This window comes from Trichosurus vulpecula, chromosome 7 (assembly GCF_011100635.1).
Source record: "Trichosurus vulpecula isolate mTriVul1 chromosome 7, mTriVul1.pri, whole genome shotgun sequence".
NCBI classification, from domain to species: Eukaryota; Metazoa; Chordata; class Mammalia; order Diprotodontia; family Phalangeridae; genus Trichosurus; species Trichosurus vulpecula.
In genome coordinates this window covers 61,001,790-61,073,878 of record NC_050579.1, presented here as the reverse complement: position 1 = coordinate 61,073,878, position 72,089 = coordinate 61,001,790, and the positions used below count along the sequence as shown (strand labels likewise).

Below are 72,089 nucleotides of genomic sequence, written 5' to 3'. Positions count from 1 at the left end.
ATTTGAACTCAGGTCTTCTTGACTCCAAACCTGGAGCTCTATTCGCTGTACCACCCAACTTCCCTTCAGAATAAAATACAGTGAGATATAGTAAAAAGCATGCTTATGTGGTTTGGAATCTAGAAGACCTAGTTTTAAATTCTGACTCTGCCATTTATTATCTGTATGACATTAGGCAAAGAACTTAACCTTAATCTCTCTGGGCCTCAGTTTCTTCAACTGAAAAATGAAGCATTTGGTCTAAATAATCATCCTTATGATCCTACAAACTCCTTAGCCAGGCCCTAAAGGCCCTCTTACATGCTGGCTCTAATCTGCCTTCCTAGCCTTGCTTCATGTTATTCCCTTCTCAGACTCTGGATTCCTTGATCTTTTCCTTCATTCCCCCCCCTATGTCTTTAAGCTTTAAGTGTCCCCCTGATTGATGGATGTCATATTTGGAATTCAGCAAGACCTCAGTTTGAATTCTGTCTCAGACTCATACTAACTGAGTGATCTTGGACCAGTCATTTAACCTTTTCAACCTCAGTTTCTTCATTTGTAAAATGAGGGTGTTGGACTTGGTGGTTTCTAAGGATCCTTTCAAAGCTAAATTGATGGTTTTGTGATCTTTCCTAGAGACTGACCTCATTAGAAAAGCATCCTCTTTCACTTCTAAGTTCAAAGCTCCTGTCCACTTATTGGGTCTCTTGCTAAATCCCTCTTTCTGCTCTGAGAGTAACCTTTAGCTCATTTGTTGGGTCTAGATAACAGAGACAAGTTGCAATGATCTAGCCTGTTCTGCCTGTTTTCCCAGCTCAGCCCACTGCCCTGGGCTCTCTTTAGTCAGTGATTCAAGGTCTCCCTCCCTCACCTAAGAAGCAACTTTTTAAGACTTCTTATCTTCTTAGGTTTACAACAGAAAGATACTTCACTTAGACAACTGTGCTAGTTGCTGCCAATAATAAGAGAAAGGCTGTTCTCCCACTCGATCCTTTCCCATCCTCCACCTTCATTTCGGGACGGAGTGGACTAAATTTAGATTCTTCCTCAATCCGTTCCCACCCTTCGCTTCATCAAAGGCATATGGCTGTAGCTTCACTTCCAATTTTAACCTTTGCATTTCTCCCATTTCTGTTCTTGCCAAGCTCTAACCCTTCCCCCTATCAATGGCCATGTTAGATTAGATGATCTCTTAAGACCCCCTGAGCTATAACATTAGATGATTATCTGATTCCTAGAAAATGCCAGGACTTGCTGCCCCACCTTGAACGAGTGTGTGTTTGCTTGCCTAAATACATTGAGAACAATGTTTAAGAAAGATTCACCAGCTAGCTCATGCAGGACTCATGAAGCTGCTCTCCTTGTCAACATCTTTCCTGATTGGCATGCAAATATAAAACCAAGGAAAGAACAAAAGGCTAGATAAAATACGTAGGCCCATCTATCTCTAATGGGAATGTATACTTTCTTTATTATATTTTTATCTACCAGCAACATAATTGTTATTTTTATGATGCATACTAGTTAGCACAAACCTCTCCAGTCTCCTTGCAGGGAGAAATTTTGGTTAGCTTATCAAGTTTTGGAGAATGCCCATTTGGTCAGAACACACACCGCCTGGTTGCTTTGGGGAAAAAGAACATTAGGCGTTGGAGTAACCATGTTCCAAAGTAGTATTGGTAGGAGAAACTCACTTGGAGTTCAGAGGGGCAGGCCTGAAAGGCATTTTGTTGTAGTGGATAGAATGCTGGCCTCTGACACTTTTAGCGGTATGAGCAGGAATAAGTTATTTAGCCTCTAAGGGCCACAGTTTCATCCTTTAAAATGGGTATAGTAAGGAGTATAATCTAGGGTTGCTATGAGCTTTAAATGAAATAATGTATGTAAAGTGAAAACCTTAAAGCATTGTATAAATGTCAGATACTATTCTTATTCCTAACTCCTGGACAAACTTCAGTGGACAATGGGTGGTGGAAACTGTAGTGCAAGGGAGAGGCCCCAGGTTTCATAGGAGGTGGAGGTTCCATAGTCTGGCACTATATCTGAGTTTTAATGCAGGGAGAATTGTGTCTCTTTAAGAAATCACAGAGAAATTCTGGAGTAGTCCCCCTTTGCAGTATGGGGAGAGAGAACAATGATGGGCAGCGTCAGCATCATCTGCTGGTATCTGTAGAGAACTGAAGGAGGACCAACAAAGGAAAGTGGTAACTATCTGTAGGAGGAGCTGTACTATAAAGAGTACAAGAAATGGTACTTTCTAGGGGCCCACCCTGATACCTGGCTTTAAGTCACTGAGGCATGGGTTCTAAATTCTCTGATGAATTCTGTTTGTTTTCTTCAAATAAAATTTTCCTTCTTTGAGCTTTGTGAATTATGTGCTTGTAAGGGAAGCTGGTGGCAAATTACTGGGTAATGTCATATAAATGGTTTCCCAGATTCTTTGGGTGAGTGAAGAGACTGAGAGGTGAGAAATCCTCCCAAGAGAGATTGACAAAAGGGCTTTTTTTCCTCTCTGTTATTTCCTATTTATCCTGTATATAGCTTGCTTGTACATAGTTGTTTGCATGTTCTCTCCCCCATTAAATTCTCAGCTCTTTGAGAGTGGGGACTGTCTTGTTTTTCTTAGTATCCCCACTACTTATCCCAGTGCCTAACACATACCTTAATAAATGCTTATTGACTGATGTATGCTATCCGCAGAACTTGGTGATAGTTTTAATGTGCAGAAAAAAGATGGAAGAGCCAAAGATAATTCCACCTGAATGATTCAGTAAATAGTACCTCTGACAGATATTAGGGCTTATTACTTCCTATAGGAACAGGATAATAGAGGTATCTCACCATTTTCTGCAGAATCAGATCTGAACTTCTTAGCTTGGCATTCAAAGCCTGTCCTATCATGTTATGGCCTTTGTTCTCTGTGGTTTATTCATGAGAGTAGGAATACCAGATGATTCTATTTTAGCCATTAAGCATTCAGAGAAATATATAGCTTCCTGCCCTATGATGACGAGGTATGACGGTGACTATTCCTGATAAGATATCCACAATCTCAACTCGTGAATGCAGACTCATTATCAGTCTCATAATTTGCATGTTGCCAACAACTGGCACCAAGTTATGATTGTTGTCATGGAGGTTTGTCATGGAATTTGTAAGCCTTCCACAATTAAAGAATTCCTCCCATGGGAGCATCCTGCTAATATCAATGTGGATCTCTTGGCCTTTTCAAAAAACAATTGTTTTTGGTAGGTGGTACCAAATTGCTTGGCACATGCTACATTTTCTTAAAATCTTTTCAAAATTAGAATCTATTCCAGGTTACCAGAAGTAGCTAACACTCTCAGTCAAACATTTAATAGCTGTATTCCTTGTATCATGTCCAAGATAACTTGAAGAGTGCCTTCTGGAAACACGACGTGATTTTGCATGAAAGACGTTGAGGCAGCTCTCCTCCTAACCCTTAATAAACATGGGCCAAGCTGAGATTACTCACTCCTCACCTCCTTGCAGCCTGGCTTCAGTCCCTACCACATTGCTAAAGCAGCTTTCCCTGGGATCATGAGTAACTGCTTCATTGCCAAATCCAATAGTCTTTTCTTTCTTTTTTTAATTTTCATTTCTTTTGATCTCTCTGTTGCATCCGACAGTTAGCTACCCCTCCTTCTCTCTATCCTCTTCTTCTTCTTCCATGACACTGAACTAAATTCTTCCTCTTATTTCCATCCTTATCCTGTCTTTGAAAGCTCTGGCTGCCTGCTGGATATCTAGGTGGAGCAGTGGATAGTGTGCTGGCTCTGGAGTCAGGGAGACCAGGTTCAAATCCTCACTTAGACTCTTACTACCTGAATGAGTCTCTTAGGCTCAGTTTTCTTACATATCAAATGGAATGATTATAGTAACTACCTCCCAGGGTTGTGGTGAGGATCCAACGAGACTTTTATTTCTATTTAAATATTTGTAAAGCCCTTTTCACGGTCTCTAGAACATAGCAAGCACCTAGTGTTTGTTTCCTTCCTTCACAATAATAATCTCTAATGTTTATATGGCGCTTTAAAGTTTGCAAAGTTCTTTACATTTATTATTCTACCTTCGCAACAATCCTAGGAGAAAGGTGTGATTTTTATCCCCATTTTACAGAAGTGGAAACTGGGGCTGACAGTGACTTTCCCAAGGTCACACAACTAGGAAAATCTGAGGCAGCTTTTGAACTCGTCTTCTTGACTCTAAGTCTGGTTCTCTATCCACTGTTCCACGTAGCTGCCCTATACTCTACACTCTGGTTGGATCAGAGGACTTTCTGCCACACATTTTCATCCTATCCTCTCTGTGCTTTTGTTTACCCCATCCTCCAAGTCTGGGAAGGATCACCTCACTCCCCGCTCTGCTGAAGTTCCTTTCTCCAGGTTCTAGCTCCTATGTCTTTTTTATTTTTAACGCAGCCTTCCCTGACTTTCTTCCCTCTTCTCCCCATCTCTGCCTTCGGGTAAAAACAATCTCTTCTTCCTCAAATTTCTCATTGTCCTTGTCTCCTACCTGTCCTTTGCATTTACCTCAGTCTTCCTGGTAGCATAATTATTCGTGCACATACCATTTCTCTCTTCCTCCTACTAGACCCTAAGCTTCTTTGAGAACAAAGCCCGTGTCACCTCTGATTTTTTATCCCCAGCACCTAACAGTGTGCATCTGAACTGCTGCTCCCGACTCAGTAAACTCCAGTGGTTTCTTGTTGCTTCTAGGATCAAATAGATGATCCCTTTTTGGCTTTTAAAGCCTTTCACAGCCTGGCTCCAACCTGTCTTTCCAGTCTCATTGTGTGTTACTTCCCTTCCTTCCCACACCCCAAGTTCTGTCCAAACCAGCCTTCTTTCTGTTCTTCCCATGGCACCCCCTTTCCCACCTCTGACTTTGCATGGGCTGTCCTCCATGCCTGCAACTCACCCTTTCCCTAGCTCTACTTCTTAGGCTGTTTTTTGTTTTCTTACAAAAATCTCCCCTCTGCACCAGGGGTTCTTAGCCTGAGGTCCGTGAATTTGTTATTTTTTAAAAAAATACCGTATTGCAGTGCAATTGATCTCCTTTGTGATCCTAAGCATTTATTGCATGCACTTAAAAACATTATTTTGAGAAGGGGCTATAGCAGGGGTGGGGAACTTATGGCCTTGAGGCCACGTATGGCCCTCTAGGTCCTCAAGTGCAGCCTTTGATGGAATCAGTCAAAGGGCGTACTTGAGGACCTAGAGGGCCACACGTGGCCTCAAGGCTACAGGTTCTCAATGTGTGGGCTATATCTTCTCTAGACTGCCAAAGGGTCTATGACATAACAAAGGTTAAGAACATCTGATTTGCATAAAGCTTTGCTTGATACCTGCTCTCCCACCCTCCCAAGTGCCCTCCACTAAGGGTAGTTTGAGCATTGGACTTGGAGCCAAAAAGACCCGAATTCGAATCCTGTCTCAAACACTTTCTTTGTGAACCTGGGCAAGTCACATAGCTTCTCTCATCTGTAGAATAGAGACAGAAATAGTGTCTACCTTAGAGAGTTTTTATTAGGATCGAATGAGATAACCTACGTAGAATACTTCGCAAACTTTAAAACACTTCGTAAATGCTAATAATAATTATTTTTATATACTTATTTATATGTTTATCATATTATTCATGTATTTATTTATACTTCCCCATAGGGTGTGAGTTCCTTGAGGGCAGGGATGATGTCATTTTTGTCTTTATATGTCCAGTGCCTAGAGAAGAAGTACTTGACACATAGTAGGTGCTTTAATAAATGCTTGTTGATTGCCTTGAGCATAGTTAAGTACTCAAATATCAGTTTGTTGATTTGAATCTTATTTAATTAATCAGGCTTATTTAATGGATAGGGGAAGGCATAGTATCCAATACTTTTTTTTTTAATGTGGAATCATGGAAAACATATTTCCATATTAGTCATAGTTGTGAAAGAAGAAACAGACCAAAAGAAAAAAAAACATAAAGTGAGTGTAAATAGTATGCTTTGATCTGCATTCAGGATCTATCAGTTCTTTCTTTGGATGTGGATAGTATTTTCCATCATGAGTTCTCCAATACTTCTTATTTTTTTTCATTTCGCTTTTTATTTGCACTCTAATGTCATATTTACTCGTGTGCCATAAGCTTTTGTTTCTTCAGCTTCTTCTGGGATATCTTTTTCTTTTGAGCAACTTCCTCTTCTGGCTTAGGAACAATTTGTTCCTTATCAGTGAGTATCATCTCAGTATAGCAAATAGAACTCGTGTATGGGTTGATTCGACCATGAGCCCTGTAAGTACGCCGTTGCATTTTGGGAGCCTTGTTAACCTGGACATGCTCAATGACAAGAGAATCTACATCCAAACGCTTCAGTTCTGCATTACTCTCTGCATTTTTAAGCATATGCAGCAAGAATTCAGCACTCTTTTTGGGCCAACGACCCTGTGTCCAACCCCACTGCTTAGCCTGGGCACACCTGCAAACTCCAGCATTATATCGACAGAAGGGAACACATTGTTTCTTCAGTGTGACATCTTTCAAATACTTGGTAGCTTTTCAGATATGCATGCCCTTGATAGCTTGGGCTGTTTCACAGGTGTTCTTGTAGTGGACCCAGACATTTGAACCCCTTGACTTGCATGATTTTGTGGGGTTCTCTGGATCAAGAGAGTACCTCACCATTTTAAATGATTACCTAGGACATCTCAAGAGAAGAGGCTCCAATACTTCTTGAGAAGGGGGAAAAAGAGACACGATAGGGACAAAGGAGAGGCATGCCCCACTAAAAGCTTTATGGAAGCTCTAGGTAAGGGAGGGCTAGAGGCTCCTCCCTCACCTGGATGCCCACAACAATTTGCTCTCTTCTCTCACCCCCAAGGAAGGAAAAAAATTGAGTTGCCCCTTGTGGCATTTAAAAAAAATATTTAGTTTCAATTCTAGCTCAGCAACTGATCAAACCAAGGGACTTTCCCCACTACACAGGGAGCAGATCGGAAATAGTCATACAAGGATGCATTCTGAAGTAGAGAGCCTGCCTGTCCATTATGTGTGCTGGGAAACAGGTTCACCAAACATCCCTGTGCATGGCTCATTGGGCATGCTTCCAGAACTGGGTTCTCATTGGCCAATCTCCCATTATATTGACATCAGTGCTCCCAGTCAAGATGGCGCAGTATAATCTGGTCTATGTAGTAACAAAGGTCTTAGGGCATCAGCTCGTAGGCAATCAATCAATCAACCAACCAACATACAATTATTACACAGTTACTATGTGCCTCGATTATTTTGTTTTTACCGGAGGGTAGGAATAGGGAGGAGAGAGAAGAATGTTGGGAAGACTTCATTAATGAGGTGTCATAGGGTTTAGAGAAAGGGAGGGTTTTCAACAGTCAGAGCTGGGAGCGAGATAATCCTAGCACTGTCCTAGGTTCTGGAGATAGAAATATAATAAATGACACAATCCTTGCCCTCAAGGAGCTTATATTCATAGAATGGGGAGACAATGTAAGTATATGCCGAATAAACATAAAGAGAATTATTACAAGTACAAATAAGGTAATTAAATTAATTAAGGTAGTTAGGGAGGGAAGAAGGGGAGGAGGTATGGGGCAAGCACAAAGCTGTGTGCTTTGAGTAGTTTCTCCTTGCTCTAAACAGTGATGTAAGCCAGGATGCTGGTTTATCTTACACAGCAGTTGCACAAGAGGCAGGCAATGAGAACTAACTGTAAAGGCTGGGTGGGGGAGAGGCAGACGTGGGAACATCTTGACTCTTGCCTCCTCAAGGGCTGTTGGCCAACTGGGATAGTTTTGTTCCAAAGACACCGTCCTTGGGTAGCAGTCAATCATTGTTTCAATGCTAGCTGGGATTCTGCGGCCAAGCCTAGCTGTAACATCACGGCAGTGATAACGATTGGTCACATTTATGTAGCTTTTTAACACTTGCAAAATGTTTCACGACGTGGCCTCATTTGGACATCACCACAACCTTCTGAGGTAGGGGATGTTTTCATCTCCATTTTAAAGATGGGGAAACTGAGGCATGGACAGTTTGTGACTGTCCACACAGCTGATCTTTGAGGCAACATTTGACCCCAAGTTTTCTTGACTAGTTTAGCTCATAATACCTCTCTAATGATCCTGGGGAGGGGGTGGGAGAAGGAGAGGGACAACATCTATTAAATACCCAGTATATGTGAGAAGTGAATATTTCTCTCTTATATTTAATAACTAATTATTGTATTAGGACCAAGGTTTTTCCCCTTCTCTACTTCCTCATCCAGAAACCAACCAGTGTGGGAAATCTCTCTTAAAGATTTATCCAGGCCAAGGTCCACTCAAACAGTAAAAGAAGTTCTTAGTTTGGGCTAATGGGTGTATTCCTGCTCACTGTGTTTGCTCACATAGGTCTGGGGAAAATGTTGGTTCTCCCCTTTCATTCAAGACAGGTAATATGGAAATTGATGTCTCTTTGACCAAGATTTGGGTGATCCAAGTCACGTAGTCCAAAGACCCTTCTTTTAATGTAGCCCACCTCCCATTGTGTTAAGCAATCACAGTTGATTGGCACCCCTTGGGGACACCTACTCTTCAAAGGGTATATAAACTGTGAGCCCACTGCCATTAGGGGTCTGGTCTAAGAGAGACAGCAAAATGATCATCGTTTTAATAACGTGCTGGACTTATTAATAAAATAATTAAATTATCCAGAAACTATGTCTCTCGGGATTTTTTAAATTGGCACATATGTGCCAGGTGCTCTGCTAAGTGGATTACAAATATTATGTCACTTGGCTCTCTTTTATGTGGTACTGGGAGGCTTACAAAGTGCTTTCTTCCCAATAACCCCTTTATATCATTAGCATCCTCACAGATGAGGACACTGAGGCAGGAAGAAGTTAAGTGGCTTCCTTAGGACTGGGTTTACACCAGAGTCTTCTGACTCTAAGATTTCTGAGTTCCCACTTGACTTATCATAGGTAAAGCGTGGGACAGGAGAAATCATTGATGCTGAACTCAGAGGTCCTAGGTACAAACCTGGTGCATACCTTGGTATAACCTTGGCAGGTCTCCTAACCACTCTGGGCCTCAGTGTTCTTATCCGTAAAATGGTTCAGGGGAAGTTTGGATCACATGGCTTCTGAGGTTCCTTGCTGTTCTAAATCTATGATCCCAAAGCACAGAAGAGGGGGAAGAAGCTACCAACGGTTTCTGTTCATTGCAACGTGCTTGTGGGTCAATGACTGCTTTTGGAAAGAATCCTCAAGCTGGTGGGGCCAAAAACTGTGTAACGCCCTTTTCTAGGGAGCAATGAAGAATCTCAGTAATGGGTAAATTTGACTGTCTCACTTTTGTGTAGCTTGTTAAGGCTGACAAAGGCTCACATCTCAGTGAGGCATGGAGGCTGGTATTGCCACCATCACCTTTCATATCATTTAATCTCTTTCTGCCTCAGTTTTCCTCGACTGCAAAATGGGGATCATAATAGCACCTAGCTCTCAGGGTTGTAAAAATCATCTAATGAGATAATGTTTGTAAAGCACTTGGCACGGTGCCCGGCACATGGTAGCTGTCGTGGTTTAGTTTTTTTCAGTTGTGCTTGACTCTTCATGACCCCTTTTGGGGTTTTCTTGGCAAAGATACTGGAGTGGGGCCATTTCCTTCTCCGGCTCACTTTACAGATGAAGAAACTGAGGCAGAGTTAAGTGACTTGCCCAGGATCATGTAGCTATTAAGTGTCCGAGGCCAGATTTGAACTCACAAAGTTGAATTTTCTTGACTCCAGACTCAGCCCTCTCTCCACTGAGTCACCTGGCACATGGTCACCTTTAATAAATGCTTATTACTTCCCCTTCCCTTACAGAGGAAACTGAAAGTTGTGACTTGTCCAAGGTAGCACAGCTAAAGTGTCATAACCAGTATCTTAATACAATTCTCTCCTAACTTCAATTCCAGTGTTCTTTCTATTTTTTAATACACTGATTTAGGGAATCATATTTTTTTAAAACATTAAGTAACCCCTGGAAGGCTTAAAACTCTTTATTTTGCCTTTGGAGTATTTTTGTGCCATTGATGCTGTGACCTAAGAAAGGGACCTTGGAAGTATCAATTTGACATTTCTCATTGTTCATGGAGATACTGGATATGTGGAAAAAATGTGGGCCTTCCTGAAAGCTTCTGTTAAAAGAAGGCAGGAAAGCAAGTGGTTGGTGCTTGGAAGGAAGTAGGCCCAGGCATAGGGAATAGACCACCAGCCCTGCACATTTAGCTTTCCCCATTGTAAGGTTAATGGGGAATAAGATTTTCCTGCCCATCAATAGGCCTCATGTGGAGCCCATTAAGGGAAGCTGGCTTTTTTGTAGGAAGATTTACATACCTTTTGTTAATTTCTAATTAGGCACTGAGCCTATTAGCTGAACGAGTATATATTCTAAGAGGTGAGCTTTTGTTTTGGAGGCTCACTTATGAGAAAGATGTGGTTCCCCGGTTGAGACTCTGAGTGGGCCTTATGTTCAGAGCTCTCGGACTGCTCGGAGGTAAAGGCTGTCTTGGTTCAGTGGTGGATGGAAAGCTTTGATTCAGGCAGTAGAGCCCTGTCTTTTGGTCTTTATATCTTCTCTCCGTATTTTTTCTGTTTAATTAAAGAATGTTGACCCCTAAAATGCTATCTTTCCTTAGTAAAGCAGATAAAAGGACCTGCACTAGAAGCCATCCTGGATATGCCAGTGTGGTTGCCGTTATACCCATGGAAGAATATCCAAGTACTTAGCATGCCACAGATCCCAAGGACATTGTTGGTAGTTGACAAGATTTTAGATTTATAGCTGGAAGGGACTATAGATATTATAATACTTCAAGCCCCTCATTTTACAGTGTGAAAAATAAAACCCAGAGAAGGGGAATGGCTTACTAAAGGTCACACAGGTAGTAAGAGGCAGAGTGGGATTTGAACCCAGACCTTTGACTCTAAATCTAAGCGCTTCTCCCACTGTTTCTTATTTTCCTTCTTCTGGAATATCCAGGCAGGTGTGGGGAACCTGAGGCCTAGAGGCCACATGTGGTCTTCTAGGTCCTCAGGTGTGACCCTTTCACCGAATCCAAACTTCACAGAACAATCTTTGTTGAGAACCTAGAGGGCCACATGTGGCCTTGAGACTGCAGGTTCTCTACCCCTGATTCTGGGACAATAGGAGTGAGGTTCTGGGATGGAGCCCAGGGCTCTGGGCACACCATATGCTAAAGCACAGGGGCTTAAACTTTTTTTTCTGTCTCACGGACTTCTTTGGCAGTCTGGTGAAGCCCAGGGACCCTTCTCAGAATAACGTTTTTAAATGCATAAAATAGAACACATAGAAACACAAAGGAAAAATATTGTAAGAAAGATGTCTTTTTTTCTCATTCTAGTACACACACCTGAAATCTCTTCATGGACCTCTTGGTGGGGGGTGGAATTCTGTAGATCTCGGATTAGGGAGCCCTTCTCTAAAGAGTCCTAGCTCTTAGGTGCCTGTTGTCATTGCCTGGAGTGACAACATGGGAACAGTTCTTGACTTGGAGTCACGAAGACTTGGGCTTGAATTTTACTACCAACATTTACTAGATAAATGAATGTGGTGCATTAAAATCCTGGTTATGATGCTTGTTAGCTGTGTTACTTTACACAAATCACTTACCTTTCTGAACCTCTGTTTCCTTTGTGAGGGAAGGGGAGAGAAAAGAGAAGTTTGGGAAGATCGATATGAACTGATACAAAAGTGCAACCAGGTGTTTTTACATAAAACTGGGAAATAAAATATATAAGCAGTGGGGTATAGAAATCTATCTTGCTCTATAGGAAAATAGAAGGGAAGGGGATAAGAGAAGGGGGGTGATAGAAGAGAGGGCAGATTGGGGAAAGGGGTAATCAGAAATGCATGCCAGTTTGGGGTGGGGGGGAGGGGAGAGATAGGGAGAAAATTTGGAACTCAAAATCTTGTGGAGGTAAATGTTGAAAACTAAAAATCAATTAATTAATAAAAACAAACAAAAAAAGAATTTAAAAAAGTGCAGCCGGGGGAACGATATATACAGTGAATACCACAATGCAAGGGGAAAGTACAATAGCAATAAAACACAGTAGTTGCTGGTATTTATTGCATTTGACTCTTTAAATTTAAATTTAAATTGACCCTTTAGGTCTTGCAAAGCGCTTTATAAATATTTTATCCTCCCAATAACCATGGGAGGTAGGTGCTATTATTATCATTCTCTTAAATGAGTAAATTGGGGCAAACAGAGGTTGAGTGACTCGTCCAAGGTCTCATCATTAGTAAGTGAGATCAAATTTGAACTCAGGTCTTCCTGACTCCAGGTACAGTATGCTCTGTCCACTCTACCACCTGTCAGTTGCCTGTCAGAACTGAATGCCGTGAAACTATGGTCAAATTCATCCTAAAGAAGAAACAAGAGAAGTCATCTCCCACTGCACGTCAGAAGCAGGAGATCTCAGGTATGGAACCTTGCATACATTGTCAATTTTTTTTTTGATGTTAGCTCTTTTTACTGAGATTTTTTCCCCCTGCTTTTCTTTTTCTTCATTATAAGGGGTGGCTTTCTTGGAGGGGGCTATGGGAAGGATATATTGGGATATATATTGGGAGTGTAAAAACAAAGATACGAATAAAATGTATTTTTAAAAAGTCAGTTATTTCCTCTAGTAGTGTTGACAATGGGTCAACATTGGTTCCCTCTGCTGGAGGATGGATGAACTGCATCTAAATAACAATAGACCTAGAGGGGCTTCAGTAGTAAGCTTAATTGATGGTCAGTCCATCAATTAGCATTAGTTATATGATTATCATGTGCCAGGCACTGTGCTAAGTGCTGGGGATTAAAAGATAAAAATATGTTTCCTGCCTTCAGAGAACATATGGGGAAGACGTGTAAAAACTTGTACATATGTGGTATATGCAGCTAGAGGCAGATAGTATATGCAGATAGATAAGGGGAGCTCGATGGCACAGTGGAGAAAGGTTTGGGCCTGGAATCAGGAAGACCCGAGTTCAAATCTAGCCTCAGATCCTTACTAGCTGTGTGACCCTGGGCAAGTCACTTAATCCTGCTTGCCTCAGTTTCCTCATCTCTAAAATGATCTGGAGAAGGAAATGGCACAACCACTATAGTACCTTTGCCAAGAAAATCCCCAGTGGGGTCATGTAGAGTCAGACATGACTGAAAATGATTCAGTGACAACAACAGGAAGTAATAGAAGAAGAGGCTGTGGGATGGATATATCCCTATTCGCACACAGGTTCAAAACAGCAGTTTTTAAAAAAGGAAAGATGGGAAACTGGAAGAGGAGTAATACTGGTCAGGCTTGAGCCTGGCCCCTCACTGCACTCCTTCCCACCAATTTTCTTTGCCTCTAGAGTGACTCTGACAGCCAGACAGAAACTAGGGAGCTCTGTCTCTTTGGAGAAACCCGTTGGACCTTTGTTCCAGTATTAAAGGGATAAAAATAAGAGATCAATATACGTTCCTGATTTCAAGCTGGATAAGACTCATGCCGCACAGAGGAGGAAAGGAAACAGCAGATGTCCTGGGGAAAGTGAAATGGACACTGGCAGCCTTGTTCCTGTAATTAGGGGTGTGCCTGTAAATTTTTAAAAAGGGTGTGTGTGTATGGGAGAGGGGGTAGGAAATGTAAGCACACACTAAATTTAATCTGCATCATGAACACTTTCTTGAGTTTGAGCAGTCAGCAAAACAATAAATCAAGTCCCAATCTGTGGCATTTGCCAATTGCCGACGTATAAATATTCACGTTGAAAATTTAACAATTGGCTAGGTAGGTTAGAGCTGGCTCCAGCACAAAGGAGCTTGTAATCCTCTGGGGTTCAAGCTTTGCTTTTGCATAAGACTCCCCTCACTGGTGGAGAGAACCATGCTTTTTGTCCCCCACAAGGGACATTTATGTCTTCTCTGAAAGTTGGAAACCAGAAGGCCAGGAGGATCTCTTCTCTCCAAGCTCTTGCCAACTCTGCTCCTCACCTCGCACAGGCACAGAACATGTAGTAACATTCTCACCATCGTTGAAAGGAGTCTTGCGCAAATGCATGGCATGAGTCCCAGGTAATAGCCCTCTCACTATTATATGTAGTGCTCAAGAAAGAGACTGGCCCCTTGTGTGTGGTTCCTGCATTTTTCACAGTATTCTGAGCTGCTGTTGAGCTCAAGAATCGCTCATCTCCAGTCCGGCAGCCCTAGATAACCGAACTTCCAAGTTCATCCTCCCCCCTTTCCCCCTTCCCTTGCTGTAGGGGGCAGGCTTGGAAGGGAGCTCTGTTGAGAAGAGTGTCTGAGCTGCTTGTGACAAATACATTGATATTATTTTTTATAATTAGACTAAGGTTTCTCTCTCCTAAGTAATAAAACTCTATGGAAGGCAGCCCTCATGTGAGTGTTGGGATGTACCTGTGAGGACACACCAGTGTGCAGGCATAAGTAGGACCGTGATGAATGAGGGGCTTGAGGGGAGATCCTTACTCTAAAAATATCCTCACTTATCAGTATAAATGGCTGAAATGGGAGGTAGAATAGAGGAGCGACGATGGGCACACCAAGAAAAGGAACCAAAAGTGGATTCATGTGGAACTTACAGAAAGGAGCCCCCTTCCTCTGTTCTCTTGGACTCTCTCATAGCTTCCTCAAAGGGTTTATCTTTTTTAATCTAGAGGATTTTTGATTCACTTCAGATTATTCATCTCTCCCTGGTTATACTCTCTCCTATACATAATCTTGAGCTGCATAATGAGCACGATTGCAGAGTGACTGAAAAGGAATGTGGTCTCTGGGAGAGGTTATTGTTATTCAGTTGTGTCTGACTCCATTTGGGGTTTTCTTGGCAAAGATACTGGAGTGGTTTGCCATTTCCTTCTTCTGCTCGTTTTACTGATGAGGAAACTGAGGCAAATAGGGTTAAGTGATTTGCTGAGGGTCATATAGATAGTAAGTGTCTGAGGCCAGATTTGAACTCAGGAAGATGAGTCTTCTTGACCTCAGGTTTGGTGCTCTATCTACTGCACCACCTAACTGCCTGAGCTAAAGGGTAGAGGAGTGTAGTTCATTGGATAAAATAGAAGCTAGCGTTAAGTGCTTCTGAACACAGGACCGAAAATGATCTTCCTGCTTAGATTTCCTTCCCTCATGGGAAGGAGGGAAAGACAAACCTTAGAGGAGTCACTGAGAAGAGTACCATGCTTCCTGGATTTGGAGGCAAGGGAGAAAACACTTCCAAGGGAGACCTTATTTCACCCATCATTGTCCTCATAAGTGCAGCAAACATCATCACTAACCGTAGTGACTGCAATTCAGTGACTTGTCACTTTATCTTCTAAAGGGAAGAACTTGGGAGGACTATAACATGTAGGCACCTAACATCTGTCTACATGGTGCCAAGATGGAGGATGCCACAGGGATGCTAGACCAGCTTCCTTACTCTCCTGTTTCTAATGTCTCCCTCCTAGAGTTCTCCATGAAACAACCCTACAGTCCTTCTGTTCCACAAAATCAGTGCAATAGATTCTGGGGAAGGGTTGTGCATCTCCATGGTGATGCCAATGCAGGGTTAAACTATATTTAGTGATGAAAAATTCATAGAAGTAATGATGTTGGCAAGATAATTCAGGGAATCACAGGGTAAGGGATAGAAGGGGGTGGCTAGCAGATGGATTGTAGAACCAAATGATCTGATTGTTGGAACACAACTTCTTAAATGAAGATTTCAGAACCTGGCCATGACCCAAACAGGGAGAAAAATGAATGGATGAGTCATATCCAGCTGACCTCAGGGGAATAGTTGGCTTGAGCTAAAATACTCATTGATAAATGGTGGTCATTTGATTTACAGCTGGAAAGGTACCACAGGTGGTACCAGACTATTGGAGGACTTGCTTGAGTTCTGGGCAGAAATATTTGAACTTCACATGGTATGCAATTAGGATTTTTTTTAGCAGAGTAACAGAGCCAGAATCTATACATAAGCAGTGTGATATAGGGATAAAGACTGGACCTATGATTTCATTAGTCTAGAGAACTCTCATATGAAAAAAACTCCCTCTACCAATTCAAGTTGGCATAGAGATTTGGGAGTCATCTTCATAGAGATGGTCATTAAAGTTGTAAGAGTGTATGCCTAACCAAGGGATAGACCATAGACAGAAAAGAGAAGGGGACCAGAGACAGACCTTTGGGAAACACTTGCATTATGGAGTCAAAGAATATAAACCAGTACAGTTGACGCAGAAGGAATGATTGGAGAAGAAAAAGAAAAAAACCAAAAGTATGTGGTATTTCTGAAGTTGTGGGAGGGTAAAAAACTGAACAGGAAACGGTAATTAACAACAGCAAAAAATGTAAGAAAGTCAAGGAGGATAAGGACTGGAAAAAAAGCCATTCTAACATTTTCTTAGGGATCTCTTTGCCTTTGAATTATTGTACTTCTTTGTATTACCCAGTCTGTCCACTCCTCTAAAGCAGGGTCCTCACAGCAGCTAGCTAGTACCCATTGGCTCCACAATCTGTACAGTCGTCCCTTCCGCATTGTGACTTACCCCATTATGGTTTTGATATGTGGGGAGTCGGCATGAGAAATTAAATGGGATTTTTTTTGGAGTTTTGCGGGAGTCACAGATGACATGTAAAGACCAGAAGACAACACAGAAAAAATTCAGAAACTCATAAATGCATAAAATACATGAATAGTATTATATAATATCACCCCAAATTTTACAATAAGGTACCGATAAAAGAAAAGAAAATATTCAGACTTCTTCCCTGGTTCAGAGGGAGGGTCAAAAAATCTTATGCGGATTTTCCAGATCATGTTGGGGCTGTGCCCCTTATCCTTGCAATATGGAAGGAGTAACTGTATTAGGTTACAACAACTTCTGATGTCAATCTTGAGGTATATACATGTCCACCAACCAAATATCTATTCTTGTGCCTTCATCTTACTCAGCACTTCCCTTTACTTTCTTCCATTCTGTCAATAAACAGATTCTATACAAAGGGTAATTGCTCAGTAGGAGTTTAAAATGATAATAAATGTAAATTAATTACTAGTATGTAACAAAGACTAGGCAACCCATTTGATTTCAGGTCCAAGCCCCTGATGGGTTACTTTACACAACTAGAAAAAATTATACCAAAATTCATCTGGAGCAGAACAAGGTCAAAAATCTTAAGGAGGGGAAAAGGAAGAAAACAAACAAAAAAAACAAGAAGGAAGAGCCTAGATGTATTACATCACAAACTATACTCCATACAGCAAGAATCATCAAAGCAATGCAGTACTGGTTAAAATATAGAAAAGTTGATAAACAGAACAGATTGGGTACGTGAACATAATAGCATAGTGTTAATAAATCCAAGGACACAGACTATTGGGATAAGGCTTCACCATGTGACCAAAACTTCTGGGAAAATTAGAAAGACATTTAGGTGAAATTAGTCTTAGAGTAATATCTCACATCGTATACCACAATATTCTTCAAAAGGATATATGACATAGATTTGAAAAGTCATAATATTAACAAATTAAAGGAAAATGGAAGAAGATAACTTTCACATCTATGGTTGGGGAAAGTTCCTCACAAAAGAAATAAAAGAGAATATCACAGGAGATAAAATGGATAATTTTTATTACACAAAATCGAAAGATATTTGAACAAACAAAAGCAAAGTATTTAGAATTGGAAGGTTATCAGCTGGGAAAATTTTTTTACAGCAAGTTTCTCTGATAAAGTTTTGTTATTCAAAATGTATGTAGGGACTTGATACAAATTTATAAGAACAAAAGTTATTCTCCAAGAGATAAGTAGTCAAGGATATTGAGAACAGGCAGTTCTGAAGGGAAGAAACTCTGAGTTATCAGCATGTGAGAAAATGTTCCAAATCACTAGTGATAAGATAAATAAAAATTAAAACAACTCAGAGTTATTAGATTGGCAAAGTTGACAAAGAAGGAAGGACAGCAGGAAAAAGGGGAAAAATTAAGGAGGGAAGGAAAAAGGAAGAAAGGAAGGATGGAAAAAAGGAAGAAGGGAAGGAAGGAAAGAAACACTTCTTAAAGGAACCACATTTATTAAATACTTATTGTGTGCCAGGTAATGTTCTATGCACTTTACTGATATTAATATTACCATAAAATACTGCTAGAGTTTCTGTGTGAAGACAGACATACTAATTCTTTGATGATGGAGTTATAAATTGTTCCAACCATTCCGAAAAGTAGTTTAGAACTATACTCCAAAAATCACCAAGTTGTGCATACTCTTTGACCTCAGTGTATCGCTGCTAGGCGTATACCCCAAAGAGATCAAAAAAAGAAGGAAAGGGCTCATATATACAAAAATACTTATAGCAGCACTTTTTGCTAAAGCAAAGAACTGGAAACCAAATGGATGCTTATAATTTGGGAGAAATTATAGTGTATGAATGCAGTGGGATATTATTTCACCACAAATAATGAAAAGGTTCAGATTCAGAGAAATCTGGGAGGGCTTGTATGAACTGAAATAGAGTGAAATGAGCAGAAAATGAGAACTATTTCTACGATGACCACAATATTGTAAAAGAAAGGAACTTTGAAAGGCCTAAAAACTCCAATAAATGCGGTGTGGACCAGATAGAGCGATGAGGGTAGGAGATAGTATAGTTAAGCACATTCAACCATAACTGGTAATGGCCAGAACCAAACTGTAGTCCTTAATGGGTCAATGTCAGTTCAAGTGAAGCTCTCTACTGGATCCTCTTGAACCATTTCAAATTTTTACTAGTGCCATGGATGAAGTCATAGATAAATGTATGTTAAATATGTAGATGACATGAACTTGGAAGGAGTAGCCAGTCTATTGTATGATGGAGTCAGGTCCCAAATATATATTGAAAGAATAAAGGAATGGACCAAAGCTAAGGGTTAGCATTAGAAAGAAGGAATAGCTGGTTTTCTTCTTTAGCCAGACAACTCCTACCCCGCAACCCACTCTGCTGTTTGAATAATAAGATGAAATTTAGTAGGGATGATTGCAACATTCTAAGTTTCCATTCAAGAATTAGCTGCATAAATAGAGAATGGAAGAGGCTTGACCAGACAGTTCATTGGTAATATGGTTAGGGATTAAATTGCCATTTGCAGAGCTTTCCAGAATGGCTTCCAGTCCCCACAGTGACAGGTCAAGGTAACTGCTATTAACTGGAGAAAGCTCCAGGACATCAGTGGGGTCTTTCACTTGGATGCTGGGATTGTGTCAAGTGACAAGAACTTTAAAAAGAAAGAAACAAGACGGAAACAGGGGAAAGCAAAGAAGCAATGGACAGTGGTAGAGAGAGACAACTCGTCTCAATGTCTGGGAAATCTTGGAGTGTTCCTCAGCTGCTGTGAGACACAGATGGCCCAAGTCTCAGGCTGTAGTTGGAGTAGAGGGCTGAAAAGGAGTGTGAGTGGAGTCTGTAAACCATGTTCTTGTGGAAGATGACCCTGGAGCCATGTTGAGAGGTGTTAGCAGATTCTACTCATCTCTGAGAGGTTAGCAGCAGCTCTATTATGGCCACTCAGAGTGGGTCTGGGGGAGATGGGAAGAAGGACTGTGATTTCCTCACCTCACTAATTTTAACAGGGAAGTTTCTTCACCATCTACTACCTTGTGGGATGTAAATGGTTGTGTATGAGACAGAGACTGATTTTTTTTGGAGCTTTTCACTCATAACAAATCTTTAATAGCAACATTTGACACATAGGTTTTGGTTTTTTTATTTTTCTTAAAGTGACCCATGATATTGTTGGTATGGAAAATTTCCCGTGAGGATATTCCCTCTCCAAATGCATATTGGCACCTGTTTTGCAACTGTCATGGGCCCTAAGAGGTTAGATAATTTACCTGGAGTTATAAACCAATATGTGTCAGAGGTAGGATTTGAACCCAGGTCTTCTGTACTCCAAGGCCACAGTCCTTCTCCTTATGCCAATACTACTTCTCATAGTACTTTATGTTTTATAAAATATTTTTAAATATTTATTTATTTAATATTTTTAGTTTTCAGCATTGATTTCCACAAGAATTTGAAATACAAATTTTCTCCCCATTTCTACCCTGCCCCCACTCCAAGATGACATATATTCTGATTGCCCCATTCCTCAGTCAGCCCTCCCTTCTGTCACCCCAGTCCCCCCATTCCCTTTTCAACCTTACTTTCTTGTAGGGCAAGATAGATTTCTGTGCCCCATTGTCTGTACATCTTATTTCCCAGTTGCATGGAAAAACTTTTTTTTTTGAACATCTGCTTTTAAAACTTTGAGTTCCAAATTCTCTCCCCTCTTCCCTCCCCACCCACCCTCCCTAATAAGGCAAGCAATTCAACATAGGTCTCACGTGTATCATTATGCAAAACCCTTCCACAATACTCATGTTGTGAAAGACTAACTATATTTTGCTCCTTCCTATCCTGTCCCCCTTTATTCAGTTTTCTCTTGACCCTGTCCCTTTTTGAAAGTGTTTGCTTTTGATTACCTCCTCCTCCTATCTGCCCTCCCTTCTATCATCCCCCCCTTTTTATCTTCTTCCTCCTTCTTTCCTGTGGGGTAATTGGGTATCAATTGAGTGTGTATGTTATTCCCTCCTCAGGTCAAATCTGATGAGAGCAAGATTCACTCATTCCCCCTCACCTGCCCCCTCTTCCCTTCCAATGAGCTGCTTTGTCTTGCCACTTTTATGTGAGATAATTTACCCATTCTATCTCTCCCTATCTCCCTCTGTCAGTATATTCCTCTCTCATTCCTTAATTTGATTTTATATTTTTAGATATTATCCCTTCATATTCAACTCATCCTGTGCCCTCTCTCTCTCTCTCTCTCTCTCTCTCTCTCTCTCTCTCTCTCTCTGTATATATATATATATATATATACATATATATATACACATCTATATCTATATCCATATCTATATTCCCTTCAGCTACCCAAATATTGAGGTCTCATGAATTATATACACCATATTTCCATGTAGGAATGTAAACAAAACAGTTCAACTTTAGTAAGTCCCTTATGATTTCTTTTTCTTGTTTACCTTTTCATGCTTCTCTTGATTCTTGTGTTTGAAAGTCAAATTTTCTATTCAGCTCTGGTCTTTTCACTAAGAAAGTTTGAAAGTCCTCTATTTTATTGAAAGTTCATATTTTGTCTTGGAGCATGTGTAGCCAGAATGGCCTTTGTTTTCTTTGAATGACTCAGTTTACCTCATTGAGCTTCCCTGGACGCTGGGGCTTGCTCTTCCGGGGCAGGACCAGAACTTCCTGTGTGATGAGTCATGGGGCTGGCTGAGGGGAGGTGTTAATGTCTATGCTAGGGGGAGGGGCCAACTCAAGAACCAATCAGCCCTGGTCATTCAGGCGGAGCTTGATGATGTCAAAGACCCTATAAGAGGGGAGAGGACAGCTTGAAGATTCTCTCTTCCTTTTCCGGTTGGAGCCAGCGACAGTTACATCGTCAGTTACAGCGACCGTTACATCGTCAGTTTCAGTTGCAGCTTCAGTTACAGACACAGACACAGCTGAGGCAGGAGCTGCCAGTAGCAGAGCTGATCTACGGGAGGAAGCTGAACAAAGACTTCAGGCCAGTGGGTAATCTTATTACCATCGAGGGGGAAGCATGATTTTGCTTTACGCAATCATGCTTCTCTGTAGCCTCCTGGTTACTCTTGCAAGGCGTACTTATTGGGCCTGGAAGATTTTGATCAACATATCAAAATGGGGCTTCTGGTTCATGGGTTGGTTACTGTGGAGCCTAAATAAATGTTTTGATTCTTCTGCCTTCTACTTTGAGAGTTTCTTATATCCGGCGGTTCCGAACCTTTCAGACATGTTTATGATCCTCTTTGAGATTATAAACTCTGCCCTCCTGATACAGCATGATACTCAGTTTTGCTGGGTAGGTGATTCTTGGTTTTAATCCTAGCTCCACTGACCTCCGGAATATCATATTCCAAGCCCTTCAATCCCTTAATGTAGAAGCTGCTAGATCTTATGTTATTCTGATTGTGTTTCCACAATACTCAAATTGTTTCTTTCTGGCTGCTTGCAATATTTTCTCCTTGATCTGGGAGCTCTGGAATTTGGCAACAATATTCCTAGGAGTTTTCTTTTGGGGATCTTTTTCAGGAGGCGATCGGTGGATTCTTTCAATTTCTATTTTACCCTCTGACTCTAGAATATCAGGGCAGTTTTCTCCTTGATAATTTCTTGAAAGATGATATCTAGGCTCTTTTTTTGATCATGGCTTTCAGGTAGTCCAATAATTTTTAAATTATCTCTCCTGGATCTATTTTCCAGGTCAATGGTTTTTCCAACGAGATATTTCACATTGTCTTCCATTTTTTCATTCCTTTGTTTCTGTTTTATGATATCTTGATTTCTGATCAAGTCACTAGCTTCCACTTGTTCCAATCTAATTTTTAAGCTAGTATTTTCTTCAGTGGTCTTTTGAACCTCCTTTTCCATTTGGCTAATTCTGCCTTTCAAGGCATTCTTCTCCTCTTTGGCTTTTTGGAGCTCTTTTGCCATTTGAGTTAGTTTATTTTTAAGGTGTTATTTTCTTCATTATTTTTTGGGTCTCCTTTAGCAAGTCATTGACTTGTTTTTCATGGTTTTCTCATATCATTCTCATTTCTCTTCCCAATTTTTCCTCTACTTCTCTAACTTGCTTTTCCAAATGCTTTTTGAGCTCTTCCATGGCCTGAGACCAGTTCATGTTTTTCTTGGAGGCTTTTGTTGTAGGCTTTTTGACTTTGTTGACTTCTTCTGGCTGTATGTTTTGGTCTTCTTTGTCACCAAAGAAAGATTCCAAAGTCTGAGTCTGAATCTGCATCCATTTTCGCTGCTTGGCCATGTTCCCAGCTGAGCCTTGAACTTTTTGTCAGGGTACAACTGCTTGTAGAGTAGAGAGTACTTTGTCCCAAGCTTGAGGGGCTGTGCTGTTGTTTTCGGAGCTATTTCTACACAGCAAGCTCTGTCACAGCAGTGCACCTCCTACCCCAAGAACCATCAACCTGGACCCCAACTCAGATCTAACCAGGCTCTGCACTCCTGCTCTGATCCTCCACATAATTCCTCCCACCAGGTGGGCCTGGGGCCGGAGGCAACTGTAGCTCTGTAAGCAGCCTCAGAGCTGCACCACCTCCACTACCCCTGGGGCAGTGGCTGACCACAAACTCCTTTCACTCCATCCCCACAGTTTTTTCCCACTAACCTTCTCTGCTGTCTTTGGTGTTTATGGGTTGAGAAGTCTGGTAACTGCCACAGCTCACTGAGTCAGGGTGCTAGGGCCTGTTCCACCCGGCTCCCAGTCTGGTTGGTCTAGGCACGGCCCACGCTGGGCTCTGTTCCATTCTGCTCCTAGGACAGTGCGATAGCCCTTACCCAGTGACCATCCAGGCTGTCCTGGGCTGGAGCCCTGCTTCCCTCTGCTATTTCATGGGCTCTGCAGTTCTAGAATTTGTTTTTTTTATAGAGTCATTTTTATAGATGTTTGGAGGGTCCTGGGGGAGAGCTTTAGGCAAGTCCCTGGTTTCTAGCCGCCATCTTTTGACAGAGACTGATTCTTTGATTTAATTTTCTCTTACTATTTATTTTTTCTTAATGACTTAATTAAGTACTTTTTGCTAATGAATTTATGACTTCAGCATGGCCTGGTAATGAAGAGTGTTGTGGTTGGTGTAGGGGCTTGGCATGTGATTTGCATAATTAATTATTTCAGGCAGACACACTGAACGCAGAAAAGGAGCAAAGATGCTCTTGAACTCCAAATGAGTCAACAGGGTAACATGATAGTTAAAAAGCTGTTATCTTATGCTTTTTTTTTAAAGAGACAGAATAAGGGAATTCCACCCACAGCTCTATGATATTGGACCCTGGTTAGACCACTTTGGGAGCATTGTTTGGGACACTAAGTTTTAAGAAGAGCATTGATTATCTGGAGCTGTCTGGAGGAGAGCAAATAGAATAATTAGAAGATTAGAGATCATTCCATCAATGGACTGATTGAAGAAATAAGGAATTTTTACTCTGGAGAAGAGAAGACTTTGGTTGGATAATGACCCTCAAATATATGAAAGACCATTGTGTACACAAGGGATTTGGCTTGCTCTGTTTATGTCATAAGGCGAATGAGGGGCTGTAGACAGACATTGTAGAGAGGCAGGTCTTGGCTTGATGTGAATGTAGCGCCATCTTGTCCATGCTTCTTGGAGGTGTCACAGAGGAGGTAAGGACATTGGAGATGAATGCCTCCTGGTTGGGGAGAGATCGCCTAGTTTTTTCCTCCTTCTCTTTAAGTCCTGGGGAATCTGATTTTGGCTTTTGGATTGGCAGACAGGCTTGACAAGGCCCCTCCCTTTCTTTGGGCTTTTAGAAGAGGAACTAGAATAAGTGAGAGAGGCAGAAGTAGTAGACATGGGGTTACCAAGAACACAGCAGGGGGCTGCAGCCATGAGGTCACCGGTACTGGCTTCCATCTAGATCAGCCATTGCCCACATCTGTTCAGGCAGTAGAGGAAAGCTGGAGATTCCTCAGTCTCTCCTCCTCTTTTAGATGTCAGGTCTGTGTTTTTGATGTGATGCTTCCCCCAGGGGACATGGAAGGTGCATTGGGTAGGCACTGTTGGAGTCAGGAAGACAAGTGTTCAAATTGTGCCTCAGATATTTATTAGCTGGGTGACCTTGAACAAGTCAACTTCTCTGTGACTCAGTTTCCTCATCTGTAAAACGAGGAGGCCACATTCTATGACCTCTAAGGTACTTTTCAGCTCTTAATCTATGGTCCAGTTTTTTTTTGAAGTTTATTCACCCTCTGTGAGCAAATATTTGCTTCGTCTCTTAAACAGGCAATTGAGATAAAGTTGTTAACCACCCATATTGTTAAACTGTACATTATGATTCTAATGTGGTGAGTAGAGGAAAAGCACTGGCCCAGCAAATATATAGATTTCAAAACTGCAGCGTTATGCCAGAGCATGATCTCTCCCTGGGGGTTTGGAGCTAAAGAAGACAGTTATCTATTCAGTTTTACAGCTTCCCAAGACAGAGAGAATACATTTGCTGGGGTTTCTCTAGGCAAATGAGTCAGCAGAGGTCATTGGTGAGGGGCTAGGTTGGTACTGAGGTGGGCATCCATTGTCCCCTTGGTTTTGAAGGATATTTTTCTTGTTGTTAAGTCATTTTCAAGCATGTCCGACTCTTCATGACCCCATTTGAGGTTTTCTTAGCAAAGATACTGGAGCGGTTTGCCATTTCCTTCTCCAGCTCATTTCACAGATGAGGAAACTGAGGCACACAGGGTTAACATCTTAGCTCAGGGTCATACAGGTAGTACGTGTCTGAGGCCAGATTTGAACTTAGGAAGATGAGTCTTCCTGACTCCAGTTCTGGCACCCTACCCACTGTGCCGCCCAGGGGATTGGTTAGAGACAAAGTAATAAATACCCGAAGAGGGAAAGCAGTCTGACCCACAAAAATGTGGGAAGTGAGAAGTAACAGGGTCCTGTGGATCTACCTGCTTGCTCAACAGCACATTCTGAGAAGGGCAACCCCACTGTTACACGAGTTAAAAACATCTTAACATCTCGAGGTGGTCAAAAGTGGAATTCGTAGCCTTGGGAAAATATGGGTTATCCTTCATTGGAGCACTCTGAGCCAGTGGTGTTATAGAAAACACTCTTGGTCAGGTATAGGTTGGTTAGATGGCTTCTGAGGACTATCCCAATTCTGAGATTCTGTGACACATGATTTGAGTTCAGAAAAAATTATAGTATGTAAGGTATTTTAGTACTTCAAAAGATAGATGATTTCATCTAGGTGGGGTATTTTCTCCCCTGATGTAGATAAAACAATCTCTCCATATCTCAGTAGATGGTTTTGTGAGTCATTGTGGCCAAACAAAAATGACCTGGTGGCTGATGTTTCATTTTTAGTTTTGCCATTCTGAGGTGGGCTGTCCTCTTGGTGACAAACAAGCTGGTGCCGGGCCTTTACTCCTGACCATCCCAGTTTTGGTAGGACTCATCAGACTTTTTCTGGCACAGACCTTAAGAACCCACGGTCATAGAGAGCCGGCCTCTGATTTAGGAGCACTCAGATGCAAATTTCACCTATTTCACATGCTGTCTGTGAGACCCTAGAGAAGTCACTAGACATGTCCCAGATTTATAAAGCACAAGAGTCTTAGACCACAAGTTGAATGTTGGTGGAGGAAATTTTCTCACCTAGGAGATACCTGTACCAATCAAATTATAGGTCCAGTCCAAAAAAAAAAAGGCTACATGGTCTCATGGCCATCTGCACATCAGGATAAAGCATTAGGGTAGGATTTATATGGAAGCAAACCCACAAAAATAAATTATATTCTCACATGCCAGCATTAAACAGCTGGGAGCTATGTTTACAATGGCATTTACAATGCAACCCAAAATATTAAAGATCTGAATATTAACCTACCAAGAAATACAGGGGGTCTTTATGAGGAGGACCACAACATTTTAATGCGAGTCATAAAGGAAGAGCTAAATAAACGGAGAGAGTTCTCTTGCTTATGGTTATGAAGATTAACTACAGTACACAGGATGATATGTCCCAAGCTAATTTATAGATTAAATGCGCTGCCAGTTAAAATCACAATTGGGTATTTGATAGAAGTAGATGAAATGATAATATAATGTACTTGGCAGACGAGTGGGAGAGAATAGCAGAGTGCTGGGCACATACACGTATACCCACATGAACACACATGTATTTTAGGATCATAGAATCCACAAAGTGGTGTTGTAGATAGAACCCTGGTTCTGGAATCGGGAAGACCTGAGTTCAGATCCAGCCTCAGATACTTACTCTCTGTGTGACCCTGGGGAAATCACTTTACCACTATCTGATTCAGTTTCCTCAGCTGTTAGGTGGTGAGGTGGATAGAGTGTGGGTCTGGAGTCAGGAAGTTTATCTTTGTGAGTTCAAATTTAGCCTCAGATACTAATTAGCCGTGTGACCCTGGGCAAGTCCCTTGACTGTTTTTGCCTTAATTCTTCACCTGTAAAATGAGCTGGAGGAGGAAATGGCAAACCACTCCTAGTATATTTGCTAAGAAACCCTAAATGGGGTCACGAAGAGTCAGACATGACTGAAAAATGCCAGGCACTGTGCTGAATGTTTTATAAATACTATCTTATTTGATGTTTTTTTTTCTTTTTTTCCTTTGCTACTTAATAGTATTTTATTTTTTCCAATTATACATAAAGATAGTTTTCGACATTCACTTTTATAAGATTTTGAGCTCCAAGTTTTTTTCTCCTGCCCTCCCCTCCCCCCTCCCCAAGACAGCGAGCAATCTGATATAGGCTGTACGTGTGAATCATATTCTGTGTATTTCCACATTAGTCATGTAGTGAAAGAAGAAGCAGAACAAAAGGGAAAAACCATGAGAAAGAAAAAATAAACAAAAAAAAGACAGTAATGCTTCACTCTGCATTCAGACTCCGTGGTTCTTTCTCTGGATGTGGATAGCATTTTCTGGTATTTGATGATTTTCACAACAACCCTGGCAGCTGGCTGTTAATATGCCTCCCATTTTAGAGGTGAGGAAAACTGAGACTTGGCACATGCTTGGTCCCTCCTTGCTTCCTAGCTCTAGACCTGGAAGGGGCCTCCTAGGCTCACTACATACAGCTTCATTGTCAGAGTGACTTTGGTGGGCATAGTGTGGCAGATGAGAGGGGCTGAGCTGGTGTGTGCTGAAGCTTGTAAGCACTGAGCTAAACCCCAGCCGCTCCCTGGAGCCAGGAGGAGAGAGATGATGTTTGCGGACCGGGCAGCACGTTGGGTCATAATGTCCTAATGCTCCCGCTGCTGAGCTATGTCATGGCACCAAAGTGTCATAAAGGGTTTAGGCTTCGAGTCTCATGGGGCAGACTTAAAAGGCCCAGGTTGGTCATAATTCTGCTGTTGGAAGAGTAGTTATGGAGTATGTGAATGACTCATGATTATGCCCGTGGTTAGAGAGAGAAAACTTCCTAACAGTGGTCTGGGGGGAAGGAAGTGGGATTCCAGGCCAACGCTCGGAAAGTGCTGCGTGTTTCTCCTGTGCGTAGTTTTCAGAGCCTTATTCTACTCTCGTGCAGCAAACAAAGGGACACAAGGAAATTCCTGGGACTGGGGCAGGAGAAATCAGATTAGATCAGTCAAATGGAGTCTTTCACAAGAGGGTATCAATTGCATCCAGCTGAAGTAAGGCATGGGAAGGGGATAACGATGGCCAGTTCCTCCACATTCCCCACAATGTATTTATTTAATTTTTTTTTAATGTCAGCACTCCAGCCACCTGAGCAAGCACCTACAATTACAAAACAAAAGCAAAAAACCCACAAGCAAATCAAAAAAACAATCTTGTTCCTTTCTGTCTGTTTGTTCCTTTAGCTTTCATTTCTTTAGGTTCTCTAGAAATGTGGGGTTCATGAAGGGGAACTACCAATGTTTTGACCATTACTGTGACCCCACTGCTTCTCCACATGTCTGAAGGGTGGGGTAAGTACAACCACCTTCCTCTCTTCTTAGTGTTCTCTCTCTCTCCCTCCCTCTCTCTCTGTCTATGTCTCTCTCTCTCCCCCCTCTTCCTTTCTCTCTCTCTCTCTCTCTCTCTCTCTCTCTCTCTCCAGGTCTCTCCATTCCCACCCCAGTCTCACCAGTCTCAAACTTGGAAATATTTCCTTGTCCGAGGAGATAAGTTTTTGTTGAGCTTTTACTCTGAATCCCAGAAGTCTATGCAGGTCCAGGCCATTCTGCCCTACCTAGAGGAGATATTAACACCAATAAGGTGTGAACTGTCATAAAAGGCCAAAAACATATTGGTGCTTCTCTAAATGTTAGTATCCTGAGGCAAAACTCCAGTGACACCCCCGTCCCTAGTTACAGCTCTGGTAAGATTCTCTTCTTTCTCATCTGCCCTTATCTGAATCATGATTTTTGAGCTTCCCTTTTTTCTATATTAGAAAAGATCACTCAGAAGGAACAAGATAACCTAGGGCATGGAGTGTACCTTGTGTTAGGTGTCACTTCCTACCCATTAAATGACTAAAAATAAACAGCGTTGGAGGGAAGCAGGTACACCTATACAATGTGGGTGGCTATGCAAATTAATTAAATCCTTCTGGAGGACAATGTCAAGAAGCAACAAGCGCCTTTCCCCTGGTGATACAGCCAAAGAAAATAATGAAAAGAGAATGCTATGTTTGTGTAAGGATGCTTATAGCTGTGTTACTTATAAAAATGAACAAAAGTGGGGGCAGCTAGGTGGCTCAGTGAGTGGAGCACCGGCCCTGGAGTCAGGAGGACCTGAGTTCAAATGTGACCTCAGACACTTGACACACTTACTAGCTATGTGACCTTGGGCAAGTCATTTAACCCCAATTGCCCTGCCTTCCCCTCCTCAAAAAAATGAGCAAAAGTGGAAACAAAAAGGCCCAAATGCCCAATGGATGGGTCATGCCTTACCAGATTCTGGTCTCTTTCTGTAGTGGGGCAGAACCTTGGGATGCTAGAGGCAGAAGAGTCTTTAGGGGTCATCTCGTCCAACTGCCCCATTTTGCATGTGAGGAAAATAAGGGCCACAGAGATGAAATGACTTGTCCAAAGTCACACCTTGTTCTTTGTTCTTGTACTACCCCACCCTTTCCTCATCTGTTAACATTGTCATTCCTTTGTATATGTAACATTCCATAGATGAGACCAGGGCTAAAAACCTCACTTGGGCATATTTTGAATGATTGCTAGGTATCCTAGGAACTGTGGTTTTCTTCTCCTCTCCTCCCAGTCCCCCCCCACAATGTCCCCCTTAGTCTGGGAGAAGATGGAGGAATTATCTGGACTTGGATTGAGTCCATGAAGAAGGAAAAGAACACAGGTAAGTAGAGAGAGGGGCGTGGAGGTGTGGTGTTCTCATCTCTGTGCAGGAGACTGCTAAGCGGTGGTAGCCAGATCTCCATCCTCTGGTGGTAACAGCAGGGAGGATGTGAAAGCAGGTGAGGGCTGTTTAACAGCGGCCAGCTGGGTCAAGCCAGGGCAGTGGCTGACATGTGGTTTTCTCTTCCCAGGCTCATGGGAGAGGGGAAAACAATGGGAGCCACAAGAGGTGTAGACGGCCCTGATTGATGGCAGCAGCTTGCCTCGATGGCTGAATTCAGATGCATGTAGGGCCATGTGTAGGGACTGAAATTTCCTCTCCACTGCTTTCCCTACTTCAGTTGGATGAGGCTGCTCTCTGTTTCTAAGTGGGTTCCTTACTCTGCTATTAAGTTTTTTTTTAAATTTGATCTGGTTTTATTCTTCATTAGCACCTATGGTCAATGCAAACATCTCTTTCCTTGGGTTCATTTGTTAGCAGTGTGACTATGTGGTGGGATAGTTCTGATTATCTGGGAACCCAACTAGAAAGCTTTCTAGTTTGGGGCTGGGGTCCCAATCCCTGACTGATGGTTGAGAATCTTTCTATAATTGGGAGCATATTTAACAAGTCATTTTTAAAGCAGAGTTTATTATTTAACAGTAAAAACAAACAAAACGCCGCCCCCCCCCCCCCAAAAAAAAAACTCTCAAGAGAGAAATTGAAACAGAATCTAGTTTTTATTTGACCACTAGTAGGTCTTTCTCATTTCTTTTGATTATAATTGAGGGAGGTTACATTTCCCAAACCCTGTGGGAGCAGTCAAAAAAGAGAGAGAGGGGAGAAGAGTAAGAAGAGTCTGTTTTGACTTTGAGTAAAAGCTTTTGACCCCGACCTCCTTCCTAAACCTTGCCGGACAGCGCCACCTTGTGATACACGCACTCACACAGATACATGTGTGTGTATATATCTATATATCTATATTTACATCTATCTCACACAGATTATGCATGTATACATGTGAGTTTGTATACACACACGTATATAATACACGTAGATTATGCTCAGGTTATATATATATAATATGTATATGTATATATCTGTAAGTATGTGTATGTGCGTATATATGTATATGTGTATATGTATATATATACAGATTTATATACATACACATATATAATGTATATATAAACAGATACAGGTTATACTTAGGTTTTATATATATGTTACACTCACGTTTTATATATACATATATGTATACACACACACACCGCTCCCCCCCCCCAGAGTATTCTGAAAGTTGGTGCATTTTAAGCAATTAAAACCATTAAATCTATTTAAGCTATCAAAACTTAGAACCGCACTGAGACTTTTGGGACACCCTGGGTGCACATCCTGCCTTCCCTGGTAGACTATAAATTTCTTGAGGCCAGGGACTTTTTCCACTTCTGTCTTGTGTTTCCAACCCCCTGGGAGGTAAGCGCTATTATTATTATGCCCACTTTACAGGTGAGAAAACTGAGGCTGGTGGAAGTTAAGTGACTTGCCCAAGGGTCACACAATTAGTAAATGTCTGAGGCTGGATTTGAACTCAGGTCTTCCTGACTCCAAGTCCGACCCTCTTACTTACTAGGCCACCTAGCTAGATGCTTAAGAAATGCATTGGATTGATGGATTGATATCATGCTGTCTACCTACCAGACTGTGCAGATATATGGGAAAAGTCTATGCAAAAAAGCAAAAATGAAAAAAAAAATGTAGAATTAGGAGCCCTCCATATGCGTCTAAAACATTTCTCTAAAATGTCATGTGCCTGATTGTGCGATCATGGGGACTATGAGAAATTATAGTATTAAGTTCCTGTTTATGTATTTTGATACTTAGATCTGTGACCTCGTTGATTTGCTCTCCCCAACATGGCACGCCTCACAGGTGCCTTCTCGTCCTTCCTGATGGTTATTCACATCCTTCTGTAAACCCTCCACTGGGCATCTGTTCATGGAGACAGCAAGTTAAGTCAATAAACACGTATTAAATGCCTGCTATGTGTTAGGCAATCTCTAAATGCTGGACATATAAAGAAAGACAAAAACAGTCCCTGCCCTCAAGGCGCTCGCAGTTTAGGGGGAGAGTTGCCATGCAAATAAATGTATATATATATATATGTATATATATATATACATATATATATATATATATATAAGTTCTATAAAAGATAAATTAGAAATAATAAACTTAGCTGGAACACGCCAGCATTAAGGGAAATTGGGGAAGGCTTCTTGCAGAAGGTGGAGTTTTAGCAGAGACCCAAGAAAGCCAGGAAGGCCAGGAGGTGAAATGAGGAGGGAGAGTGCTCCAGGAGCGAAGGAAGGACTGGTGAAAATGCCCGGAGTGAAGAGATGGAGGGTCTTGTTCAAGGAACAGCCAGGAGGCTAGTGTCATTGGATCAGAGCAGGTGGAAGAGAATAACATCTAAGAAAACCAGAAAGTAGAAAGCAGACAGTTTATAAAGAGATTTAAAAGCCAAACAGAGGATTTTATATTTAATCCTGGAGCTAATAGGGAGCTCCTGGAAATTTACTGAATACAGTGGTAATAAGGTCAAACTTGAGCTTTAGTTAAGATGAAGTTGGCAGCTGAGTGAAGGATGGCCTGGATGGGGAGAGACTTGAGGCAGAGATACCTACCAGCAACTTTTATAACTGTCTAGAGATAAAGACATGAGGGTCTGCACCAGGCCGGTGGCAGCGTCAGAGGAGAGATGAGCGGATATTTCCAAGGACAGTTAGGAGTCAAGGTTGTGAGCCTGGGTGACTGGGAAGACGGTGGTACCCCCAGTAGTAACTGGAAAGTTTGGAAGAAGAAAAGGTTTTGGGGAAAAGATAACAAATTACATTTTTGCCATGTTGACTTTAAGTTAGCTATGAGACATCTATGTCCCATAGGCAGTTAGGAGTGTGAAGACTGGAGGTCAGGGCTGAATAAATAGATCTTAGAATCATTAGCAGAGACATACAGGTTTATTGAGGAGCTTATGAGATCATCGAGAACAGTAAAGAGAGAAAAGAGACAGACGGAGCCCTGGGGAACTCCCACATGCTGGGGACCTTTCTCTTTTGACGTCGTGTGGATGCCGTTGTAACTGACCCTCCAGCCTGTCAATGCCCCATAAAATGGGGTGCCTAGAACTGAACATAATCCCCGATGTTCTCTGACCAGGGCAGAGGACTGAGCAACCATCCCCTCCTGATTCCTGGAAGCTACAATTTTCTTAACGCTGTCCAGGATGACTTTAGCTTTTTTGGGCTGCCATATCCTCTTACTGATTCATAATCAATTTGTAGTACAAGAAACTCATAGTTCTTTGAAATCTCAATCGGTTTATTTTTGATAGCACCCTCCCCTCTCAAAAGCCCTTATGGAATGAGTCTTATGATGTTGTGTTTATTGTTGGGTTTTTTTTATAATCCTTCTACTGGATTATAAATTCCTCTAAAGTTGCTACCTCCCAAATTTAGCTTAGGAGGGGCTTAATACATGTTTATATTTTGAATAAATAGAATTGAAAAATACACAAGAGCCCTCTGTAGGATCTTGGCAAATTTCCCGTGTTGCTGCTCATACTTCTGTGTCTTTTTTAATGCCTTGACACACGCTGGGCTCTTTTCCTCTTCTAGTTGGTGGTTTTTGTTTATTGGCCATAGATTCCTGGCTTTTAATATTCTTCATTAAACCACCTTTGCTCTTGTTCACCCACTTGTAAGAAAGAAAGGGTAAATGGCATGTATGTGGTTTTTCCAGATTGACTGGGCTTCTCTACTCTTGCTGGGAAACTGAAATGGCATAGGGGGAAGAGTATGGATCTGAGAAGCAGGAGGCTAGGTGGGTTTAGGAACTGGACCCCTGCCATGGCCTGGGCGCTGAGGGTCTCCCTTTTTAAAGGGTAGCTGTGAAATGCACAATCATGAGCAATGGGTAGGAGTTGTGAAATACTGAATTGAACCTTGAAGTCAGGAAAAACTTCCTAACCATTAGAACCATTCATAAAGTGTAACAGTCTGCCTCAAGGGGCAATGTATTTCTCTTTATTTAAGATCTCTTAAACATAATTAAATTTTGTTTTATTTTGAAATGAAGATCTGCCTTCTCTCCCTTTCCCCTCCCCCCACCCCAATTTTGAGAAAGCAAGAAAGGCAAAAGCCCTGTCACAAATGTGTTTAATTGAGCAAACAAATCCCTACCTTGGTCATGTCCAGAAAAAATGTCTCAATGTATGTCTGAGTCCATCGCCTCTCTGAGAGGAGGTGGGTAGCATGTTTTGTCGTGAGTCATCTGGATGATCAGAGTTCTCAAGTCTTTCAAAGTTGTTTGTCTTTACAATATTGTTGATATTGCAGAAATCATTCTTTTGGTTCTTCTCATTTCAGTCTGTATCAGTTCATACAAGTCTTCCCAAGTTTTTCTGAAACCATCGCCTTCATCGTTTCTTACAGCACAATAGCATTCCATTGCATTCATATACCATAACTTGTTTAGTCACTTCCCACTTTGTGGGCACCCCTCAGTTTCTAATTCTTTGCCACCACAAAATGAATTGCTATAAATATCTTTGTAGATATGGGTCCTTTTCCTCTTTCTTAGATTTCTTTGGGGTGGCAGTATTGATGGATCAAAGGGGATATACACATACATGGTTTTATAGCTTTTGGGGCATAGTTCCGGATTGCTTTCCACAATGGTTTGATCAGTTCACATCTCCACCAACAGTGCATTAAGGTACCTGTTTTCCCACAATTCCTACAGCGTTTATAATTTTCCTGTTTCTTTTTTTTTTTTGCCAACTTTGCAAATCTGACAGATGTGAGGTAGAACTCTTTTAATTTACATTTCCTGAATTACTATTATTCACTTAAGATCTTCACACAAAGGTTGGGTGAAAGTATACAAAGACAGGTTCTTTGGTCATAGGTATTGGTTTATTGGGGGTAGGGAGTATAATAAATATTTAGGATTTGGGGATGGCTCCAGACAGGCATGAATGGGTAGTGCAGGTGTCATCCTGGTAACCTTATTTTTCAGTCCCCCTTCCTCTCTCCCCCCCAATCCACTGCCTATATTTCCATTTCACCTCAAAGTGGTGTAGGCCTCGACATGGAACTTGGCAGATAGTGGGGTCCTGGAATAGGAACTGAGGTTTAGAAAGGAACTTAGAATGAGGTGCCAAATGTGGGTGAATGGGTGCGGTATCCAAAGACATAGGACTGCTGGGAGCATCCAATCTGTTGTCTTGCTTGAGGAAACCAGGGATTTAATCCTTTATCCTTGGCTATTCTGGGCAGAGTCTACGGGCCCATCTGGGGAAGGACAAGGATTGAGTTCAGGTTGCACAGGGACAAGGAATTGTAGATTTAGTAACCATAGATTTGGGAGTAAATACTCACATGCCTAGAGCAACTGGCACCATGGACCCTCCTGTCAGAATCAGTGACTGTACCCCCAAACTCATGTAGTCACACAAGTGCTACTGGGCCCTTTACTTCCTCTCCCCCCTCCCCCGTTACTCCCAATGTTCAACAGGGACACATACTCAGAAAGCAGAGGTTTAGGCTAGCCTTACCCCTAGCATCATCTTCACTGCCTCTAGCCGGTCCAGGATTCGGGGGGCTTCCTTTGGACACACCAGCTGCAGCTCCCGGGGTTGCATGTGCAGCAGCTGGCTTCCGGTTAGCATTCCTAAGCTCTTAACGGTGCTATGAGAGACAGAAGGTCATAACTAGTAATTAGGAATATTGTGATGATTCCAGGACAGATTCTGGGGAAGCAGAGACTAGGATATTGGTGTGGAGAAAAGTGGGAAAGAGATCTTATCTATTTTGTAGCTTCCTATTTTGACTAATTACTCTTGTTAACTAGGTGCTGAATTTTGTTGTCCAAGTTGCTGTAAGACTACTGAAGTTCTGGTAGTACCCTCTAAATTTAGCGCCCTGAGACAAAAGTCTTGTTGCTCTTCCTTAGTTCTGGCTCCATAGATACGGTTGGGGGAACAGACAGTTATGGTGATTGGGATCTTGGAGATGATATAATTCTGGACTGAGGGGGAACATCTTCCTTTTCCTTTTCTTCAGTTAAATTTCTATCCATTCTTTAAATCCTAAGCCAAATGCCATTTATTTTATGAAGCCTTCCCCAATCCTTACCCTGATTCAATTTCCCCCTTGGATGCTTTTCTAATGTGCTTTTATTATAGATATCTTATCACATGAGGGCAGGGACTATACCTTATCTAATATTTGTAGATCCCTGGCCTAGTACTCTGAATATGGTAGCCACTTAATAAATGCTTGTTGAGTGAATGGGGGGTGGGGTGATGGTGGTGGTGGTATTTTGTGGATCAAAGTATCTGAGAGGAGTGGGATTCACTGGGTCTTCCTTTTTAGAGTCTCTCCCTTCTCTCCCTTCCCCCAAACCCTGGGGCTGGCACCTACATGGTGGAGAAGTTCTCTGACTCCAGCCAATCCCTCACCTCCTGCGGCTTGGAGGTGGGCCGCAGCATGGGACCCTAAGAGAGCACAGAGAAACCAGGGGGTTCCAAGGCTGACTCCAGTTTTCCCTTCCCTTCCCAGCATCATCATGCATTCAGGACAATCTCTTCTTTTTGCCTCAGACCCATATCTAACTATGCAGCCCAGCGTTTGCTATTTCCCTAAAGAGCTAGAGGTTTGGGAGGGGGACCAGGCAGGCAGTTCCACACAGTTACAACTAGTGACTTTTGCATCAGTGGTTAGTGGCAGGTGAGAGGATCTGCAGATAGGGGGGTGGGGTCAAGAAGAGGCTCTCCTGGTGTGTGCTGGAGGAAGAAGTCTCGGCCTTCTAGTAGCTTCTAACAATGTCTTCTCTCTGTGCTCCATCTCTAAGGGGTTTGAAGGACTGCAGACACCCTCTGAATTTTGGAGCCCTGGGATGAAACCTAGTCTGTCCACCCTAGTTACAGTTTGCAGTTACCCGAGTTGGGGAGCTAGACCAGCCCCTGTTCCTTTGTCGGTTTGACTGCAAGGGTTCCAGGATGTTGTTAGGAATATAGCCTCTCTGCCCGGCTTCATTTTTCACTAGCCACCACTGTTTGCTCTGGTCCAGAATCTGTGGAAAGTCAAGGTAATTGTCATCACAGGGACTATGCCTTACCTGGTTTGGGGCCAGGGAGGAGTAGAAGTAAATTTTCCCTTTCCCTTTTTCTTCCTTTATCTCTACCTTCTTCCTTCCTCTTCCCTATAATTCCTCTCTCCACATTCATCATGAAAAGCCCCTCCCTGCTTCCAGGCTGCCTGTCCCTTCTGGCCCCTCTCCATTCTACTCCCCCCCCCCCGCTCCCCCCCCCAAGTAAGTAGGTTCATCATCAGAGACAGCAGGTGACTCAGAAGATAGAGCACTGACTCCGGAATCAGGAAGACCAGAGTTCAAATATGCCCTCAGACACTCACTAGCTTTGTATGATGCCAGATAAGACACAATTTCTGTCTGCCTCAGTTTCTTCAACTGTAAATGGTCATTATAACAGCACTTACCTCCCAGGGTTGTTATGAGGTTCAAATGAGATAATATTTGTAATATGCTTAGCACACAGAAGGCACTTAATAAATGCTCATTCCTTCCCCCTTCATCTCTTGACAGTTTTCATTCCTCACCTCCAGCACCTCACCCTGGGCCACTGTCAGCTCCTGTGGATTCCTGCTTTCAAACTCATACTGGACTTCCATTAGTAGAGGCTGCTGGGATAGGCTGGGACTGCAGGGGATGGAGAGTGAGGGAGAGTTCTTAGGCCTCCAGGGTGAGGACCATGGCATTCTGGGGGATGGGACCTCTGATGGACATTGAATCTTCTCAGTAGCTGGGAGTCTCATGGGTCCTTTTAGGAGAACCTTTCTTCTGCCTCATTCCGTCCCCCCACCCCCTTATACATAATCATGGGGCTCGAGAACAGGGCAGGGAGCAGTCTGAGGACTGGGGGCCCTTCATGGGAGGGCCTGATTCCCTCTAGGTTTGAAGTTCCAGAAACCTCTGTGTCTGCCCTGCTGCTGGGAACCTGGCCCCTCCCCCCACCCCTCTTCTGCCCACAGCTCAGCAGGGCAGGCAGATGAGGTTCTGAATGTCTCAGTTGTTAGACTGTGGGGGCAGGGGGCATCAGCTGTGAAAGAGTCAGGATGTATGGGTGCAAGAGACAGCTTATTCCAACTCTAAGAACACGGTCTGTGCTTCCCCAACGAGGGTGGCACTTAATGTCCTTGGAGCAGCGATGCCTCAAATAAGAAGAGAGGGGATAGGGTGGGAGAAAGGGGCGAGGGAGAGACAGACAGACAGAGAAAGACACAGAGAGAGACAGAGAGACACAGAGACAGAGAGAGACTCAGAGACAGAGAGAGACAGAGAGAAGGAGGGAAGAAGAGAGGCAGAGACAGAGAGCAACAGAGACAGAGAGAGACACGGAGAGACAAAGAGTGAAAGGGAAGGCAAGAGACAGAGAGAGAGTGTTCTGCAGATTCCCAGGTAATTAGAGATTTTCGTTGCAGGATCCCAGCCCTATTGATCCTAGGACAAACCTGGAGGGGATGGGATCCTGGTCCTGTAAAGAAGAGAGAACAAGGAGCAGATCAGAACAGGGGACCAGCCCCAGGTGGTAGGAAACATTCTCCCCACACCCTGATGACAGTGTGGCAGACAGATACACACACGCTGCTATTGAGGGCAATGTCTCTTTGAATTTGTCTGGGAGGAAAGAAAAGGGCTTGGCCGAGGCTGCCTAACTGACTGAAGCTGGAGGAGCTCGGAAAGAGACTTGGAGTCAGACGGATTTCTGGGAGGGGTGTGTGTGGGGGGGCTGCCACCCACTAATGGAGAAGGCCCCACCTGGGCTCCACTTCTTTATCCCTGGGAACCAGGAAATGGCTCTTGTTTCTCACCTTGGCTGGGTTGTGCCGGTGATTGATCGTGGAGGACTCCAAAGACTCAGATTGCCCGTAGAATCTGGGTGTGTGTGGAGAATTCATGGACTCTTGGTCTGCCCCATAATCCCTGGGGAGGGGAAGACAAACAAACAAGCCCTATCTGAGCCAGTCCCTCTTCTATACTGAACTGTGGCCCAAGGAAGACTGGAGGGAGACCACAGTGTTTCCTAGGCTATGGGGTGTTCACAGGACCATCTGTTTAAAACGGAAAGGGCCCTTAGAGGCTATCTATTCAAATCCTTTCATTTTACATATGAGGAAACTGAGACCCAGAGGAGTTAGGTGACTTGCCCAAGGTCACATAACTTAGTAACTGGTAAGGTTGGGACTCAAACCCATGCCCCCGACTTCAAATCCAGTGCTTTTTGCACAACACCATGCGACTAAAAAAAACTCTAGGCACACATATGAGGAAAGTGCACAGCTAGCTGTATTTTAAAGGAAACAACACAGGGTGTTGGAAAGAACATTGCACTTGGAATCAGAGGACCAGGGTGCGAGTCTCAATTCTGTCACTTAATATGGGAGTGACTCTGAGCAAGTCACTAAACCTCTCTCAGCCTCAGTTTCCTCATCTGTAACATGTGATGGTTGGACAAGTTCCCTTCCAGCTTTATAGCTATATTAGCTAGGTGACTAGGTGGCACAGTAGATAGAGGAGCTGGACTTGGAGTCAGGAGACCTGAGTTCAAATCCAGCCTCAGGTACTTCCTAGCTGTGTGACCCTGGCTGAATCACTTAACTTCTGTTTGCTCAACTATTAAATGGGGATAATAACAGCCCCTGCAGGTTGTTGAGAGGATCGAGTAGGATATTTGTAAAGCAGTGCCTCGTATATAGGCACTTATTCCCTTCCCTACTTTCCATACTGATGCATTTGTAAGGAGCTATACAGGTATTACAGCTTTCTGTACACATAGCCATTAAGGATCATGGGCATACACGATTTAGAATTGGAAAGGGTCTTCCATCTACCCGCTTTGTTTTTACCAATAAGGATCCTGAGGATGAGAGAGGATGGAGACACCTGCCCACCGTCACCAAGCAACAGCGGCTTCTCCAGCTCTGTATCCAGTGTTCTTTTTACTATATCTTACGGGTGTGTTGTGGGTCACCTTTGCTTTGCGCACAATCTTATTTGAGTGGAGGGTCGCCCTCGATTTCTATGTAACCAGCCAGAAATATACTAAATGATGTCCTGCATTGGGTGGGATGTGGACTCAGTGAACTGTAAGGTCCCTTCCAAATCTAAGATTCTCTGAATCTAGTAAAGTGCCCGTGTAGGAGGTGAGTGCAGGCATCTGGGACTAATGTCGTGAATGGAGTTTGCTCTCACGTGCTGGCAGTCCAGAACTCTCCAAGACTTTTCCAGAATTCCATTTCATTTAGCGTCAGACAAGAATCCAGTAAGGCAGTGGTCTTGGGGGTTAACTGGGGAACCTCTACCGAAGCTGCCAAATGAGGATTGGGGCAGTTGGACATCACCTGGGGGGGGGATAACAGAGGGGGTGTTGGAAACAGTCAGGAGACAGCATTAAAAAGACCTGGACATGTCAGGACCCCAATACATATAAGTAGGTTTAAAAATGTCTATGTTTGGACTTTTGTGTACAGTCAAGCATGTTGAGGGACCTATCTCTCTAGTCCATGGGACCTTTTCCCTGGGTTCTTCCTCTGAGGTCTCCTCCCAGTCCAGAGCATCCCTGACTACCTTGAGACTGAAGACAGTGGCTTCGTTCTGAGGCCGTGCCCAGCATTAGCTGTGTTGGAACATGAAAGAATCTGATTGTGTTGGGATGGAATTGGGGGGAGGGGAATAGGACTCCCTTCTGTCTCTCACCTCCTATCCCTTTACCTGCTCATTGGACTCTTTCCCATTTCCACCCCTCCATTTCCTCTGCTCCCCTCAGTCTTCTGTCCACCCAGATCTCTTCCCCTTTCATTCTCCATCATGGTCTGCCTTGTGCCATTTCCACTCACCATGCTCAAAGCTTGGAAGAGGATGTGTACAAATTCAGGGGCTCCTGGTTCCTGTAGATAGAGTTCCAGCTTCCCCTGGGGACATATTAATGGACCAACCCATCCTGTCACCACCAAGGCACTCAGTTCCCTCGAAGGGGTTGAGGGCTTGGTCTTGGTCCCCCGTTGCTTAAATTAACTGAGTTTCCAGGCAGTAAAGAGGGAGGGGAAGGGGGAATTGTTGTTTCTAGAGCTGATTCTAGAGAGGCAAATTTCAGGGATAGAGTATGATTTTTGGATGAGAGGGTTGGAGCTAAGACTAGGGTTTATGAAATGGAGAGGAGAGGAGGAGGTTGGTTTTGGGGTAAGAGGCTGGAGAAGGAGATTCAGTTCCAGGACTAACCACACTTCCCGCCCACCTCCCCAGGGGTTGACTTACCAGGAGGTTGAGTGCATGTTTGATTTTCTGGAAGCACTCTATGTATTGGGATTCTGAAGGAAGCTCTGTGAGGCAGAGACAGGACTGACTGACCACTCACAGCCCTGTGCCTGTGCCCCCCTTTCCACCCCCACCATTCCTAAATGTCCTCCTGGTGGTCCCTGTCCCATCCAGGACCTGTGCTCACCTTTCGGTGTCTTCTTCTTCCCCCAAATCTTCTTCTTCTTCTTGGTATTATTTTTCTGGATCCCCCTTGCCATCTCCACAAACTGCTCAATTTCACTCAAGGTGATGTTCAGTTCCTCCTGTGTCCAAACAACCCCCACCCCAGACTGAGCCTTTGACCTTGAATAGGCCAGTGACCCCTGCACTCCCTCAGAATACCATGCCATTGGCCACACATGAGAGCTTCCAGGCCCGTCCTTCTAATCAGCCCCAGCCTTGCCCACCTGCCTAACCTGAGCCTTCCTCCATTTCTGCTGTTGTTATAGCCTCTGGTCTCCCATGAAAGGGGAAGGGGCTCCAGTCCTTCCTTCATCCCTGCCCCCTTCCCTCCACAGTGTGTCCAAAGTCAGAGGGTCCCAGGTTAAGGCTGGATGTGTTTACCGTGTCTCTCTCCAGGTCCGGAGGGCGCTCAGGCACTGCCTTCTGCAGGGGAAACTGGTCAAACACCTGTGGTTCCTGGGTTCTAGGCTGGTATGAGGCGAGGAGTCCTGTAATGTTCAGAAGACAAGGGGGATGGCCATTGCAGTCTCCTCCAGGGCTGCAGAGGAAGCCGTCTCCCTCTCCTGCTCCAATCAAAATCTCTCCCGGTTCCCCATCCCACTTCCCTGTATGCTCTGGACCCTACTCACTCTGCTCAGTGGAGTTCTGGGGATACTTCTCCAGGGGATCTGCCTCCTGTCTATTCTGACTGGGTTGGATATCCCCAAATCTGTATCTGTGAAGGACAGAATAAGATCTGAGTCTGGATCTTAGAAACAGAGATAGAGGGTCCCTGTCCCCCAGCCTTCAGCCCGCAGGATAGCATTTTGTCTCACTGCTTTCTTGACTCAGGTAACTCCAGCCTCCTCTCCCCTTCATCCCACCATGCCCATCCTAGTCTCAACCCTGTCCCTTTAGAACCAATTCCATTTCCATCTCTATTTTAATTGTTAGCCTTTAGATATTTTCCCATCTCTTCATCCCCACTCCTTAGCCTCTCAGTTTGTTCTTATTTGGTTGTTTCAGTCATGTCCAACTTTTTGTGATCCCGTTTGGGGTTTTCTCTGTCTGGAGTGGTTTGCCATTTCCTTCTCCATTCTCATTTTACAGATGAGGAAACTGAGGCAAACAGGGGTAAGTGACTTGCCTACGGTCAAATAGCTAGTGTCTGAGACCAGATTTGAACTCAGGAAGATAAGTCTTTCTGATTCCAGGCCTGGTGCTCTATCCCCATCTACCCCATCTATCCCCATTCTAATTCCAGCCCCATCTCCCTCCTCACTTTTTATTCCCATCTCTTCCATCTTGGTCCCAATTTTGGCCCTTTTCTTGACCCTAAATTCAGTAGTTCCTTTTCTAGCCTTGAGGATAGCATCTGGGATATCCCACATTAGCTTCTGGGTGTGTCTCTTCCCATTGACATGGGGCCAAGGACCAGCTATCCCTGGGAGCTTCATAGGACTGTTGAGCTTAGAGGGAGGCTCTACCTTGATTCTTGTCTCCCTTTGGATTCATCAATAGCTTTCTGTAGGTTATTCCTCAGGATCTCAGCCTGGAGAAAGGCATAGTCAGAATATGTGAGTCTGGGCAGGGGCCCTGTCCCTCTGTGGTATTAATGTGATTAAAGATCTTTCCTGCCCATTAATCCCATTAACGGGTTTCAAGTGGAGCTAGTTAAGGGAAGCTCGATTAGGAGAGGCTTGTTTGTAGGAAGGCCCACACACTTTTGCTAATTAGGTCATGAGGGGTATAAAGCCCTCAGGTTCTAAAAAGGGTATATATACTCTGAGGTAGCCATTAAGCTCTCTCTCAGAACTTTGGGAGGAAAGGACACAGGCAAGCAGACAGCTAGGATTTGTGAGTGAGTGTTTACAGGAAGGCCCCAGCAGAGGGAAAGGTTATGGGATGGCTTGGCTCCTTGCTGTGATATTGTTTTAAGTTCCTTCCTGTTATGATAAAATAGGCTTACTGGTTTTGGGATATAATTGCTGTGTTGAATTGGAGTTACTGGGTTTGGGATTTGATCCTCTGGTGTCTGAATAAATATTTTACTTCTTCTGCCTCGTATATGGAGAGTCTCTTATATTCTGTGATACAGAACTATACAGAACATATTCATGGTCACCATCAATATTGTGACACTTGTCTTACTAATACACCCTCCCAGGCCTAAACCTGGTATTCTTTTCTTATTCCCTCCAGGACAGTAAGGTCACTGCTTTCCATCCTTTCTCCCCAGGCTGCTCACCCCAACTTCCCAGCACTGGAATAGCAGGATACTGGTCAAAGGCTGGCCCAGCTCCTGAAGGATGATTAATAGAATGGAATTGTAGGAACAGCTATTCAATACAGCATCAAGGAACTGGATACCATCCAAGGGGTAGGAATCCAGCTCTTCCTGTAGGAGGAAAGGAATGGCTTAGTAAAGGTGTCTTCTTGAGAACCAGGACACCAGGAACCTGGGGGCTCCCTCTAACACAGAATATCCATAGCCCTTAATCTGGCCCTCCCAATCCATACCTACCTGGGGGAATCCTTGGATCTGGGAGGGGAGGGATCAGCATGAGAAGGAATGTGGAGGAGGGAAAGGTCAAGGTCCCCTTAGGGAAAGAAGAAGGGAGGGATGTGATGAAATCCTTACCCTAGTCTCAATATCTAGGATTTGGAGCCAGTGGTTTTTGACCTGCAGGACCATATCCTGGCCCCACACTTGACCTTGGGCATCCATCATCTGAAGCTTCTTGATTACATCCTTAGGTTCCTGGATAGTTTCTGAGCCGAGCTTACAGGTCAGCAGGTGCTGAGGAATAAGAAAGGAGAATGCTCTGGAGTTGGGGAAACCGAGGAGGGGGTGCAGCAGATCCCTTGTTCACATGGTAGGAAGTGCTCTGGGGTGGTGAAGTGATCTCCAGGGTCTCCAGACCTACCCTACATAGCCTCAACCTTGCCCAGGTCAAGGTCAGGGTTGGGAGTTGGGGAATATTTCAGGGGAGAAGGGGTTGGCAAAGGAAGGCTGACATTAGGCATGCTTCATGGTTTGGGTCAGATGATGGTCTGTTTAGGGAAGGACTTTGTGACCATCTTGAATCCATGGGGTTTCAGGTACTAGAGCAAAGAGCTGGCGGCCCCTTTGTTTTCCTATAGCCCTAGGGATAAAGTCCACCCTCCTTTGCTTGCTTCTCAGAGACACAAACTAACCCCACCCTTCCTTTACAGTCTTATCTCACGTTGCTCCCCATCCATGCTCAGCTCCAACCAGGCCAGCCCCAGAACCTGCCATTTCATCTATGCATCCCCAGAGCCAGACATAGTAGTTTGCACATAAGGATAGGGACTGGATCTGTGCTTTCATTAGCATAGGGAACTCCCGGGTGAGGGAACTCCCTCTACTAGTACAGGTGGGCAACTTTTCTGAAACATAGTCTTAGACTGAGAGTTACATTGAGCACTGAGAGATTACATGCCTTCCCTGGGATATTGTCAGAATGAGGCTGGAACTCTCTGGCTCTTGAGCCACTAGGCCATGCTGTCTATCTTGCATATATGAGGATCTTCATAAATACAGACTGAATTATTGGACTCGCCGAATCCTGTTCTTGTGTCTGTGACTCTGCACACAATCATATGAGAATCCTCTTCCTTCACAATCCCTTACCTAGCGTCTGGGAGACAGCTCAGTGCCCATCCCCTCCACGAAGGCATCTCTGGCCACTATAGCACTTCTGTTCTCTGGGCTCCCACCCTGTGCACTGTCTTTGTTAGCTCGGATCATTCGTGCTGTCTGGGGTTATTCAACTGTTTCATGAAGTTGTCTTATCTTTTCACTTGGTCAGTTCTACAAATTACAAGTGTGTCGTTTTCATCTTCTCCACTCTTCTCCTCTCCTTCTTCCTCCCTCTCCCTCTTCTTCCACTGTCCCTCTCCTCCCTCTCCTTCCTCTCCCTTTTCTTCTTTTCTTCTCTTCCTATCACTCACCCTGTGCCTCTGTTTCTCCTCATCCCTGTCTCCCTTTCCCTCTTCTCCTCCCTTTTTTCCTTTTTCTTCCTCCCTCCCTCCCTTCCTTCCTTCCCCCCCCCCCTGCCCTGTCACCTCTCCCACCACTTCCCTTTCCTGCCTCTATGGACCCCCATAATGCCTCCTATACTAATGCTTTGATCACCTCTGTTACCCACAACCACCTCTCTGTGAACAAACTTATAGTCTCTGTCAGAACCCTCAAATCTCCCCTCTCCTTCCCTACTCCAGCACACACTTGATTTCTCAGGATTATAGACACTCAAGATTGGAAGGGAGCTCAGTCGTTACTAGTCCACCTGTTATTCGAACAGGAATCCCTGACAATTGACCATCCAGTGCCCAGCACACGGTTGTAACCCATGAAATGCTCGCTGATTGACTGAGTAATCTGGCCCCAGCTTGAAGGACTCTAGGGCTGAGCTGACATTGATATAGGCTGTCTCAAAGGTCTTTGTATAGTTTTCAGCTTAATGCTTCAAAGCAGTGTATTATATGTTATCTCACTTAGTCCTTGCAAAAAATCCCTGAGGCAGGTTTTGTTATAGCCAGGTCCAGATTAGTGAGAATAATGAGTCACCTGAAGCGTTGGCTTGCATTTGAATTTACCCTATTCAAGGTTCTAATTATGTACAATATAGTAATTTATTCCAGCCCAATGGAAATACACAGCCCAAATTCAGATAATGTGAATGCCTCATGTGGATTCATTAGTCACACTAATGGGGCCTCGCAGCATGAAACCCATGTTACAAAAGTGGAAACCGAGGCTGAGAGAGGTTAAGTGACACAGTTAAGTGTTTGTGGCAGGATTCAAACTCAGTTATTCCTAGCTCTAAGTCCAGCTCTATGCCCTGCCACTTTGCCTGTTGGTGTTCAGTTCTTTGAGACCCCATTTTGGGGTTTTCTTGGCAAAGATACTGGAGTGGTTTGCCATTTCCTTCTCCAGCTCATTTTATAGAGGAACTGAGGCAAACAGGGTTAAGTGACTTGTCCAGGGTCACACAGCTAGTAAGTGTCTGAAATCACATTTGAACTCAGGTCTTCCTAACTCCAGGCTGGGTGCTCTGTGCACTCTGGTGCCCCCCTAGCTCCCCCACCATGCAGCTACCAGATGCCTTACATTGAGTTTGAGTTGGCCTCCCTGTAACTTTCACCCATCACTCCCAGTTCTGCCCTCAGGAGCTAAGCAGAAAAAGCTCTTTCCCTCTTCCACGTCTTGCAGATACTTGGAGACAGTCGCTATGTCCGAACCAGAGGCACCTGGTTTATAGTACACTGGGCCTAGAGTCGGGAAGATCTGAGTTCAAATCCTAGTTCAGACACAAGCTGTATGATCCTGGGCACTTAAAGTTTCATCATCTGTAATTGAGAATAATTATAGCACCTGCTTCATACGGCTGTTCTGAGCATCAAATGAGGTAATATTTGTAAAAATAAAAGGCATTTAGCACAGTGCCTGGCACACAGTAGGCACTTAATAAATGCTTGTTCTCTTCCGTCTTTCCATGAATCACAATACTTCTACCCTTTCCATGGAGACTTTAGCTGGCTCAGGGGTAAGCTTACTGTTTGGTCCCACTGTCATCCGAGAACCATCAAACCATGGCCCTCTCTCAATTTCCCATCATTCAAACTTCTATAATATTCATACATCAATCATTTATTAAATATCTACTCTGCATTCAGCCTCGAGCTGGGCACTGGGGAAGAAACGAAAATAAATTAGAAGGGTTGCCTCATGTGGTGCCCTCCCAGGTCCTACCATTCACTTAGTCTTCCACATTCAGATTATCTCCCTCTCACCACTCCTATTTGTAAAGAGCACTTGGAACAGTGCCTGGCATGCAGTAGGCACTACATAAATGCTTATCCTCACCTCTGCCCCCATTCCCCACTATTCATATCAACTCAAGTACCTGTTGATCCCGCCTTTACCAGTCATATCTGTCTCATTTGTCCTTCTCTTTATTCTAACTGCAATCTAACATAAGCCCTTGTCACCACTGCTTGGGCAGACCTCCTAACAGGTCTTTCTATACTCTTTCCATCCCTCCTATTGCCAGGATTGGGGTGGGATGATGAATGCCTACTATGCACCAGGTGCTGTGCTAAGCATTTACAAATATGTTTTCTCTCTGTCTTTATCTGTCTTTGTTTCTCTCTCTCTCTCTCTCTCTCTCTCTCTCTCTCTCTCTCTCTCTCTCTCTCTCTTCCCCCCCCCCCCCGTCTCTGTCTCTCTGTGTTTCTGTTTCTCTCTGTCTCGCTGTCTCTCTCTTCTCTCCTCTGTTTGCTTCTGTCCCTTTCTCTGTCTCTGTCCCTTTCTCTGTTTCTCTCTCTCTCTCTGCCTGTCTCTTTCTCTCTTTGTATCTTGTCTCTGTCTGTCTTTCTCTGTCTCTGTTTCTATCTGTCTCTCTCCCTCTCCCTGCCTCCCCACTCCCTACCTCCCCACTCCCTGCCTCTGTCTCTTTCTCTGTCTTTGTATCTTGTCTCTATCTGTCTTTGTCTCCTGTCTCTTTCTTTCTGTATCTCTCCCCGCCCCACCGATGTGCCTCTATCTGACTCTGTCTCTCTGTCTCTCTCTCACATCATCTAGCTGCCTTACACACAGATCTGGTCTTGCTATCCCTCTATAAAATAGAGCATACAAACAAATTTAAAAAAAAACCCAACACCCCTCTGTGGCTCCCTCTGGCCTACTAAGTATATTTCACATAACTTTCCCTCACATTCCAGGCCTTCCATAGTTGATGGCACTATGCCATTGTAGCCTTATCGTCCATCACTCCCCTCCATGCATCCTGTGGGCATGGACAGACTGGACTCCTACTCTCTCACCGCCTGTTCTTGCCTGTCTGTTTCATGGTTCGCACAGTTCCCTTTGTCTGGAATGTCCTCCTTCTTCCTCTTCACGGGGTGGATTCCTACCCATCCTTAAGCCCAGTTCAAATGCCAATGCCTCCATGAAGCCTTCTCTGATCCCTCTGTTGGTAAAGTCAAATCCCACTCTGTGTTGTATCTCAGCAATACACTTAGCGTGTATTATGGAGGTGGCATGGTATGGAGTGGGGGGCAGCTAGGTGGTGCCATAGTGGATAGAGTGGCTGGCCTCAAGTTAGGAAGACTCATCTTTCAGAGTTCAAATCCAGCCTCAGACACTTACTAGCTGTGCAACCCTGGGCAAGTCACTTTACCCTGTTTGCCTCAGTTTCCTCATCTGTAAAATGAGCTAGAGAAGGAAATGGCAAACCACTTAAGTATCTTTGCTAAGAAAACCCCAAATGGGGTCCCAGAGAGTCAGACATGACTAAAATGACTGAAGAACAACATGGTGTAAGGGATGAGTGTTGGATGCAGAGTCAGAAAGGCCTGAGTTCCAGTTCCACCTCTGACACCTACTAATTCAGTGTCCCTGAACTTCTCTGAGATTCGGGTAACACCCCAAGTCTCATCTCTTAAGTTATAGATTATGGAGGAAGTTCTAAAACAAGTAATGCTATTGACATATTTTTATTGATATATGTGTCATATCACCTACTAGATCAAATGCCATCATCATATCAATTTAGAGCTGGCAAGGACCCCAGAGATCACTGAATACAATCCCTCCATTTTATAAATGAGGAAAACGAAGGCTTGGGAGGTGAATGGAATTGCTCCAGGGCAAACGAATATTAAGCATCTAGAGTAGAATTCGAACCCAGATCCTCTAAACACAAAACCACATGAGGGTAGGGACAGTGTTTTATCTAAGTTTTGACTCTCCCCTAGTGCCTAGCAACATCATCCCTTCATCTGATAGTTGCCACTGTTGTCTGTGCCAATGGTTTATGACCATGACCTATGATTCATTTTCACATTCCTAGATGATTCTAACACTTGGCTCAGATTCTCTATCGCTGCTTCATCTTTCTCTGTTGGACTCTAACCTTCCTCCCAGCCAGTGGAATAGAAGAACCCACCGCTTCCGGACTCCCTCCCCTAGATGCCCTCTTCTTTGGCTTTTGGGGCCCTCTCAACTCTTACTGACCCATCTCTTAGAGGAAGGGTGGGTCGTACCATTGTTATCCATGGCTTCAGACTTGATCTCACCTCCTTGGTGCTGAGGACCTCCAGATCTGCTAATATCAGCCACCTGCTAGCATAGCCACCCTTTTGGACCTCAGCGGGGTGGTACAGTGGGTAGAACTCTGAACATGGAATCAGAAGGTCCTGCATTTAAATCCAGCCTCGGACACTTATTAGCTGTGTTACCCCGGGTAAGTCATTTCATATCTCTCTGCCTCAGTTTCCTCGTCTGTAAGATGGGGACAATAATAGTACTTACCTCTCAGGGTTGTTGGGAGGAGAGAGTGTAAAGTCTATAAACCTTAAAAGACTCTATACATAGCAACGATTTTTAACCACCATTATCACGACAAGGCATAACCCGCTCCATAAAAAAGATCATTTCCTTTCATTGTGTACACTGCCCAAACATTTCAGTGCCTACTGAATGCCAGTTCCTGTGTTAAGCACTGGGGATACAAAGAAAGACAAAAACAATATTTTCCCTCAAGGGACAGTTTACTAATGTTCTAACAACTCCACATCCAACCTGCTAAACCTCTCTTATCATAACCTTCAACCACTCAGTCCCTCCTTGTTTCAGCCAATCCTTTAGCTTCTTCCTGGTCACAATGGACTGCAGTCCACCCAAACCTTACTTTCCTAACCCCCACTCCCTGTCCCTATACACCCAAGACTCCAAGCCAAGCCACTGCTACCCTCTGCAGTGGAGGTCCACTTGGAGATGTCAGTTCAAATCCTAGTAATGACACTTGCTGGCTGGGTAAGTATGGGCAGGCCAATTCGTCCCACTGAGCCTCAGTTGTCTTATCTGTAAAGTGAGCATAATCGTATTTGCAGTATGCAATCTCTCATAGAATTGTTGAGGGAAAAGTGTTTTGTAAATTTGAAAGGACTATATACATTTAAATTGTGATAATCCAAGGTTTCCTTTCTCCCCTCTTCTTTCACAATGCCTGCTGGGCACCACCATCAGGGCTTCTCTGTCGGAGGATAACTAAGAACTACACGGACTGGGCCAGATTCACACCAAAGGAAAATGACAGCAACCTAGCATCATTGCTCATCAACACTTCTATTCTTTTTGTTTCTTCCCACAGTGGTTATCCATTCCCCTGGCCCACCTTGAGCAGATGACCTCAACTCATGCTTGACGGAAAGTATCTACACCCTATGTTGTGAACTTCCCTCGTTTTCCCATTCTGATTTCAACATGTCAATCATTGTGCCTACATCTGTTCCCTCATCTTTCCCTCCAGGCTTGGTTCCTCTAAAGGGCTTTTTCTCCTCTTCTCTAAAATTAACTTTGTTGCCTGAAGTCAGATCCTCCAATCCATCTTGCTCTTCAAATTCACAATCAGCTCCCCTCTGTCTAGCATTATCACTGTCTCATTGTCCAAAGGGTCCTTCCCTCTTCCTTCGGAAATACTCATTTCCTTTATTTTTTTTTAAACAAAGTAAAACAAACATCCTTCACTTTCTGGAGGAAGGAAGTATACTTAACTATGCTGACTAAGAGTAGTTATCCCAAAAGGACAGGATAAAACAATTGGCCAAAGCTAACACAATGACATTTAATAGGCATAAATGTAAAGTGTTATGATCAGGTTAAAACAATCAATGACAATAACTACAGGATTGGAGATATGTGGCAAGAAAGCCTTTTTACGTGGAAACAACCTAGCAATTCTAGTGAATTATGAATGCAATGGGAGTTGTTGGTATTAATAGAACACTGTCTTCTGCCATGGTCAGACCACATCCAGAGCAGTGTTCAGTTCGGGCCCCCATAGTTTAGAAGGGATATTGATAAACTGAAAGAAGGTTGTGGGATGATGCAATGCAAAATTAACTGAAAATACTGGAAATGCTTAATTTGAAGAAGAGAAACCTTGGGGGTGATTATCTACCAAGGGTCCCCAAACCATGGCCCAAAGGCCAAATCTGGTATGGTCAACAGGCCAAGAATAGTTTTTACATTTTTAAATACAAGGCTGTGGTTTGCTCACCCTTCGAGGGCTAGCATCTGGAAGACAACTTAACTAGCTTTGCTTTGATGCAGATAGTCAAAGGAAGAAGAGCAGGTGGGAGGGACAGGAAGATTTCTTTTCAACATAAGGAATGATTTCCCAACAATTGAGACTATTCAAAAACTAATAGACTACCTGGCAGAGGGGAGAGAGAGGCAAAGGGGAGGTGCTAGAAGGAGTTTCTTCATCACTGGAGGGAGAAGCATCAGCAGAGGCTGGATGTTAATTGAGGTGGGTTGGATTACATGAGCTCTGGCATCTCTTTCAACTTGTAGCCCTTCTAGCTTCCTTTCACTGCCAATCCCCTCAAATTCCTGATCTACACTTCTGTTCTAATAGCCAGATCTTCACCTTAGTATCATTCTCATTTCTTAACATCACAATCACTCTTCTTGCTAGCTTCACCAATCCTTTAGCCTTTCTGGACCTTAATTTTCTTATTTGTAACATGAGGAGATAGGACTCCCTGGTCTCTCATTGGTCCCAGTCTGTGATCCTGTGATCAGCGCCCTTCCTCCTTCTGAGCCCTCTTCTAGAATGTCCTCCCTCCCCCTCCTCTCCACACCCAGAGCACCTTCAGTCAGCACCACACCTTGGCACTTAATCAGTCTCTAATTGTTTTAACATTTGTAGATTTGGATGCCCTAGCTGGACTGTAAGCTCTTTTGAGGGTAGAGGCCACCTCCTCTTCTCCTGAAACCCTAGCACAGTGCAAATCCATATGTACTTGAAATGAGTGAATTAAATGGAATTAAAAGACTCTGGGTGGCCTGGGAGAACTAAGGGGTATGTGTGTGTGTGTGTGTGTGTGGGGAAGCAATTCTCACCTCTACTCGCTGCTTTAGGATGATGGGTTCTGAAGCCATGGTCTGAGAGTATTCTTTCCGCTGTTCTGAAGGTAAGAGCAGAAGATGAAAAGGAGAAAGGGCTGGGATGTGGTGGTCTTTGGGAGGTCAGGGGACCGAGGGCAGGGCAGAACAAAGTGGGGGTGAGGATGAGGAAGGGAAGGAGCAGGGACCAAAGTGTGAAAGGGAAGGCAAGGAGAAGAAGCAGAAAGGGAAGTGGTGGGGGGATGGCAGGAGAACATGGGAAGGGAATGGAAGGGAGAGAACAGCAGGGCAAGGATGGAGAAAGAGAAACTTACGGTAAATGGTTTTGCTGCTGGGTCTGTGTATGCTGCTGGATCTATTGAGGGCTGACCTGAGCTCTCTGGAAAGCCAAGCCAAAAAGACATATGGTCAGAACCTAGGAGATGGTGGGGTGCAAAAAGAGGGGTGTGGGGACTGGATACACAGAGATATAGATCTGAGAGAGAGGAGGCAGAGGGTGGGGGCCTTGGAGACACAAGAATAGGCTCCCAAGAAGAGAGAAAGGAGTAGACCCTTCAGGAGGAGGGGGAGGGGAAAGCGAAGGGTAAAGGATTGAGGAAGAAGAGGAGAAAAAGAAGGAGGAGAAAAAGAAGGAGGAGAAGGGGAAGGAAAGGAGAAAGAGAAGGAAGAAGAGGAGAAGAAGGAGAAGAAAAAGGAGAAAGGGAAAGGGAAAGGGAAGGGGGAAGGAGAAAGAGAAGGGGAAGGGGAAAGAAAACCATTGGGAAAGGAAATGAATCTTTGGAAGGGAGCAATGGGGTCTGGGGAGTCTGAAAAATCCTAAGACTCACTGATGGGACCAGTCATCCTTGCGACTGACATAATCCATCCTTTATGCTGGTAGTCTGCTCTGGAAACCTAGGAAAAAAAATTGCAGTTGACCTTTCAGCCCACCCTCTGATAGCCCCATGAAGTAAGAGCCCTCTAATCTCCAGCCCCCAAACTTGTCTCTCCTGAGAGCCTTCCCACAAAGACTCTGGATGTCTCTATGGGGCCGGGCCTAGCAGCCAATGTCCCATCTGGAGGTTGAGGAGAAGGGACCACACCAGAACATCAGAGAGGGGAGCAGTGGCCTCCCATTGAATTAGAAACAACACTGACTCTGGAGTCAGAAGAATCAGCTTCAAATCCAGCCTGAGAGATGCTTACTACCAGACACAAGTCACTTCAACTCCCTAAGTCTCAGTTTCTTTATCTGTAAAATAAGGAAGTAGGACTAGATGGCCCCCAGAAGTACCTTCTAGCTCCAGACAGATAACCCTAAAACTCCAAGGAGACAAAATTCTCAATATTTGGTTTGCAACACTTATTCGAAAGGCCAGAGGCTGAGGCCCCTCCTTGCCCTAGAAGGGCTCAGAAGGGTCAGGAAGCAGGGGCCCAGATTAGCATGTGCTAGAGATCAAGGCCCCAAGTCCTTGACTTTGGCCTAGAGTGCAGGGGTGTGTGTGTGTGTGTGTGTGTGTGTGTGTGTGTGTGTGTGTGTGTGTGTGAGAGAGAGAGAGAGAGAGAGAGAGAGAGAGAGAGAGAGAGAGTCAGGGCTCTATTAAGGTACTGGGGGAACATGGGAAAAGTATAAATTAGAAGACCACCAACTTTCTTATCTGAGCTTTTACAAAAACACCACACTTTTGGTTGAAGTAAATGTGTTACTAACAGTGACAATAACAATTACTGACAATGTTAATAATAATTACTAACGATAATAAAAAACGAAGAACATAAAGGAGGAGATAGGTTCCCTGGGCCCTTTCTCGCCTTGGGAACCCGTCTAAGACAATTTAGATGAAGTCTCTTAAGAACCTAGGGATCACATTTCTCCCCTAGGTAAGCGCCTCATAGAGGTGGCCAGGTGGCTCATTGGATGTCCCGAGTTCAAAGCCTACCTCAGACACTGATTAGCTGTGTGTCTTTGGGCCAGTCACTTAACTTCGCTCAGTGCCAGTTTCCTAAATGTGTAAAATGGAGATAATAATGGCTTCTGCCTCACCAGGTTGTTGGGAGGGTCAATTGAGATAATATGTAGGAGCAAACTTTAAAGTGCTGTGTAGTAAGTTCTGGCTGTTATCATGATCTAAGTTGTTCTTTTCCTCATCCCTGTCTTGGGTGTGACAAACTCTACTTCTGAGCTCAAAGGAGAGGAAAGGAGACCTTGGCTAGCTCTCTTTCCCATGTCCCTCCATCCCCGTGGGCTCTAAGTCCGAGGCCTGGACACCTGTCCCCTTCGCCTATGGCTGTGTGGTCTGGTCGTGGAAAGAGGCGGAAAAACACTTGGCCGTAAGAGTTCCCCGTGATCTAGGAATTGGCGATAGGGCAAAGGGCACAGCCAATGCTATCTATGTCCTTGGAAAACGGCTGCCCTCCCCCCCCCCCCCCCGAAAGCAGAGATTCAGGGAAAGGGAGACTGAGACTAAGGAGCAGGTAACGGTGAAGCAGAGATAGAAAGAGGAATCTAAGCATCTGGTAATAATGGGTATCAAACCAAAAGCCCCACTCACCCATTCTATCCTGTTCTGACCCCCCAGATCCCTATTCAGTCTGAAATCTCTGATTCTATCTGGGAAAAGGCTGGGGAGTGAGAAGGAGGCCAGAGGGAAAATCACTGATGTCATGACCCGAATATTCACTCCCAGGAGTGGGTGAAAAGACCACCCAGGAGCTGAGGCAAGTGGAATCAGCCAACTAAGTGTAAAAGGATTGCGATTCAGTTCATTCACTTTGAGTCTGGGATAGGGCTTTCCCAATCAATCATCCTTGGCCAAGGGGATGTAGCCCACCCTAGGCCCTTGGTTCTTAGTGACAGGGTTGGGTCTGGATTCCATTGTTCTTTCAAGTTGTGGCATCCCAATCAGCCCATTCAAGCCCAGAGCTGACTATGCCTCTGGGGTCCCTAGGATCAAGAGTGGACCTGGATGGTCAAGGTTCCTGAGGTTCCTTGATCTGTGAGAATACAGAATCCTGGGGCCCAGAGAGGGTGAGACACTGCTCCAAGGTGACCAGGCTCCACTCTTCCCCTTCCCCATTCCCCATTCCACAATTGCCCTATTACCTGCAGCTCTGGCCCCAGGCCCCACAAGTCCAGCCGACGTGTCTTGACTCCTTGAATCCTGAATCAGCCCACTAGATGTGTGTGTTGGGAAGGAGTTAGGATGGCAGTAGCCCCACCCAGCAGACAACAAGGTTTCTTTCCCAGGCTGGAAGATCATGATGACAGCAGCAGCCACAGCCACACCTTATGGTCTTTGGACTCTTAGTAGGTGGAGAGTATCTATGGGCAGCTGCCCACCCCCACCTCTCATCCTTGTTCTGGGCAGGCACATGCCCTGACCTGTGGTTGGCTCTGCTGATGCCTGACATCCCTGCTCCCTCGGGACTTTCTCCTGCTCCTGCCCCAAATTTCTTCCCATCCTCCTCTAGCTCTGGTCCTCTATCTGTTTTTGAGGGTTTAGCAGGACCTCTGGCTGTGGGGAACAGGCCCCACCTTCCTCAGCTTTTTCAGTTCCCTTTATCCTCCTCAAAGGTCATCCAGCCCAAGCCCTTCCCAAATCAAGAGTCCCTCGTATAGCATTCTCAACAAGCAGTCCACCCAGCCTCTGCCAGAAGACCTCCAGTGATGGGCAGCCCAATACTCTGAAGGGCCACCCATTACACCTCAGAAAAAGCTTGTTTCCTTCCTTGTTTGTGGAAGTGAGATCATAGGTCAGAAGACTGATACCTGGAAGAGACTTTTATTATTATTTAGTCCAGCCCCTTTACTTGAGGGATAAATGAAGTGAGACCTGGAGACTTTAAGAGACTTGCTCGTGTTCATTCTTATGGTGAGTAACAGAGGAAATTCCAATCCTGATCCTCTGCCTTTTATCTATATCCAGTCCTTTCTCCACAAAATCATGCTTCCTGTGAGTGTAACCCATCTCCACTTGACAGCAGGGACTGGTCTCTTTTGGTCTTTCTTTGTTTTCCCAGCAATTAACACGGTTCCTGGCACATAGTAGGTACTAGATAAATGCTGTCTATTATTATTATTGTTGTTGTATCTTGTATACTCATATTAATTAGCATGCTCTCTTCCCCATTACAGTGTGAGCTCCTTGAGGGGAGGGAGTTCTAGCACATTGTTGTTTTGTTGTTAAAAGCCCATTTTGGGATTTTCTTGGCAAAGATATCAGAGTAGTGCCATTTCCTTCTCCAGCTCATCTTACAGATGAGGACACTGAGGCAAACAGGATTAAATGACTTGCCCGGGATCACACAGCTACTAAGTGTCTGAGGTTGGAATTGAACTCAGGAAGGTGAGTCTTCCTGATTTCAAGCTCAGTGCTCTATCCACTGTGGCGCCACCTAGCTGCCAATGTTCCGTCTAGCACCTAGTAAGCTCTTAATAAATGCTCGTTGACTGACTCACTTTCTACCTTTATTCATCATTGTCTTTTCATCTCTCCTACTCCCCACCTCAGGCCCTGGGGGGGGGGGATCCCTAGATCCCTGGCTGAGACCTGGAAACTGTTAAGCGAAGGAGGGAAACTTATGTCCTTCCTTTCCTCACCCTAGTTTGCCCAACTAATTTACTTCCCAGCCCAGTTCCTGATTTCTCCTCCAGAAAGAGAAGTCACAGTAGAGCTCCAAAATCCTCTTCCTCCCCAATACCCCTGTTTTAGTAGTAACCTCTATAGGGGAATTCAGAGCCTCCCTCCCATCCTAAGAATAGAGGTTCCTGGAAATGATTCAGAAGAATAAGCATTGTTTAAGGAGCCTGAGCAACAACCAAAATCTATACAGTGCCTTAAAGTTTGCAAATAGTTTTTATATGACTTCTTTTGCTTGAACAACAACAGGGACACACACGTACATATACATACATGCATACACACATATCCCTATGTTGGCAGAAACAAGATCAAAGATGGGATAGACTCTCTGCTGGGGTAGATGGGACAATTGTAGCAGACAAAAGAGAGAAGGAGAGCTGCTCAAATCTTATTTTTTTTCTGTATTGGTTTTTTTTTTCCTGCAAAGGACAAAGAACTTTGCACTGGAAATGATGGAACAAAAATGACTAATAGGGAATCGATACCCCAGATAACTAAGGATATCATAAAGTCCTACCTAGCTGCCCTTGAGAATGCAAATCACCTGGACTGTGTGAACTACGATACTAGTTCCTGGAGTAATTGAAATATATAATTACTGAGTGACTGTCAGTGTTGTGGAAAGATCCTGAAAAATAGGAGAAGTGTTGCAAGATTGGAGAAGGGCAAATATATTTTTTTTTTTCCCTAAAGAGGAGAGAACAGAGTCTGTAACCTACAGACTGATAGGCCTACAGGCCAGTCAACTTGACCAAGATTTAATGGCAGCTGGTGGAGCAGTGGATAGAGTACTGGACCTGGAGTCAGGAAGACATGAGTTCAAATTTGACCTCACAATGACCCTGGGAAAGTTGCTTAACTTCTGTCTACCTTAGTTTCCCCAACTGTAAAATGGGGATAATAATAGCATCTTCCCAGGGGTTACTGTGGGGAGCAAATGAGATATTTGAAAAAGTGTATATACCATAATTTGTTCAGCCATTTCCCAATTGACGGATGCCCCCTCAATTTCCAATTCTTGGCTACCACAAAAGAGCTGCTATAAATATTTTTGTACATGTGGGTCCTTTTCCCTTTTTTATTATCACTTTGGGATACAGACCTAGATGTGGTATTGCTGAGTCAAAGAGTATGCACAGATTTATAGCCCTTTGGGCATAATTTTCCTTTTCTGTCATGTTAGCCAATCTGATAGGTGTGAGATGGTACTTCAGAGTTTTTTTAATTCGCATTTCTCTAATTAATAGTGATTTAGAACACTTTTTCATATGATTATAAATAGCTTTAACTTTTTCTTGTGAACTGCCTGTTCATATCCTTTGCCATTTGTTTCCACAGTCCGGTTAGCAGCTTCTGTGGGGGTATAAGATCCACCCACAGCCAGCACCCAGAAAGCTGCCGGCACGCTGGGAAAACACAGGTTTTTTTGATCTGCTTAACTAAGGAGAGCAAGGTGAAGGGGTTGACAAGTTTACTTTAATCCAGCGTACAGACAGCATTCACGTAGTTCAGGGGAAAAAGCCAGCATCCTGAACTTCAGAACAAAATATAAACAAATTATCAATTGGGGAATGACTTGTATTCTTATAAATTTGACTTACTTCTCTATATATCTTAGAAATAGGTCTTTGTCAGAAAGGCTGTAAAATCCCTCCCCTCCCCCCCCAGCCCCCCAGTTTTCTGCTTTCCTTCTAATCTTGGTTGCATTGATTTTGCTCGTGCAAAACCTTTTTAATTTAATGTAATCAAAATTATCCATTTTGCATTTCATAATGTTTTCTATCTCTTGATTGCTCATAAATTCTTCCTTTCTCCATAGATCTGACAAGTAAACTATTCTACTAATTTGCTTATGGTATCATCCCTTATGTCTAAATCATGTACCCATTTCAATCTTATCTTGGTATAGGTGTGGAATGTTGATCTATGCCTAGTTTCTGCCATACTATTTTCCAGTTTTCCAAGCAGTTTTTGTCAAATAATGAGTCTTTCCGCTTAATCTAAGAAGATGAAATTCAGTAGAGATTAATACAAAGTCTTGCTTTTGAATACAAAAAGTCAACACCATAAGTATAATATGGGGTAGAAATGGATAGACAGCAGTTGTCCTGAGAAAAAAAGTAGGTCATGCACTTAATAGAGTATGATATGGCAGCCATAAAAGTTAATGCAATTTTGGGCTGCATTAAGAGCTTCTAAGAACAAGAAAGACAGTCCCTCTCATCAGACCTTATCTTGAGTATTATATTCAGCTCTGGGTGCCATGGTTTAAGAAGGACAATGATAAGTTAGAAGGGAGGGGCAGAGGAGGGCAACCAAGATGGTGAAGGGTCTTGAGTCCATGTCATATAAACATTGGTTGAGGTAAATGGGCATGGTTAGCTCTGATAAGAGAAGATTCAAGGAGAGCATGATAACTGTGGTCAAATATTTGATCAAGTGTCACGTGGAAGAGGATTACACTTGTTTTGTTTGACCTAACAGAGCAGAATCAGGAGCAATGCATAGAAGCTACAGAGAAGCAATTTTTGACTTGATATCAGGTGAGACTTCCTAACAATTTGAGCTGTCCAAAAGTTGAATGGTCTGCCTGGAGAGGTGGTGGGTTCTTCCTCTTTAGAGGTGGGACAGCTAGGTGACATAGTGAGTAGAGCACTGGCTCTGGAGTCAGGAGGATCTGAGTTCAAATCCGGCCTCAGACACTTGACACACTTACTAGCTGTGTGACCTTGGCAAGTCACTTAACCCCAATTGCCCTGCCTTCTCCCTTGCAAAAAATAAAAATCAGTATTAGAGGCACATAACAAGAACTTCATAAATGCTCTTTCCTTCCTTACAATGACTCTGTAAAGTAGGTACTAAAAGTATGATTATCCCCATTTTATCAGTGAGGAGAATGAGGCTCAGAGAAGTTAAACAACTTACCCATGATCATATAACTAGCAAATGTCAGAGGCCGGATTTGAACCCAGGTCTTCCTCATTCCAAAGCTAACATTCTACTCACCTCAGGGAAACCATTTTGTTTCAGCATCGCCTTTACCAAGCCCCAGCTTTATGACCAGCTGATTATAGGCTGTCCCCCATTTCCACATTAGTTTCTAACACTGGCGCCATCTTCATCCTTTTCTCCAGCTTCTTCTCCACTTATTTTCCAGGACTGAATGCCATACTTAGCTCCTTATTTGGTCCAGTCATATACTGGAGGCAGCAGTGGGATGGTGATGAGAGTTGGAATTTAGCATCTTTAGGGATCTAAATACTACCCCTCACACTTCCTAACATCTTAGTCATTCTATCACACTAGGCAGTGTATTCAAAGAATGTTAACTATCATTGTCTCCATCCCCAGCATATCAGTCTTATCATCATAACTACCCCATCTCCTTTGTTCCTGATCCTATTACGTCTTTTTTCACCAAACTCTTATCCTCTATGTCATCCTTATCAATAGCCCTAGAATGAAATTTTAAAGCTGGAGGGAAACTGAGAGATCATCTGGTTAGAACACTTGACCCACATAGCCACCAATCTATGAGATGACTGCCTTGAGTTATGGGGGAGGGAAACATGAGGACATGTTGACATTATGTTTTGTGTGTTGTCTGTATTCCTGGTAACCTGGAATCAATAAAGGAGCTGCTCCCTGGGGAGGGATTTGAGCAATGACGCAGTGGCCTGGGGTTCAGAAGGAGGCTTCGGAATAAAGGAAAGGGCCAAAGAAAAATTATTGGGCCCAGGGTGTGTCTATAATTATAGGACTATCAATAGACTAGAAGAAGTAAGACTAGGAAACAGGAATCCAGTGGAAAGGACCTTGGGGCAAATGGTTTCTGATAGAAAGATCAATACAGGAGTAAGATAAGCCTGTGGTGGCAGCAGCATGTGTCACACCTAGAGATGGTTTAGACATTAGGTCCAAGGAGGCAACATGGCCTTCCTGGAGAGCACAGAGATCAGATGCCAGTCTAGGGAGGTGGGTAGAGCAGCCAACCTGAAAGAAAGGCAGGACCAGCCCTTCAAGTAGACAGAGGACACATAGGACAAAGAAAATGGATCTAGAATCTCAGAGGTTCCCAAACTTATTAGGACTATCATCCTGTTTTCAAAAAAAAAAAAGTTTACTTAGTGTCTCCCCTGGAAATCGACTTTCTTTAACCCTTTAACATTTTATTTGGAAATTTGCATCATTAAATTATATATATATATATATATATATATATATATATATACACATATATATATATACTTTATATATATAAAATATATACAATATTTAAAAATATATGTATAGTTTAAAAATTTAAAAAAATTAAAAAATATATACAATATTTGAAAAATATTTAAAAAATATATATTTTTAAAAATGGTGCATCTAAATGTATTAATTTATTGTAAATTTGTGCGTTTTTTCCTACATTGAAATTTTGATGATATAATATTGCATCATATAACAGTATAGTATTGTATTTTAAACAAGTCATACATGACATATTCCTGCCAATGCATGCTGGACTTCTAGACAATGTGTAACACTTTTGCCTGCCAACACTTGCTTGTTAAGACTTGTTGGTGGACTTGACCGCTGATCGGTTATAACTTGCATTTTGTGTGTTTATTTGGAAAATAATGTAGTCACTATGACTTTAACTGTTATACAACAGATGAAACATGTACGAATGGTTTTCCAAAATTTTCTTTTCTTCTTTCCTTATGCTTTCACCACCCCCTTATTTTTATTCAATACCGCCCCCTCCACCATTGCATATGAGGCTACTACTCCCCCCCCCCATTGTTCCAGTGCCCCCCAGGGGGCAGTATCACTCACTTTGGGAACCTCTGATAGATGATGGATGGTGCTTCCGGAAGACTGAATTCCCAACATCTGCAGAAGAGAGGGGCTAGGAAGTAAGGGGATTAGAACAGAGAATGCTAGTGGGAGGGGAGTGAAACCCACTACCCCATCCTGTGACTCAATTCTGGAGCTAGCTTGGTTCCCTTTCTAATCAATTATGGATCTAGTCCAATTTTTGTCTTGTGAGAAAACTTCATTTAATTGTGGGAATTATGAGAAAACTATGCTGCATTCTTTTAGCCTAGACCTGCATGGCCGGGAAGCTGGACCACCTCTACCTGCTGCTTGGAAACCCTTAACTAAGGACCTAGCTAATGCTGACCAGAAATCCAGTCAGATCCACAGATTGACGTAAGGATTTTTTTTTTTTTCATAATGAAGCATCTCAAGCAACCCACATGTCTTATCTGAAACTGGCCTTGCACTGGTCAGTCAGTTATTATTTCTATGTTCCTTTGATTGAACACAGATATTCGAGGTGAGTGGGACACCCTTTCTCTGATTTCAAGGAATTGTACCTGTTCACTCTCCCCCTCCTAACTTGGAAAGTCCCTAATCTTTCCTTCAATTAAAATCAGATCAGCTAATTTTGTATCTTGACTAATTGTTTTCTTTTAATTAATTGGTCTTATTTAATTGTTATTTAATGCATAAAATCAGTCTCCCCCTGTATTTGGGGTCTAATGCCAAAGCTGAGGAGGACTGGTTCCAATTTGTTATGCAGTTGGCATGAATTGCTTAATAAATTGATATACTTGGAAGTTCAAACCTTTGTTTCCTCAGTCATTTCATCTTTCACTTGCCACAGTTGTGTGGAGTAGTCATGGATGGAGTGTTGGACTAGGAGTAAAGAAGATCTGGAATCAGGTCCTGCCTCTGACACTTACCTGCTGACTATGAGCTAGTCTGCTGACCTCTCTGCCTCTCAGTTTCCTCAGTTATAAAATAGGGAATAAGAATAATCACAGTGGTTATCTCATAGGATTATTGTGAGATTAAATGGATAGCCCGTTGAAAACTTCAAAGCTTTATGAGTGACTTTTATTGCACGTCAATGTGGGGTGTTTGGGGAGGGGGGTATTCCTAGTTATTAAAAAATGACTCATGCTCCTATCCAACACTCTCTTTTTTTTCTGGAACTCCCTTGATATCCTCATTAGACATGGCTCATTATCAGTGAGTCAGTCAACCAGACTTAATTAAACTCTTAACTATATGTTAAGTACTATCCCAAGTGCTTGGGATACAAAGAAAATTAAACCATTGTCATTCCCCTTAAGGAGCTCCCCATTCTAATGGGGGAGACATGCAAGCAACTATGTACATATGGAACATATACAGTGTAAATGGAGGGTTAACACAGAAGGAAAGCAGTAACCTGGGGAAAGGGGGCTCCTGAAGAAGGTAGGATTTGAGTAGAGTCTTGAAGGACGCCAGGGAAATGAAGAGGCAGAAAGTCTTCTAGGCATGAGAGCCAGCCAGGGCAAAAGCATGGAGTTTGGGGATGAGGTGCCATGTGCAAGAAGAATCAAGAAGGCCGTTGTCAATAGATCACAGAGTATGTGGAGAGGAATAACGTTAGGTCTGCTCCAACTGTGCTTCAGATTCCACCCCTGCTATTTTCTTGCCATCTCCCCTGACATCCATTCTCCCCCCACCCCTACTGCCATCTCCTCCACCACTAACTCACTTTCCAGTTCAAGGATCATGATCAAATCAGTACTGCCTTTGCTACCGGAAAGAGTGTGTCAGTCAACTCCCTTATGGCTCTACCCACCATTCTTGTGACTTCTGAAACTAAAACTCCCCACCTTGGCCACCACTTGCCTATATATGTTGTATCCTTCCATTGGAATATAAATTTCTTGAGGGCAGGAGTAGGTATGTTTTGTATTTGTATTTCTATGGAATAAAGGCCTAATTTTGTAATCTCAAAATACTACCAGTGTTCCTGTATGGCAGCAAAATGTTGAATATGAAAGTTTCTAAAGAATTAAACATAAATACCGGACAGAGGGCAATAGAAAGGCACATGGTTTATGTGAGGAGGTTTCAATATATAAAAAATGAGAGACTCATTAGAACAGGAGAAAAAAAGAATCATCAAGGAGCTGTATGATAGCATGGGGAAGGCAATGGCCCCTTCTCAATGCCAGAAGACAGTGAAGAAAGCCTCTAGCATATTAGGTGGAGCCCATGTTGAACTTGTGGCAGGCCATAAACAAGAGGATGGGCATCCATGTATGGGTTGTGTTTTATATGATTGGAAAGAAATTTCAAACTAATGAGATCATGGATCCACTTGAGTCATGAGTATCCCTAGCACCTAGTGACAAAGATTGACACATAGTACGCATTTAATCAGTATTTTTTATTCATTCATTCATTCAAGGTGCTCTATAAATGCCAGTGACAAGGAGGATGATGATGATGACAATTAAGATGATGAATATTAATATGAATGTGAATGCCAATACGCTCAGAGACAAAGGGGAGAATTCTTGGACAGTGTATATAATGAAGGTTTTTCTTATCCAACTGGAGCATCTCCTCAGGAGTTATCATCCCCAGCATCTGTTCACATTGTCAGCCTGTGTTCCTGACTACTTTTCCCTTTAGGATTCCAGGCACATGAACCAATAACAATTTCCTTTCTGTTAGGAAAAAAGCTAACGGAGTCACTGGACTCTGTTGTGGTTGCCCTATTAGGGAAAGTGGGAGTTCTCAGAAATGCTGGTTTAGTTAAGTCACAAAAGTAAGCCTGGTGTACGGAACCTAAACAATTCTATTTAATTTAATTCAATTAAGCACGTACTATGTCTGAGTGCTGTTGTAGGCACCGGGGCCACAAAGACAAAAGGGGAACATTTTTTTGGCCTCAGGAAGTTTACATTTACTGTTGCCCTATTAATTTTGTAGGTGCTGGGATCTTTAGCCAACTTGTTGTTGTGGCTGCAGACTCACCAGATATATAGAAGAGAATATACACGGGACGCACTCTGCTGGTTGACCTCTCTCTCCATTTCAGTGTCAACAAAGCACAAAGACACACACACAGGAAGGCTTTATCATTCAAGCTCCTGTGACCTTACCTTTTTATTTGTGTCCAATATCTCCTCTTACTCTTTTTGTTCACCTGCCTTGTCCTTGTTTGGATTCTGACCACAGAAATGTGGGCAGTGGTTTAAGGAGATGATACTACAACACCCCATCTTAGAAGGTACATTGGCTGATTTTAGCTCCTGCCTAAATGGAAGCTTCCTCTCACTTTTGGCTGTCTCTGCTTCCACCCCACCCCTATAGCTTGGCTCCTTCTTGTGCCATCAATAGAGTTGGTGACAAAATCACAGAATCTCAGCGTTGGAAAGGACTTCAGAGATCATCAAATCTAACCCTTAGCCTGATGTGGGAATCTCTTCCATCAAGTCCTTGACAAGCAGCTCTCTGGTCTCTATTCAAACACCTGCAGTGAATGAAAACTCACAGATCTCACAGGATAGCACATTATCTTGCTGGACAGCTCTGATTGCCCCCCACTCTTTCTCCCTTAGTGTCTTTTTAGTATATTTCTATTTATTTCATTAAATATTTAATGTAAAATTTTTTGACATTCATTTTTAAAAAAAATTTAAAGTTCCAAATTCTCTCCCTCCCTCCCACTCCTCCCCTGACCTTGAGAAGGCAAGGAATTTGATACTGATTATACATGTGAAATCATCCAAAACATATTTCCATATTAATCATGTTGCAAAAGAAGACAGAAAAAGAAAAATAAAGCTTTTTTTTTAAAAAAAGTATGCTTCACTGTGTATTTAGAGTTAATCAGTTCTCTCTCTGGAGCTCTCTCACTTATTTTATTATTTTAAAAAATTATTTTTTATTTTAAACAATTTTAAAAATTTTTGAGTTCTGAATTATCTTCCTTCCTCCCATCCCTCCCCCACCCATCGAGAAAGCAATAAATGCGACATCAATTACACATGTGAAATCATGCAAAGCATATCTCCGCATTAGCCATTTTGGAAAAAAAAAAAGCAAGAACATTTTAAAAAGTGAAAAAAATATGCGTCAATCTGCATCCAGATGAAGGAATTTTTCATCATAAGTCCTTTGGAATTGTCTTGGATCATTGTACTGATTATAAAAGCTAAGTCATTCACAGTTAATCTTGATATAATGTTGCCGTTACTGTGTGCAATGATCTGGTTCCTCTCTCTTCACTTTGCATGAATCTGTGTAAGTCTTCCCAGGTTTTTCTGAAACCATCTTGCTTGTCATCTCTTATAGCACAACAATATTCAGTCACAATCACATACTATGACATGTATCCCCCAGCTGTTGGGAATCCCCTCAATTTCCAGTTCTTTGCCACCACAAAAAGAACTGCTATAAATATTTTTGAATATTTATTCAATAAATATTTTTAAATATTTACAGACCCTTTCTCTTTTTCTTTGATGTCTTTGGAGTACAGACCTAATGATTTTATTGCTGGCTTGAAGGGTATATACACTTTTATAGCCCTTGGGGCATAGTTCCAAAGTGCTCTCCAGAATGGTTGGATCTGTTCACAATTCTACCAACAATACATTAGTGTCCCAATTTTTCTATATCCCCTCCAGCATTTGTCATTTTCTTTCTCTGTCATGTTAGCCAATCTGGTGGTTGTGAGGTGGTACTTCAGAGTTGTTTTCATTTGCATTTCTCTTATCAATAGTGATTTAAAGCATTTTTTCCCACATAACTACAGATAGTTTTGATTTCTTCTGAAATCTGTTTATAACCTTTGACCATTTATTAATTGGGGAATGACTTGTATTTTTACAAATTTGACTCAATTCTTGACATATTTGAATAATGAGACCTTTATCAGAGAAACTTGATGCAAAATTTCCCCTCAGTTTTCTGTTTTCCTTCTAATCTTGCCTCTATTGGTTTGTGCAAAGACTTTAAAATTTAATGTAACCAAAATTAGCCATTTTATGTCCCGTAATACTCTCTGTCTCTTATTTGGTCGTAAATTCTTCCCTTATCCATAGATCTGACAAATAAACTATTCCATACTTCCTTAATTTGTTTATGATATCACCCTTTATGTTGAAATCATGTACCCATTTTGATCTTATCCGGGTGTACTACGTGAGATGTTGGTTTATGCCTGTTGCTGTTTAGTTGTTTCAGTCAGGTCTGATTTTTCTTGACCCCATTTGGAATTTTCTTGGCAAAGACACTGGAGTAGTTTGCCATTTCCTCCTGCAGCTCATTTTACAGTTGAGGAAACTAAAGCAAACAGGGTCAAATTATTTGCCCAGGGTCACACAGATAGTAAGTGTTTGAGGCCAAATTTGAACTCAGGTCTTCCTGACTCTAGGCCTAGTGTTCTATCCACTGTATCACCTAGCTGCCCTATACCTAGTATATACCTAGTTTCTGCCAAACTGCTTTCCAATTTTACCAGCAATTTTTGTGAAATAGTGAGTTCTTATCCCAAAAGCTGAGATATTTGGGTTTTTCAAACACTAGGTTACTATGGTGATTTTTTTTTTTTTACTGTTATTGTGTACCCAATCCATTCTACTGATCCACCACTCTATCTCCTAGCCAGTACCAGATTGTTTTGATGATTACCACACTAATTCTGCTTTTTAAGGAATTCCTCTCTACTATGAATTTTTGTGCCTCTTTTTACCACTTGGCAAATTCTGTTTTTTAAGGTGTGATTTTCTTTAGTATTTTTTGTGCCTCTTTTTACCAAATGGTTCACTCTCTTTCCTCACTCTTATTTGATTTTTAAAATTTTTTTGAGCTCTTCCAGGAATTCTTGTTGAAGTTGTATCCAATTCATTTTTTTTTAAATTTGAGGCTTTGCTTGTATCTGTTTTGACATCAGCCTTCTTCTGATTTTGTGTCTTGATCTTCCTTGTCACGATAGTAGTTATTTTTTTCTTGATTTTTTTGCTCATTTTTCCACCTATTTCTTGAATTTGAACTTTATATCAAAGTTGGGCTCGATTCTCAGGGTGGAGGGCGTACTGTCCCAAGCTTCAGCTTTTTTGTGCTATTATTTTCAGAGCTAGTTCTGGTAGTCTGTAGGAGAGGTGTGGTTACTGCTCTCCTGGTCTGTCCTCTGGTCTTTACCCAGCAAGAAACCTTGCTCCATTGCCACACTGCAAGCCCTAGTGCTCTTTTTCACCCTGAAAATGTGACCTGGAACTTCATTTGGGCAATAAATTATGCACCTAGTGCCAGCAAAGGGTACCCTATAACGTCCTTCCAACCATTTTTCCAACACTCTTATTGTCTTTGCACTGAGAGCTCCTCAAGCTGCTGCCACCACTGTCGCTCCAAGGTCCTCTGCTTATGTTGCTGCCACATGTGCTGAGTTCTGAGCTGTCTTCCATCCTGGTGTCACAGACTGCTCCTGCTGACCTCCTAAGTTGTCTTGGGTTGGGAAAATGTTTCACCTTGACCTTTTGTTGCCTCTACCACTCCAGTAGTCAATTTGAGGTTGTACTTTAAAATTATTTGCAGGGAAATATTGGGAGAGTCCAGCTGAGTTACTACATGTACTCTGCCATCTTGGTTCCCCTCCCACCCCATGCACATTTTCAGTTTCTCCCTCTCTACTGATTCACTTCCTATTGCCTACAAATATTCCCATGTCTCCCTTATACAGAAAAAAACCACCCCTCACTTGATCCTTCCATTCCTGCTATCATCCTCTTTCTCCTCTGTCCTTTGTAACTCCTTGAAAAGGCTTTGGACAATAGGTGCCTTCATTTTCTCTCCTGTCACTCTCTTCTTAACCCATTACAATCTATCTTCCAGCCTTATCATTCCACCAAAGCTGCTCTCTCCAAAGTCACTAATGATCTCTTAGTAGCCAAATCCAATGGCCTTTTCTCAGTTCTTGTTCTCCTTGACCTCTCTGCACTTTGACACTGTTGATCACTCTCTCCTCGCTACTCTTTTCTCTTTAGATTTTTGGGACACCACTCTCTCCTGATTCTCCTCCTACTTCCCAGACCACTGATTCTCTGTTTCCTTTGCTGGATCCTACTCCAGATCATGCCCTCTAATCATAGATGTCCCTCAGGATTCTGTCCGGAGTCATTTTCTTTTCTCCCTTTATACTACCTTACTTGGTGATTTCATCAGCTCTCATGGATTTAATTACCACCCTTATATTGATGATTCTCAAATCTACCTTTTCTGCCTCAGTCTCTGCTGACCTTCAATCTTGTATCTCCAACTGTCTTTCGGACATCTCGTCTAGTGGACATCTTAAACTCAGTCTGTCCAAAAAAGAACTCATGATCTTTCCCCCTGACCTCCTAACTTTCCTATTACTGTCCAGGACAACACTACTCTCCCAGTCACTCAGGCTCACAACCTAGGAGTTATCCTGAATTCCTCATTATCTCACTCCTCTTTATATCCAATTGTTTCCATGGCCTGCTGTTTTCACCTCTGCAGCATCTCTCAAATATGCCCCCTTCTCTCCTCTGACTCTGCCACCACTCTGGTGCAGACCCTAATCACCTCATACATGGACTATTGTAATACCTGCTGGTGGGTCTGCTTGCCTCAAGTCTGTCCCCACTCCAATCCATCCTCATTCAGCCACTAAGGTGATTTTCCTAAAGTGTAGGTCTGGTCATGTCACCTCTTTGCTCAACAAACTCCAGTGGTTTCCTATTACCTCCAAGACCAAATACATAAAGCTTTGTTTGGCTTTCAAAACTCTTCATGACCTAAATTCCTTCTACCTTTTAGTCTTCTTATACCTTACTCCCCAACATCTACTCTTCCATCCAGTGACACTGACCACCCAGCTGTTCCACAAACAAGACACTTCATCTCTCAGCTCTGGCTGCTCCCAGGCCTGAAATTCTCATTCCTTTACCCCAACTGCTGACCTCCCTGACTTCCTTTAAGTCCCAACTAAAATCCCACTTTCTCCAGGGAGCCTTCCCCAACTCCTCTTAATTCCAGTGCATTCTTTCTGTTAATTATCTCCTATTTATCCTGTATATAACTTCCTTGGTATATATTTGTTTGTATATTGTCTCCCCCATTAGATTGTAAACTTCTCGAGCACAGAAATTGTCTTTTGCCTCTTTTGTATCCCTAGCACATAGTATTGTGCCTGGCACATAGTAGGTGCTTAATAAATGTTGAATGAATTGAATTGAATTCTACCTGTTGGTCATAAGTTATCATAGATCTAGAGATATCCTCATTTTCCTCTCTTGAACAAAAATTCCCACATCATTCTTGGTCCCAGATTCATCCATTTCTCCATCTTCTTTCTAGGACTTTACATTGTACTGAATTCCTTCTTTAGTCAAATGCTCATGCCGAGCTTCACAAAAGTCACATCATTCTAGCCCTGATGCCCAAGGGTTATCAGAGAGGGATGAGAGCCACTAGCACTGAGGTCACACTCAGAGACCCCTATAAGTTATAAAATTCCTTCTGACCAGTGACCTCTCTGACTTCTGGATGTCTGTCTATCCTAGTTTCAGACCTTTTGTCCGTGCTTGTCCACTACCTCTGTCTTTGTCTGATCAATACCTTCTTCCTTTCTGGCTTGATGCCTGCCCTTTACTAGTCTTTTTATTTTTAAAGGTTCCTGACAACCTTTGATCCACCCTATAGATCCTAGAAAAAATACAAAGGACTCACAATGGCATATAAACAATTAGTACCACTCTTCTCCCTCTTGGGTGGGTTCCACTTTTCCAGAGGGTTCTAAATAGTCCCTTCCAGACTCATAGTATCATCCTGTGGTTTGGACTTGCCTTGTAGGGGAAACACTTGAGGCTGCTAGGCAGCCAATCTCACTTTCAGATGACCATGATATCCAAATAACTCACTGTCATAAAAGATGACAAAGTCCAGGTGGTCCGTGTTTCTCCATATCATTGTATTTGGTCCCTTGCCACTAACCTTCCCAGCAATGGGAACCAACTACGTGCAGCCTCATCTTTCTCTAACAAACACATTACTCAGGAAATTCCCTTTCTTCAGATAGAAGCCTGGGTCCCCAGAGTTTTGAACTTGGAGTTACTTAGGAAACCAACAGGCTTGCATAATTCATGAAATTCCCCTTCTTAGGTTAAAAGGCCAGATGCTTAAGAAGTCCCCCTTCTCCTATCTCTCAAATAGAAGGCTAGAGTTCAGGAATGATACTGTCCAGGAATTTTCCTATCAGGTCATGTGGATGAGAGCATGTCTGATATAATTCTCTCTGTAGCCACCATTAATAATCCCCCTTCCTATCCAGAATCTTCTCTCTCCCCCAAGATCTCACCCAAGGGCAGAAGGAGCAAAACATAATCTTGGTATTCTGACCTTTATCCTCTTACATCCAGAGTGATGTCTAAAGAGTTCTGGATGGTGGTAGCATGGACAAGGAGTCTAAAGTACTGAACTTGGGGCAGCTAGGTGGCACAGTGGATAGAGCATCAGCCCTGGAGTCATGATGACCTGAGTTCAAATCCAGCCTCAGACACTTGCTAGCAGTGTGACTCTAGGCAAGTTACTTAACCCCAATTGCCTTCCCCCCCCCCAAAAAAAGAGCACTGGGTTTGGAATCTGAACATATGGGTTCAAATTCTAGCTCTGCCATCTTTTTCTTGTGATCTTGGGCAAAGCACTTATGTGTTGGGGCCTTAGTTTATTTACTGCTCTGGAATCAGAGGATCTCAATTGAAATCTTGATTCTGCTAACGCCTTGTGACCTTGACCAAGCCTCAGTCGCCCCATATGTAAAACAAGAATGTTGGATTAGAGGAGCAATTTTCAAAGTTTTTGGATTCAGGACCCTTTTACGCTCTTAAAATTACCAAAGACCTCGAAGAGCTTTTGTTTATGTGGATTTTAGCTATCAATAATTTCTGTTTTAGAAGTTAAAATGGATAAATTTTAAAAATGTTTGTTATTAATTACTTTTAAAAGAACAATAGTGTACCCATTATATGTTGACATAAATGACATATTTTTATGAAAAAATCTATATTTTATAAAACAGAAGATTAATAAGAAGAGTAACATTGTTTTCCTTATACATATTTGCAAATCTCTTTAATGTCTGACTTAATAAAAAACAGCTGGATGCTTATATTTGC

At 43.0% G+C, this 72,089-nt stretch overlaps 1 protein-coding gene across 1 annotated transcript; it reads right to left on the bottom strand.

Annotated features, from left to right (window-relative positions):
* Positions 1–30,014: 30,014 nt before the first annotated feature.
* On the bottom strand, positions 30,015–53,345 carry EPS8L3 (EPS8 like 3). The gene is made up of 19 exons (XM_036768188.1): positions 53,308–53,345; positions 52,795–52,859; positions 52,478–52,542; positions 44,180–44,338; positions 43,787–43,936; positions 43,026–43,090; positions 42,189–42,274; positions 41,941–42,047; positions 41,522–41,639; positions 41,335–41,399; positions 40,917–40,991; positions 40,273–40,421; positions 38,892–39,003; positions 38,532–38,554; positions 37,620–37,719; positions 36,940–37,074; positions 36,423–36,496; positions 35,555–35,687; positions 30,015–30,149 (listed from the first exon to the last, which is right to left on the bottom strand). Exons 1-19 carry the CDS (start codon positions 53,343–53,345, stop codon positions 30,015–30,017), a joined length of 1,854 nt encoding a protein of 617 aa, XP_036624083.1.
* Between the last annotated feature and the right edge of the window lie 18,744 nt (positions 53,346–72,089).

Coding starts and splice junctions, on each gene's coding strand:
- EPS8L3 (XM_036768188.1), bottom strand. CDS start 53,345: ATGGATTATGTCAGTCGCAAGGATGACTGGTCCCATCA. Junction 37,075..37,619: donor CCCAGGGTGAGGTGCTGGAG/GTGAGGAATGAA, acceptor GACTTTCCACAG/ATTCTGGACCAGAGCAAACA. Junction 30,150..35,554: donor CAGTGAAGATGATGCTAGGG/GTAAGGCTAGCC, acceptor CTCTCCCATGAG/CCTGGGAAGAGAAAACCACA.